This window comes from Camelus bactrianus, chromosome X (assembly GCF_048773025.1).
Source record: "Camelus bactrianus isolate YW-2024 breed Bactrian camel chromosome X, ASM4877302v1, whole genome shotgun sequence".
Taxonomy (NCBI): domain Eukaryota; kingdom Metazoa; phylum Chordata; class Mammalia; order Artiodactyla; family Camelidae; genus Camelus; species Camelus bactrianus.
Window position 1 is genome coordinate 108,759,152 of NC_133575.1, and position 72,089 is coordinate 108,831,240.

A 72,089-nucleotide genomic window follows, 5' to 3' on the forward strand; every position below is an offset into this window, starting at 1 on the left:
TACCCTGATGAAAAATTCATTATAGGATTTAGTGTCCCTTTAAAGGTAAGGAGATTATTCCACTGGGACTTAATCGGTGCGCTTGAATTAAATCAGATCAACACATCAATAAATTCAGCCAATCATGCTGGCCAAAGAGAAAGTTCTATACTTATATCTTTTCGTTTGGCCTCATTGGGATTAAGTCTATCAGTGACATTTTTCCAACAGCTCACTTTCTATTGCTGTGGCACATTTTGGTCATTCTTGCAATATTTCAGACTTTCCATTATTATTATATTTGTTATGGTGATCTGTGATCAGTGATCTCTGATGTTACTAATTGTTTTTTGTTTTGTATTTTTAAATTAAGATATGTACATTGTTATTTTAGACATAATGCTATTGTACACTGAATAGACTACAGTATGGTATAAACATAACTTTAATATGCATGAAAAAATTGATGTGATTCACTTTATTATAATATTTGCTTTATTGTGATTGTCTGGAACTGAACCCAGGATATCTCCAAGGTATGCCCGTACAGTAGTAAAGAATTTGAGCATTCAGTTGACCTTTGAATCGTTCATTTATCAAATGTGTATTGAACACCTAGTATATGCCAGGCAGTGTTTTAGTCCTTCCATAGGAGCCCTTATTGTACAAGATAGACAAGGGACTTGTACTCCTGGAGTTTAAATTCCATTTGGGAGACATAAATGACCAGCAAACTGACAAACTGAATATAAGAACAGACAATTGTCAAATTGTATATAAAAATAGAATTTTGACCCATAACAGGCAGCAACTTGTGTAAGAAACCAGCTCCTTATCTACAATAAACAACCCAGGAAGCCAGCCTGCTGTAAGTCTAACTTGTAGGAAGTCAGACCGCTATCTCTAGTAATTGATCCAGGGTGTCCAAGACTTGACTAAAAGCTAACAACTTCCCTAATCTTGCCCCCACTTCCAACTTAGGACCAACCAGAAGAAACCGAATATATACTCATGCTCAATCACATATGATACCTGACCTCAGGTTACCATCCACTAGATTCCCTAGGCCAACAGCCTCCAATCAGGCTATACCAGAAGCCTTCCATTTTTCCTGCTATAAAGCTTTCCCACTCCTCTCTCTGCCTTTTGGTCTCTGATAAAACACAAGTGATGGTGGCTAACTCCCTTGCTATAGAAAGCTCTGAATAAATAACCTTTGCTTTTCTCATTTGGTTGGTCTTTATCTATTTCCCCAAAACAAATAAGTGAGCAATACAATTTCCAATAATGATAACTGCTTTGAAGAAAACACATTTAGGTGATATCATAGAAGGTAATGGAGTGGGAACAGATAATAACTTAAAGTGAATGGTCAGGGAATGGTTCATTAAGGTGAGGTTTGAGCTGGTCTGAAGGACAATAATGAAAGAACTTTGTAAAGATCTGCTTCAGAGACTTCCTGGTATTTGTAACTACGTGTTCAAAGGCCCTGAAGCAGGAACAGTTTTAAGAAGACAAAAGAGGGTCATTGTTGCTATAACCTGGTTAATGAGGAGGGCGGTTGGAGATAAAGTCAGAGAGATATCTAGGAACCAAGCTATGGAGGGGCTTGTTGGTCCCTTAATGACTTTGTGCTTGATTGTAAGAACTATGGAAAACCGTTCAAGGGTTATATACATGAGAAGATTACAAAAACATTATGCAAGCTGTATGTAGACCCAGAATGGAATCAGGGAGCCCATTTGGGAGACTTTCACAGTAATTCAGGAGAGAGATGATGGTGTTAGCTCAGGCAAATACAATAGAAGTGTTGCTGGAGAAAAATGGTAGAATTTCAAATATATCATGGAGGAAGAACTGACAGATATGAACATCTAACAAGTTGGATGTGCAGGGTGAGAGACGTGAGTCAAGACTCAGTTCTAGATTTCTGGGTGCATTTTGTTTGTTTGGCTTGATCTACTGGGTGGATGATGGTATCACTTACGGAGATACTTAAATCTGGATCTGGAGTGGGTTCTAGCATCAGGGAGTGGAGTGGCAGGATCAGGACTTAATTTGGTCGTATTAAGTTTAAGATGCCTTTAGATATCCCAGTAGAAGACTCAACTTAATAATTTAGAACTCAGCAATGTCACATGGCTGAAAAAGGTGGGTTCTGCCATCTAGAGGCTGTGTGACTTTGGGCAAGTTATGTCACCTCTCTGAGCTTCAGTGTCCTTTTTCATAGAAAGAAGATAATGAGACTATCAGCTTATTGGGCGATTGTGGGGTTACTTCTTAAGCATCACGATTACTTTCTTCAATTTAGTTTAGGAGTTACTAGAATCATTTCCTGGACTTTCTCAATGCACTAGTGTAATTCCTAGTACTGAATGATATTGTGAGATTTCATCTTTTGTCTACGTCTTTTTGTGAGATGTTAGGAAAGCTGTATTGTGGGCTACTGAACAGTCATCATTTAAAACATGAAGCCCTCAATATTTCTTTTTAAATCATGAAAATATCAACCTCTCTCTAAGGGCAAGGTTACGCTAGATAAACTGATCAATCAGGTAATAGTATTGATCTAAGATTTCTTGCTAACCCTGACATTTTATGGTGAGACCTGTGTCATTTTGACCCCTTAACTCCAAGGCTATAAATTCTGGGAGCACTGGAGACTTCCAAGGTCCAGAGACATATAAGGGTAAAATGCTTATTAAATGTTGGGAAGTACGTTATTTAGATAATCACGCTAAATCTACTTGTCAGGGAGTATCAAAAACAGGTTGTTCCCTAGGGACTAGTTGAAGGAAGACAAGAATTTCTGAAGACAACCTGTGCCAAAATGTGAAGCTTTGGTATAGTTATTTCCTTTTGAATATAGTGAAATTATTATTAAAATATTCCCATTAATATTAACAGAGTATAACTTGAATTATTTGACAACAATAGATAACATGTACTGATAATTAGTATTTTCCAGGCACTATTGCTAAGCAATTTGCATAATTTTCTCCTTTAATCCAACTTTTTGGGCTAGATACTGTTGTAATGCCCATTTTACATGAGGGAATTGAAGCTTTGGAACATTCGGTGATTAGTCCATGGTCACTGAGCTGGTGAGTGGGGGAGTCATGATTTAAACCCTGCTACTGCCTTGGTATTGCTCAGAAAAAGCTGCCAGCCTCCTTTCTCCTTCTCCCTTACCTCCCTCATGGTCTTTATCCATGCTCATTAAGTTCATTTTAGGTCTTGACCACATTTACACACAATTTACAACACACTTGCAAACAATGGAAGGAGAACACTGCAGTTGTGCAATTTCCTGGCTTTTTCTTCAAATAAAGAAATCGTGGATACCAGAATTGTAAAGATTCAGGACTCAAGTCTGAGTTTTCTGATTCCCGAGTGCAATTTCCTTTTCACTGTGACATTCCACCTTCGGAAGTTTACAAATTATGGTCTCTTTGATTCATTAAAAAGGTAGTGCTTGGTTTATATTGGCTTGTTTGGGAACCTATGTTTTATCTGGAACATTCTTTGCATGGTAACTTATGAGACATGAAGGAATTGGGCAGGGCACAGCCATTAAAGGAATGACACAGTAATTGACACCAGGATGGGGGAGAATTCAACTCCCAATAGACCTTGAGGCCCAAAATGGTAGGAGATTTGACTTCCAGTAGACCTTGAGCCTCATTTTATGCTCATTGTAATGTATTAGCATGGTAAATGGTACTCCCACAGGTGCCATGACAGCTTTAAGGCTGACCATAAAAGGTCAAAAAGTAGGTGGCAGCTCAATTCATGGAAATCCCACCCTCTCCCCCAAGGTAGGAATAATCCTCCCGCTTGTTAGCACATGAAATTCTCGAGCCCATAAAAACTAACAACCCCCGCAGCTCGTGGTTGATCTCATTTTTCCTAGCTGACCCCATCCTCTGAGGTCACCACTCTCCCTTCTGAATGAGATGACCACACTCTTCTCTATGGAGTGTGTATCTACTTTTACTTTAAACTAAACACCCAACCATGCACCTCGTGGACTTTCTCTGGCCTTCTGAGACAGCCTACACTCTGTCTACGTAGTGTGTAGCTCTCTGAATAAATCTATTTTTACTCAACTGTGGCTCACTCTTGAATTCTTTCCTGTGTGAAGCCAAGGACCCACACTTGGCGGGCCGTGTCTCAGGGACTCAACTGAGACCTTGGACATGGCCATCCTCTGGCCCCATATGGTCTTGTATCACTTACATCTTGCATCCCAGCAAACCTATTCATAAAACCTATTTTAAAACACAATAAATGCTGCCTGTATGATAAGGAAGTATCTTTCTCACACACACACTGCTGCACCCTTGCTCACATATATAGCCAAAGGGTTCGATTCTCCAGCATTGTAGCGGGTAGTCACTGGTCTCCAAAAATGGACTGTTTTTTCTTTAATTCCATTTATTTTCAAAGCATAAATTAAATTGGAGAAATAAAAATTATGAAACCAAGAGGAATAAAGAATAAGATTAGCAGCTGGGCTGTATTTTTTTTCCTTTCTGCAAAACTGTTCCGTATTCTCCATGCCAGTGAAGTCAGCGTTATGCTCATTGCTTCAAGCATTTTGATCAAGACCCTCATCTGTTACAAACAGCTCACGATTATGTGTTTGTAATTCCCCTTTTAAATGAATGTCATTCTGTCCCCGTGCTTGCTTGGATCATATCTTAAAGGTTTTTTCAAAATTTCCAGCCGAGGCACTTCACTGAAGGGGTGGAGGCCTTACTGAACATCTTCCCGGCATTGTCCCTCTGCCCTGTCCCCCAGGAAACCTCGGCACACTTTCATTTCCTCTTATGAAGGATTTTTGAGACAGGGGTGTGGCAGATGCCACTTTGGACTTCAAGGTGGACAAATAAAGTTGTTTAGCAAATAGTAACTGCATTTTGGTGTTGTATCCATGAGCTTAAAATCACTGAAAAGTATGAAGGAATTTCTCCACCGGGCAGTGCTAGACACCTCAGCAGGGTGGTGGCTGCCTTTATGGTTTTCAAGTCTCAACAGTGTGATTATCTCATTTAGAAAGACTGCCCTGAACTTTAAACCTTTTTGTATGTACCCCTTTTTTATGCATTCGTGTTTCTCTACCCGTCTCCAAACTGAGATCAGCCTCTATCATGACAATTAGCCTGTGTTACTGTACTTTGGTCTTTGTTTCATTCTTTAAAACTATGACTAATAGACCAAATAGACCATCAATTTGACTACACAGCTGTTTTTCATGTTTTCCTCTTTTGAGTATTATGCAATATTTCAGAATATTAAACACAGTAATAACAGCCAACACTTACATAGTACTTACTCTGTGTTGGGAGGGCTCTGAGTTCTTTACATGCATTATGTCTAACTCTCAGAACAAACTTATGTGGTTTGTCTATTGCAGATGAAGGAAGTAGGGATCAGAGAGTGAATAAAATGCCCAAGACCACACAGATAAGTGGTGTAGCTGAGATTCGACCTCCTGACAGTCCAGGTCCACAGCCCACAATTTTAGCCTCTGTGCTATATTGCTTGTCTAAGAAGTACAAATACGAGAGCCCAGATTTAAGACAGTGGAACATAAAACTGTATCTACTCCAAATCATCTTTCTTAAAACAACCAAATATTACTAAAGCAGTTGATGTCTCCTCTGTATACCTTTCCTATCAAAGTATCTTTCTTCTTTTATTTTAGAAGTAAATACTATTCTAAGTTGGTATGTATGTCTCAGCATAAATAATTTTACAGTGTTACCAGATATTTATGTGTTCATCAACATTAGACAAGGTTTCTGTATTTTCAAAATTTCTACAAATTCTTTTACACTGTACATATCCTTCCATAACCCCTACTCCCACCATTCAATACTGTTTTCTACATTTATCCAGGTGGATAGATGTAGAGCTAATTTATTCCCTTTAAATGATGGTATGTAGTTCAACTTATGAATATACTACAATTTACTATTCATCAACTCTCCCAGCTGCAGACATGCTGCTTTTGATTTTCCTCACTTGAAATAAAATTGCAACAAAAAGCCGACTCCATGTCTCCTCGGTCATGTGTGCAAGAATTTCTCTACGATTCTAGAAGTGGGAATGCTGCGTCATACTCTGTGCTAGATATTGCAAAGTGTTTTCCAAGGTTATTACACCAATTTATAATTACACTGGAACTCTAAGACAGTTTTTATTTTTTATTAATCCTCTGCGAAATTGGAGATAATTTTTTTAAATTGCAAATCATATTTGTCAATTCTCTTGTTTGCATGTAGGCACTAGAATCCTGTCTCTAGCACCAGACACCAAGAGCCTGTATTTGGGACAGAAACTGCTGTGGACGTAGTATCTAACAGTGTCTATTCCTCAGGGCATACTGCTCCGTTCTATTCTTTGTGATGTGCAATTTGCACTTAAAGTTTTTTAAAATGATCATTCTTCTCCTTTATAGTTTGTATTTTTTGTATCTTATCTAAGAAGTCGTTGTCAATCTTGAGGTCCTAGGAATATTCTAATATAGTCTCTTCTAAGAGTTTCAAAGCTTTTTCTTTTCCCTTGACTTCCTTAGTTCATGTGAAATTGATTCTTATGAATGGTGTCCTTTCAATTTTGTATTTTTCTCATTTGAATAATCAATTTTCCCAGTACCATTTTTGGTGCCCATCTTTTCCCTGCTGATGTTTAATGTGACCCTTCTCATAGATCAAGTGTTAGGATACATGCACCTAGGGCTCTATATTTTATCCATTCATTCATTCATTCATTCACCAAATATCAAGAAACTACTACACTGCAGCACAATTCTTGTTTGGGTACAGCACTGAACAATTTAGGCACAAATCTGTCTTCATAAAGCTTAAATTCTTGGACTGAGTGTGGGACGAACTATATATGTTATATAAGAAAGAAGTATATCATATAGTATGTGTTTCTTTTTAAAATTTTTTTTTGTATTTTTCGATACTTTACATTCCCATATGGATTGCCCTACAAAACACGTGCTAGCATTTTTATTGAGATTGCCTTAAATCTATAGGCATCTTAACAATTTGGGGAGAATTGACACAACAATATTGAGTCATGATACAATATTGGAGATCAAGTATGTCTACATATATATAATTAACCTTATAAACACTAAAAATGTATCTGAAAATTTAGTGATGGCTTAAAAAGTATGAGGTATTTTGACCCTTTGCTCTTCCAGTTGATATATTTCTAATATACAATTAATATAGTTCATATCACAGAATGTTCAGCTTGAAATAAGTAAATAGAGCTGCATCTTTGAAACCTTTTGGAGGCATATAAAATTTGACTTTAAAAAAGTATATTTAACCATGCAAAACCTTTTTTATTTTGATGAACATCAAATTGCAAGTCTAAACTTTTGCCTCAGTTTTTGCTACTCTTTGCCACATTTTAAGAAACAACTTCTACGAACCTTCTTGAAGTTACAACATGAAAAACCTAATTAAAATGCAATAGTAACTTCTGCCAGACTGCATTTTTCTTATCGTATATGGAACTTGAAACATATTGTGCATACACACATCAAAAATCCATATTACGAGAAAACATGCATTTGCTGTGGTGATTACTTTTTCAGAAGACAGTTTCTGGCAGCTGCAGGCACTTACACTTTACAACATCCTTGCAGCTATTTTGCTCTTGTCAGAAATACAAAACTTGTCTGAAAAGAAATGAGACTGATTATTCAATGAACCTACCAGAAATTATGCACATAAAAGAATGTTTCCCCTCAAAGTAGGTTCTAATTGTAAAGGCAAGTCTTATTTATTTATTTGTTTGTTTGTTTATTTATTTATTTTTGAGCTTTGTCTTAAAAGCTGATCATGTACCTAACAGAAAACAGCCTACGTGACACCTTCATTCAACATATTTTAACTGAGTCCTTACTTTGTAGTAGGTATTATGCTAAATACTGGGGACATCTTGGTATGTAAATCACAATCAATCCCTGCTCTCGCAGGACTTAGCGCAGAGTCGAGGAGGGAAAATCAGATGGATAAATAATAAAAGATAAGTCAACCTGATAAGTGATTCAATACTGGAAGCACTGGAAACCAGTGAAGCACAGAGAAGAGAAAAACCATCACACATTTAAAGGAATCAGGGAAGATTTCCTATAGAAGATGACAGCTGATTTGACATCTGAACAATGAGAAGGTGTTAGAAGTCAAAGACTATTAGAGACAGGAAGTGAAAATGTTTCCAGCATCGTGAATAACACGTCTAATGTCCTGGAAGTGTTGAACATCAAATTTGCTTGGGGAAATGCAAATATCATCTGCAGAAGAGGTATATATATTGTGATCGAAATATGATGGGGCATGAAGCTGAAAAATGTCAAGGTCCAAACGGTAGCTGTTTCTTTATACTACATGAAGGGGTTTGGATTTTTTATATAGGTAATGGGGAGCTTCCTGTGACTTTCAGAAGGAAAGTGACTTGTTGAGAATCATAATTTAATAGATCATGTCTGAAGCTTTTTGTTGGATGGGTTGTGGAAGGACTCAAATGGCATCAGGTCTTTAAAGGGCTGAATAGAAACTTTGTGGGCTGAATAGAAAAAAATATATTAGGAATGGAAAATATTAGATATATTCAAGATGCATCAGGTTAAAAGTATATATATTCTTATGATGTTGGAAGTGAGAAGGAAAGGGTAGCTACAATGACTTCCAGGTTCTTCACATGGGTTCCTGGGTACATAGTGTTACCATTCATGAACTTTGAGAACACAGGAGAACTAGTTTTATGATAAAGAGATGATGAGCTTGGTTTCAGCCACTCTGAGTTTAAGGTATGCATGGGACATTATGGAGAGGTGCCACATGTTTTCAGGCGTCTCGCGGTTAGGACAGTGAAGTGGACTGCACACAAACGTTTGAGAGGAATCATCATAGTGTTGGTAACCAAAGCTCTTGGAAGTTTGTGATACCATTTAAGGAATATATAGAATGAGAATAAACAGAAGAGGGTCCAGGACTGAGCCCTAAATCAGCTCTAACATTTACGGGATCTAGAGAAGAAGAAGAGTAGCTCATTTGTAAGAGACATAAAGATAAAAGAGAGACCTTATTTATTTCTTACCCTAGCCTCATTTTTTTCTTTCCTTCCCAGAGACCTAAGATCAAAATTTGTTCACGTGTTTTATTGTGCCTGTAGTTTTTAGTTTTTCAATGTACAGAAATGACATCAAACAATTTATCTTTCTGAAATTGTCCTTTTTGCATTTCATTGTTTTGCCTTTTAATTTCATTAATACATACAGACTTAGCTCATTGATTGTAATTGTACAAATACATGACAATTCAATTATCCATTATCTTATCAATGATTTCTCGTTCTTCACTAACAAAAACAAGAGTGCAGTAAATACCTGTATACCATCTCCTTCATTTCCTTTTGTATGAAGGCAAGAGTTTTGTTTCTCTAGGATATATAATTTAAAGTGAAGTTCTTGGGCACAGGGTGTGTGCACACTAAATGATATTAACCTCTGAAAATTATTTTCCAAATGATCTGTACTGATTTATATTCCCAAGAGTATCATTTAACAGTTTCCATTTTCTAATACCTTTTAAAAATTATTGAAGTCCAACTTTAAAGTTGGCTAATCTAATGAGTATGAAAGTCTCTCATTTTTATTTTTCACTTCACATTTGCTTAATTATTAGACGATTGATCATCTTTTATGCATTAAATGATTTTTATTTCTTCTGTTTTTAATTGTTTATATGTTACTTTAAGTTGTTTGTCCTTTTTGTGATTCATGTGTTCTTTTATACTTCAACTGCTAATAATTTGGTTACATAGATTTTAAATATCTTCTTCCCTTCTGTGATCATCTTTAACTTTGTTTATGGTATTTTTTAAGGGAATGGTCTTATTTTTAAGAACTTGTTTATTATTTCAAGGACATAAATATGTGTTACATATTTTCTTTTTTATAAATCTTACTATTTTCTTGTGTAGTCTTGAAATTGCTCTAGAATTTATTCTTTGCATGAGGGGTGATTTGTTTTTCAATGTGGAAAATCAGTCATTTTCCCACTAAGTTCACACATATGTCTGGATCTGTTTCTGGGCTTTCTACTGTGTTCTATTTCTCTATTTTGTCTATCCTTATTTTGGTTTTGCACTGTTGTAATTGTTGTATGATAAGTCTGTATATAAAGTGTGACAGTCTCTCATCTGTTTTTTCTCCACCATCTCAGAAATGTCTTTGATGGCCCTATATTATGAGTGACATCAATTTCTCAAGGAATGCAACATGGTTCATCCCTAAAATGCACAGGATATTGCCAAGGCTTTTCATTGATAAGTTAAAATAAAATAATCCATTGAATAGATAAAAAGCACTTTTCAAAGGAACAGCTGGCTCAGAAAGGCAAACCCTGCTCACATACTGTTGATAATGACAGCTGATATCAAGGAGACACTTCTTAGGTGCCAGACCCTTTGATAAGAGCCTTACAGGAACTGTCACCTTTCATCTTCACCATAGTCCTGTTAGATACTATTCCCCTATTTTACAGATTCTTTGAGTCAACTCTAGTCATCTGTAGCCAGTGGTGGAACTGCTTATCCACTACATTTTACATCCTTTAAAGTTCTCGAACACACGTTACTGCATTTGTAAAATCCCAGCAGATGGTGAGCTGCCCAGCTGCTGGAATTTCAGCATTGTTAGTCCGGAGGGTTTTGGGTCCACTTTTTATAAAGCTCACTATTTCATCTTTGCCTCTTAAGGCCAACCACATTTCCTCAAAACACGCCATTTGTCACCAAAAAGCAGAATTATGAATCAGACTGTGGGTAGTTCAGCATAGTGGGATAGGCACACAGCCTCTCAAGAACACTGCTTTCCAGAAGTATGATCTATTTATTTTGATGGAGATGAAGCAATTTACTGCATTGTAGGCAAACCTGACAGAATCTACAATATTGATCAAATGTACATGCATATAAATGTAATAAATATTACCCAGTCCATCTCTTTCCTTAGCAATGGTTCTGACCAAAGGCACTTGGAACATACCCTGAATTTTTCTTTTTTGATTTCTGGTCACATTGTGTTTTCTCTGAAAATGTAGAAGAATTTGTGAAATTACTATGACTTATTCTGAGATCTAAGAGATCAACACATGAATGACCCACCTCAAAATATTATGTTTCAAGGTCTACTTGTTTGTTAATGTATTTGACAAATCATGTTCTAACAAACTTGTGGTAACAATGGTTTTATCAGTATATATTTAGAAAAAAGAAAAGAAAACTGGGCAAGAAATAGAGAAAGAGAGAGAAGATGCTAAAATCTTTTAAGAAACATCAATAATAAACCACTTCAGATTTCTGGGCCCAATTCTTAGAGTCCTGTATCTGGGGTTAGACTGACCATTGGTTTCAGTCTTCTGGATGATCCTCTCAGTAGCTGAACTGGTATGCAAAAAATAGGCTCAAGAGTAATACAGGTGGAAATCAAATTACACGGAACATACCTACCAAAAAAATGTGTTTTGTGGAGAGAAGTGGGCTATGTGATAGGATGATCTCAAGAAAGGATTTATGGTAGGACTCCTTTATAGAGAAAGGTTCTTTAGTCAAGTAGTGCTTCAAAACTGTGATCCCATGACTACCCATTTATGATAAAAACTCACCAAAGTAGGTATAGAGGGAACATATCTCAACATAATAAAAGCTATATATGACAAACCTACAGCCAGCATAGTACTCAATGGTGAAAAACTCAAAAGCTTCCCACTAAAATCTGGGACAAGACAAGGATGCCCACTATCACCACTCCTATTCAACATAGTCTTGGAAGTCCTAGCCACAGCAGTCAGACAAGAGAGAGAAATAAAAGGGATCCAAATTGAAAAGAAGATGTAAAAGTGTCACTATATGCCGATGACATGTTACTATATATAGAAGGCCCTAAAAGGCCCACACAAAAACTACTAGAGCTGATTGAAGAATTCAGCAAGGTAGCAGGTTACAAGATTAATGCCAAAAAATCAGTTGCCTTTCTTTACACTAACAATGAATCAACAGGAAAAGAAAGTAAAGAAACAATCCTCTTTAAAATAGCACCCAAAATAATAAAATACCTAGGAATAAATCTAACCAAGGACGTGAAAGAATTATACACAGAAAACTATAAACCACTGATGAAGGAAATTAAAGAAGACTTTAAAAAATGGAAAGATATCCCATGCTCTTGGATTAGAAGAATCAATATTGTTAAAATGGTCACACTGCCCAAGACAATCTACAGATTTAATGCAATCCCTATCAAATTACCCAAGACATATTTCACAGAACTAGAAAAAATCACAATAAAATTTATATGGAACCATCAAAGACCTAGAATTGCCAAAGCATTACTGAAGAGAAAGAAAGAGGCTGGAGGAATAACTCTCCCAGACTTCAGACATACTATAGAGCTACAGTCATCAAGACAGCATGGTATTGGTACAAAAACAGACATATGGACCAATGGAACAGAATAGAGAGCCCAGAAATGAACCACAAACTTTTGGTCAACTCATCTTTGACAAAAGAGGCAAGAATATACAATGGAATAAAGACGGTCTCTTCACCAAATGGTGTTGGGAAAACTGGGCAGCAGCATGTAAAGCAATGAAGCTAGAACACTCCCTTACACCATACACAAAAATCAACTCAAAATGGATCAAAGACTTAAACAAAAGACAAGATACAATAAACCTCCTAGAAGAAAATATAGGCAAAACATTATCTGACATACATCTCAAAAATGTTCTCCTAGAACAGTCTACTCAAGCAATAGAAATAAAAGCAAGAATAAACAAATGGGAACTAATGAAATTTACAAGCTTCTGCACAGCAAAGGAAACCATTAGTATAACAAAAAGACAACCTATGGAATGGGAGAAAATTTTTGCAAGTGAAACCGACAAAGGCTTGATCTCCAGAATATATAAGCATTGACTCATATGACTTAATAAGAAACAACCAAACAACCCAATCCAAAAATGGGCAGAAGACCTAAACAAGCAATTCTCCAAGGAAGACATACAAATGATCAATAGGCACATGAAAAAATGCTCAATATCACTAATTATCAGAGAAATGCAAATCAAAACTACAATGAGATATCACCTCACAGCAGTCAGAATGGCCATCATTCAAAAGTCCACAAATGACAAATGCTGGAGAGGCTGTGGAGAAAAGGGAACCCTCCTACACTTCTGGTGGGAATGCAGTTTGGTGCAGCCACTATGGAAAACAGTATGGAGATTCCTCAAAAGACTAGGAATAGACTTACCCTATGACCCAGGAATCCCAGTCCTGGGCATATATCCAGAAGGAATCCTACTTCAGGATGCCACCTGCACCCCAGTGTTCATAGCAGCACTATTTACGATAGCCAAGACATGGAGACAGCCTAAATGTCCATCAACAGATGACTGGATAAAGAAGTGGTGGTATATTTATACAATGGAATACTACTCAGCCATAAAAACCAACAACATAATGCCATTTGCAGCAACATGGATGCTTCTGGAGAATGTCATTCTAAGTGAAGTAAGCCAGAAAGAGAACGAAAAATACCATATGAGATCGCTCACATGTGGAATCTAAAAAAACAAACAAACAAACAAACAAACAAAACCAAAGCATAAATACAAGGCAGAAATAGACTCATAGACATAGAATACAAACTTGTGGTTGCCAGGGGGGTGGAGGGTGGGAAGGGGTAGACTGGGATTTCAAAATTGTAGAATAGATAAACAAGATTATACTGTTTAGCACAGGGAAATATATACAAGACCTTATGATACCTCACAGAGAAAAAAAATGTGACAATGAGTGTGTATATGTCCTTGAATAACTGAAAAATTGTGCTGAACACTGGAATTTGACACAACATTGTAAAATGACTAAAAATCAATAAAAAATGTTGTAAAAAAGACAAAAAAAGAAAATGCAAAAAAATTATTGTTGGAGTCATCCTGTTTTGTGTACAATGAATCCAGCTTTCGTTTGATTTTCAGTCTCCATAAATGTTGTTAATATTGTTGCTTCCACAGTCAAAATAGAATCACAGGCTAATGACAGGATTAGACAAAAATATGCAGCCACCACTTGATTTGGCGAGTGCATGAGTGCATGCATGCTTGTGTGCCTGTGTTTGTCTGGTAGGGGGAGACTGGGGCAGGAGGTTATGCTCTCTTAATCTGGGTAGTGAAGTAGGGATTTCCAGATACTTGGTGTGTGTCATGAATGTTCCAGTGAAGTGTGTGCCTTAGGGAGTAGATGCCAATGCTCATAGGATTCTATAGGCTTTATCTAATTAGAGTATTTGCATGCGGAGGATGGATTAGATGCAGAATCCATATCCTCTCTGAATCACCAGCATCTTGAGTGAGAATAGAGGTGGGTTATAAAGGGAAGATTCTTGCACACATTTTCTGATACACAGGGATAAGCTATCAGAGAAACATACTGATTAGCACCACCTCCATTGATTAGCAGTTATTTATAAATATTACAGGTTTCTTGAAAATGCATGTATCTGCATTTCTATTGAAACAATGTAAACATCTAAACAATTTTTGAAAAATAGTCAAAGAGTTTGTTCTGAATTCCAAATGTCTAAATCCACAGATATATCAGATTAAATTCAGACGTTTGGCAATTGCCAGTATATCCCCTATTCAGTGCATCTTCCATGAGACTATAACCTTTAGGAAAGCAGGTCTATCTTAAGTTTTGGTTTTTACTTATTTTTATCTCACCTGTTAACCTTTTCCCCCCTCACTATAATAGGTGCTTAATGAATGACTTTGATTGGTCTCTTAAGCAGTTAGTTATTGGCAGTTTATTTCTAGTATCTGAACAGTAAGAACAAGAAAGGAACCAACATTGATAAAACACCTACTCTGTGACAGGGACTTTACAGGTACAAAATTACCCTTCACAGCAGGCCACGCAGTTAGGAGGCTTTTATAAAAGGTTAGGTATTTTCCTGTTATAGGAGTATTGAAGCAAAAAAAAAAAAAAGAAAATATTTTTAATTAAAATGAGAAATGGGGGCAGGTATAGCTCTGAGGTAGAGTGTGTGCTTAGCATGCATGAGGTCCTGGGTTCAATCCTCGGTACTTCCATTAAAAGAACAACAACTAATTACCTCTGCCACCAAAAAAAAAAAAAAAAAAAAAAAAGCAAACAAAATAAAATGAGAAATGGTCTCCTGAGATTGAATATGGGGACAACGTGTGTGTATGTATAACTGTATACACTTATATTTATATGTATCTGTGCAATGCATTCTGATGGGTTTTTGATCATGGACCTCCATCTAATAGGTCTCCAATGTTGCAGATTGAATGATGCACAAAGCATGGGAAATTGATGTTCAAAGGTATTAGGAAACTTCAGAGGCAACAACCTGTGTACCACTGTTATCACGATTGTCTATGTCTACCTTTAGTTGTCCAGAAACAGCATTTGTTTTATTAGAATACTATGATAAAACATGTAGAAAGCATGAGGACACCATGAACTTACTATTTTGCAGTTGGCATCACTTAAACACTACCTTCTTGCTCATTTTATTTTATTTCTTTTACTTTATTTTTATTTCTACTCAGCCACACTTATGACCACAGGTACCACTTATTAGTATTACTGCACCAGTGATCAAGCTGATGACAAGAAAGCCATTAAACATTTCTCAGCTCTTTCCTAGACAAACCGATCAGCTTGTATAGGTATCCCCAGTCATCAACAACACTACATATTATGGTCTTGCAAGTTTCACTTCAGGGTTTATTTATGACTCTGGATTTTCTGGAATAGTTGCTAAATCTCAACTAAAACATAGAAGTCACTAAAATCTGTTTCCTTCATTTAAATTGACCTCAGATAAAAGCATTGGATGTATGTTAAAAGAGTGTTGGTATCAATTTAGTGTCCAGCAACTTTGTATTCTAAACAATTCAGGGCCTTTCCTCAATCTAGCTTTTTAACCTCATTTCTTCTCCCCCCAGCTGAGCAGGTCATATTCAACCTGGTTGGAATTAGGCAGAGTGAGAAAGCACTGCTCATGACTTTGGGCCCCTGAAAGGAAGGTTTCCAGAGCAAGAGTTTTCCAGATGTAAGAGAAGGCAAAAAAGAATCCAAAGCAAAGTAGGAGGTGAGTGTTGAAAATGAAAAGGCTAACCCAGCTAGAACCTAAGGCCTGGAGACTGAAGAAGGGTGAGATGTGGGGTATAGGATCAGGTCAGGTGAATACGTGCTGGGAGCCAGAGATGAAACCCCACCCCTCTGCAACTCAGGCCTCATCAGACTAGACTCCAGTCCTCTAGCAGAATGTACATTTGATTCCTAAGATCATACAAAATTTCTCAATGTTTTGCATTTTGAGAACTCTTTCATCATTCAGAGCCCAACTCAAATACTACCTGCTCTCCAAAGATTTCCCTGATATTACCCTGCAGTTATTCATTGTCTGCTCTGCGTTCTCGGAGAGTGTCATTTAAATCTATTTTTAAATAGTGTCAGCTGGCTACATGTTGTGACCTGCTCCATACATGCCTATGACCACAGGTACCACTTAAAAGAGCTATCCTCCTCAATCCAGACTCTGGGCCTTCCTTCAGGTTTCACCTTCCTATCACTTCCCTAAAACCCAAGCTTTAGCCTCTTTTATTCCCATTTCCCCAGCCTTAGATTCTTGACTTGCTTGGTTTTTCATTTTAAGCCTCTATCGTCCTATTTTCCCATACAGATTTGGTAGCCCTCTGCCACACTGTTTACTTTAAACTGACCTGGAAACTCAGTGGGATGAAACTCTTCCTGAGTTCCATGTCCCACAAAAATAAAAAGAAACTGTTATACTTTTTCTCTAGCTTAGGCTCCTGGGCTCCTGTAAGCTAAGTCCCAGGGACCTTCCAAGACCAAGAAGGAGAAATTAGACAAGGTATACAGTAACCCTGTATAAAAATTCACGGGCTGAGAGTGGAAAATGAATTAAGTTCCAGTTGTCAATTTTTTTCTCAAAATCTTTGACTTTCATAAATGTCACAGATGAAAATCAGAATGAATTAACATGTTATAAAATATATTAAACTAATATATGTGACCACAAGCAAATGAATTTTGAACTATTGTTAAAAGCTAAACAAAAATACCAAGATCTAAATGTATTTATACTTAAATGCATTTTTATTCTAAAAGTACAGCCATAATTGAGTGGTCTTTTGATGTAGCAGTCACAATAGAAGAGCTGGTCAGATGGAGTATTTTCCTGAAGAGTTGCAATCCGAAAAATCCTCAAGAATGACTAAGTGAAGCAGGTGTAATGTGTTTTATGAATTTTTATTCTCATTAAATATTCATGGACCCAAAGTCAACAGGCCAGCAAAAGGCCTTATTCGTTTCTTTTGCATGACCTGCTCAAACTGTGGGATAGCTTCACTGCCTTCACTCCTCTTCTCTGACAAACCCTAAGAGAATTCAGCAACTATGAAATGCACCTACTACCTTGACAAAAAGACATGATGCTTTTCTTGATTAACAAGATTAAGAAGGTTATGTGATTATAGACCTTTGCTCCAGAAGAAACAAACAAACAAAAAACTGCATAACCTCTCCCTGTTATATTGTCACTAGACCAGCCAGGAGATTCAAATCAGGCTTCTTAGCAATTAGAAGTCACACTAAAACAACAGCATATACAGCAAATATGAAAATATCACCCTACCTAATTCAGCTATTGAATTAGTAATAGGAGAAATGACTTTTCACCAATGTAGACTGCTGAAATTACAGGATGACTTTTTGAGAAAAGGCAAGTTGTAATTTTCTGTTGCTTAGAAGACTCAAAAATATATTTGTCCCAAGGTCATTTTGATATTGTCATTTTGTTAATATGTTTCTTCCTCTCAGTAAAGTGAATAAATCAAATATATACTTTTAGATTCATAGATACTTTAAAACAAAACAAACAAACAAACAAATACTGCTATAATTCTGGTCTTTAGATTCTCTTCATTCTTTTCATTTTGCAATGCTTTGACAAACCAACAACTGTGCTGTGAAGTTTAGAATTTAAATAGACTTTCACAAAATGCTTCCCGAACACCAGCTGTAATGTCAGCAACCAACTCCATCTTTATTTTCTGTCTTTAAACAGAAAGCATAGACTCAAGATGGCTCTTGCCAGCCACAGCTTGAGAGGTAGGCTGTTAAGGGCGGTTCTTCCCATCTGTGACAAGCCAAACAGAATCACAGGACAAAATGTGTGGTGGACAAACTGTCTACATCCGAGTGAACTTGGATTGATACTACTTCTGGGAAGATAATGTCATTGTTTTAAAATTATCCTTGTTATGTAAAGCAATTTAAGCTGGGTATGACACAAAATTCAGTCACTGAGCACAAATGCAGATTGCCAATAAGACCTAACTTGTATATCATTTTTTGGAATGTGGAACATTTGCGGAAATTCCAAAAGAAAATACTATTTCATTGGCCTGATGAGGCAGAAAAGAAGACAGGAAACTGGGAAGAGTTCAGGAGAGTGACAAACCAATAATCCTCTGCTGGACGAAGTTTGCCGGAGGAATGGATACAAAAAGACAACACTCAAGAAAGAATTAAGGGAAGAAAGGAGCTACAATAGAGACAGGAAAGTCAGATTTGGCAGGAGAGACAAAAGGGTTTTGGAACTATGTAAGTAGTTTAAAACATACAGTCAGAGCTGATGGAGAAACTCAGCTGGGAGAAAAGAAGAAAAGAACAACTTTATATGTTGTGAAGAGACAAATTTGAAGTAAAGCATTAGACAAAGTAAAAATGATATAGACTCTTGTACTGAGGGAAAAGAGAGACCAAAAAATATTTAAATGTGTGGACCATTCCCACTTGTATTTGTAGAAATTTGTTTTAATTGGTAAATTGTATAGAACTGTTTGTAATAAAGAGCTGTTTGTCATAGTCTCTCATGATTGCTTGTACTTCTGCGATATCGGTTGTAATTTCTGATCTTTTATTCTTATTTTGTTTATTTATGTTCTCTCTTTTTTTTAATCAGCTTAGCTTATCAATTTTGTTTAGCTTTTCAAAAAAAAAAAAACAAATAACAAACCAGCTCTTGATTTCATTGATTTTTGCTATTACTTTTTGCTCTGTATTTTATTTATTTTTAATCTGATATTTATTATTCCCTTCCTTCTGCTGACTCTGGGCTTTGTTTTTTTCTAATTCCTTTTAATGGTAGATTAGGTTGTTTATTTGAGATCGCCTTGTTTTGTGATATAGGCCTGTATCTCAATAAACTCTCTTAGAACTGCTCTTGCTGCACTCCATAGATTTTGGAAAGTCGTGTTTTTATTTTCATTGGCCTCAAGGTAATTTCAGATTTCCTAGTTGATTTCTTCATTGACCCATCGGTTTTTCAGTAGTATGTTGTTTAGTCTCCACAAGTTTGCCTTTTTCCCATTTTTCGTACTGCAATTGATTTCTAGTTTCATGACATTTTGGTCAGAAAAGAGGCTTGATATAATTTCTATCCTCTTAAATATTTTGAGACTTGTTTTGAGGCCTAGCATATGATCTATCCTGGAAAACATTACATGTCAGCTTGAAAAGAAAGTGTGTTTTGCTGTTTTGGATGGAATGTCTTGTACATATCTATTAAGTCTAACTTTACTAATGTGTCATTTAAGGTCACTGTTTCCTTATTGCTATTCTGTTGGGATGATCTTTCCATTGATGTAAGGTGAGTGTTAAAGTCCCCTAGTTTTATTGTATTATTGTCAATTTCTCCCTTTATGTCTGTTAATATTTGTTTTATATATTAAGATGTTCCTATACTAGGTGCATATATATTTATGAATGTGATATGTTGTCTTTGTATTGATCCCTTTATCATTATATAATTTTTTTTTGTCTTTTATTATAGACTTTGTTTTAAAGTCTACTTTGTCTGGCATGAGTATTGCTACCTCAGCTTTCTGTTTCTGTTTGCATGGAATATCATTTTCAATCCCCTTGCTTTTAGTCTGTGCTTTTCTTTAGCTCTGAAGTCTCTTGTAAAAAACATATAGATGGGTCTTATTTTTTTTGTCCAATAACCCTCCCTATGTCTTTTGATTGGGGCATTTTTGTCCACTGACATTTAAAGTGGTCATTGATAGTTATGTACTTATTGCCATTTTGTTGTTTTCTGCTTGTTTTTGTAGTTGTCTCTGTTCTTGTCTGCAATGGCTGTCTCCACCCTGGAGCTGATTTCACTCCCTCTGGAATATGTGCACAGATGCATGCCCTGGTTGCCTCCACCCTGGTCATAGACAGGGCTGAGGCCCAAGCTGGCTCCTTTCCCTTTAAGTGCTCACACTTTCATTGGCAATGGCAGCCTCCACCTTTGTGGGGAGCAGCACTGGAGCAACAGGGGCTGGAGCGGAAGCCTGGTGCTTTCTGGAGGCATGCTGTGGTGGTCCTGCCAAGCTGGCCAGAGCACCAGGCAGTTTTCAGTCTGCTGCCTCCACACCTGACTGGGAGAGTAAGCAAGTCCATATGTGTGCTCTTTAAGAGTAGAGGCTCAGTTTCTTAGTCTTCCAGTAAGCCCCACTGGTTTTCAAACCAGCTAATGAGTTCTATCTTCTCGATGTAAGATCCCATTAGGCACTGCCTAATGTGGCCTAATGTGTGGCTCAAACCCCTCACTCCCCAGGGAGAATCCTGAAGCCTGGGATATCCCCCTCCTCTTCTGGGTCCTCCACTAGTGGTGCAGGTCCTGACTAGGTTGCCTCTCCTCCTTTTCTACGAGACTTCGGTGAATCTTTCATTACTGTCTTGGTTGTAGAGGAGCTGTCCTGGTAGTCTTCAGGTTGATTTCAGCAAGAGTTGTTCCATATGTAGTTGTAGCTTTGATGTTTTCATGCAAGGAAGTTGTCTCAGTATCCTCCTACTCTGCCATCTTGATCCTTCCTCCTTGGAAAATTGAAAATTGCATACACGGCTCACATTTGTTCCACGCATGATAAATTTTTTAGTACAATGCTGGTATAGAAGGTAAGGTACGGATGAAAGTTTTACCTTTCTTTATACCATGAACCCTATTCCAATACAAGGGTTAAACCCTACATGTAAAATATAGCATGTTGTATGGTGACATGGATTTACCCAGGGGAATGCACATTGGAAAAAGGTCTTTTTGTGAAGCCAAAGGCAACCATTTTTGTAGAGAAAAGAACTTGTAAGGAAGTTTTATGATTCATGGGTATGTTGTAAGTGAATCAAAGGGGGAGTAGCTAAAAATAAACAATCTCATTTGATTCTTCAGTAGCAAGTTTATCTTGACATCTTCATTGTGAATTTGGCCTTTCAATTTCATCTATTTTTTTTTCTTTCTAGCTGTCAATATCCGCTGAGTGGGACATAGCAATAATCATTAAGCTTGAATTAAAATGTGGGACTGAGCTCATAAGGAACTTTACATTTCAAAGCCATCCCAGTTTGCCCTAAATAATATAGCCAAACAGGTCTGAAGGGTTTGTTTAAAAATCTGTTCAGGAATTGGTTTATGGGCATTATCTTACTTTGGCTGTGTGCATCTGTATTCACTGATAGGATTCCCAAGTGTTGCCAGGATAAAATTGGAAGAATAACATTATCTTTATAGTGACACCCTAGTGTATCATGTACTTTTTATGTTGTGATGAACCAAGAACCATGCTGCCAATGATATGGAAAACCCAGAGCCTTTTAAATTTGCCCATATAAGAAAATTGTTTCCCTATAAAACTGACAATACTTGTTAAAATGTCTTTGAATTCAAAGTGAGATTTCCTAATGCAGAATACATCTTCTAACTATATACACATTTTCATTATAATAGTGACTTTCTGGCACAAAAGTACACAAAAACTTGTTTTCATCCAACTAATATTTAATTTGACTTTACTAGTGGAGGATGCATTGTGAGAGAGCAAGAAAGTAAGGCTTCATGAAGATTATAATCGAATTGGTGAGATCTACTTCTGACCCATGCAAAGTTATCTATTAGTATAGCTATAAAGTCTTAGGGAAAATTGGGTGGTTCAGATGAGAAGCACTGCCTGAGGTCATAGTAAAGACAATTCCCTAACAAGACAACGTGTGGTAGTATAAAAGAATGAATTTTGAGTCTAGAAATCCGGCATTCAGTTATGGCTCTATTGCTTCAAAATCTGAGTAGGTGACCTGATCTCCCTGAGCCTAGGTGTCCAGGGTTGTTGGTCTTTTGGCTTTATCCTCCTATAATGGACACTGTTCAGGTCTTTTTACTGCTTTAAATATCACTATGTGCATGGCAGAATTTATTAAAATCTGGGACAGCAGAGAGAAGGTACATGCCAGAGGAAAACAATAAAGTACATACTATTTAAAATTAGCATCCTCTACTCATAAAAGTCCTCTGATCATTTTCTTCAATGGAGAATTTCCAAAAGTTCTTTTTATTTATTTATTTTTAGAATACAGTTCCTGATCATATTACCAGCCTTTCTTCTGACTTATCCTCAACCTTTTCCTTCCTTCCCCTACATGGTTTCCCATTCCCAAAGTCTCTTTCACTCCTGTGTTAGGCAGAACAATTTATTTCTACTTTTGACTCACCCTTATCTCAGTAAACATGTAGATCTAAGAGCGTTGAAAAAGGCCTTCTACTTATTTACTCTAATACAGGTGGCAAATTCTTCTGTAATTCTGCCCTAGAATTTTCTAATAAAAATCCTTCCTGAAACATTCACCAAATGTGCATAATGTTGTTGCCCAGGTCCCAACTTCCTTGTCTGTATTAGTCTGTCATGAGTGTCAGAGGTTAGATCTGAAAATTGCTTCCTTTAGTCAATTTGAATACTGAATGTGGTATAAATTTAGATTACTTTTATCAATTATTTACATCTTTCTGAAATAATCTCATTTAATTCTCACAACAATCCTATAAGGCAGGACTCTAAAGACATTGAGGCTCTGGGTGTGAAGTCATCTGGTTAATGCCACACAATGGGTGTGTGCAAAGCATATACTCATGACCCGATTCTGCCTCTCACGGGATGTGCTGGGAAAGGCTACATGGAGAAGACCACATTTGAACTGGACTTTGAATAGTAATGAGCAGGATTTTGAGAGATGGAGACATATAGAGATGGAAGTTCAGAAAGTCTGTGCTGACACTTTCAAGAAATTAGTTAGCAACAAGGTATTTTCAATCATGAGCCTAAGATTATTGGCAAACGATACTTAACTAGCCCCTGTTGACCACAGACTCATATATGAGTCTACACTTCAAATCCTGTCCTTTCAAATAACTTCAAGACAATAGATGAGGCGTATAGCTATTTCGTTTTCATAAAAGATAACTCTTTGAGTCATGAACTAAAGTTAGAAAAATAGGATCGGGAAATCAGAGAAACCTAGGGAACACTAAAATTATCAAGAAAAAATGAATTTTACCTTTCACGATAAACTGGGTAAGAATTCCAATATTTTATGATAAATACCGCCAAATTGCCTTATATAAACGTTGGATTTTATAAGAGAATATTCCTTTTGTCACATCATCATCAATGCCAAGTTCTAATCAGATGTCACTGTTAGTGGAAGTCCACTGATTTTTGGACAAAATTGATTGAACTCAAACATTGTATTGATGATTGTGGGTTAGCATTATAAACTTCAATTGCTTTTCTTGGTTATTACACAATGCTGGTTCATCCCTACGCTAAGTAGCCTCAGAAAATATTTCTGACTTCTTTTGCATGACATATTTATGATTTTCCTGTATTATTCATTCTAGTCAGGCTGTCAGAATCCTCTCTTTATAACTCCCCTCTACTTTCGATCTGCTGCAGCTTATTAAAGCTTATTATAATTCTGTGTAAAGTTAAACTACTTCTGAGTCACAGCCTGGAATGTTCCTTCATGAATAAACTTATGACATCCATTTTGGCTGCTGAAGGAATTTGTTTCTTTGTTTGTTTACATTCTGATTATATGTTTTGTGAATAATTAAGGAAGCTACGGACCTGAGAGCTGGATAAGAAGGGATGGAGATAGGTATTCAGAAGTAGAATCATCAAAAATCTTTAAAGGTACTTTTAAGAAGAGCTAAAGCAGAGAATCCTTTCAATCAAAGCACAGAAAATGAAGAGAATTCATATTTTATTTATGTGTGCTCCATATTAAATCAACTCTGAAGAATTAGAAAGTCATGTTTTAAAATTGTACATTTTTAAATGTTTAAAAGTCATAAAATTAATATATAAAATATATTGTATGAAAATCAGGAAACATTTCCCCACATTCCAGAGATAGTCTAGAACAGTGGTTAAGAGTATGAATTCAAGAGAAAAATTCATTGGGTTTGAAACTCAGTCTCTCTGCTTTGTAACTGTGTGGTACTGAAGAAGTCACTATGTATCTATATGCTTTAGATTCCACATCTGTAAAATGGAGAGAATTCAATACTATCTACTTCTTAGGGTTGCTGGGAGGATGAAATAAGTTAATAGGTATGCTTAAAAAACAAGTAGAATATCATTTGGTATATAGTAAATGCAATTTAAATGGCTCCTTTTATGGTAAGTCTATTTTTAGTATTTTGAGGCATCTCCATAATGTTTTCTGTAATGGCTGCACCAAAATACATTCCCACCAACAGTGTAGGAGGCTTCCCTTTTCTCCACACCCTCTCCAACATTTATAGTTTGTGGACATTTTAATGATGGTCATTCTGACTGGTGTGAGGTGATACCTCATTTTGTTTTGTAGTTTTGATTTGCATTTCTCTGATAATTAGCGATACTGAGCATTTTTTTATGTGCCTATTGGCCATTGGTATGTCTTCAGTGGAGAACTGCTTGTTTAGGTCTTCTGCCCATTGTTGGATTGGGTTGTTCACTTTTTTGTTATTAAGTTGTATGAGCTGTTTATATATTCAGGAAATTAAGTCTTTGTCAGTCGCATCATTTGCAAATATTTTCTCCCATTCATAGGTTGTCATTTTGTTTTGCTTATGGTTTCCTTTGCTGCGCAAAAGCTTGTAAGTTTAATTAGGTCCCATTTGTTTATTTTTGCTTTTATTTCTGTTGCCTGGATAGACTGCCCTAGGAGAACATTGCTAAGATTTACATCAGAAAATGTTTAACCTATGTTTTCTTCTAGGAGGTTTATAGTGTCTTGTTATATATTTAAGTCTTTAAGCCATTTTGAGTTCACTATTGTGTATGATATGAGGGAGTGTTCTAACTTTGTTAATTTACATGCTGTTATCCAGTTTTCTCAACACCACTTTTTGAAGAGACTGTCTTTTCTATGATCCAGCAATCCCACTCCTGGGCTTATATCCAGAGAGAACTCTAATTTGAAAAGATACATGCACCCCAGTGTTCATAGCAGCACCATATACAATAGCCAAGACATGGAACCAACCTAAATGTCCATCAACATATGACTAGATAAAGAAGTTGTGGTATATTTATACAATGGAATACTACTCAACCATAAAAAATAATAAAATAATGCCATTTGCAGAAACATGGATGGACCTGGAGATTGTCATACTGAATGAAGTAAGCCAGAAAGAGACAGAAAAAATACCATTTAAATCACTTATATGTGGAATCTAAAAAAAAATGACACAAATAAATTTATTTAGAAAACAGAAACAGACTCACAGACATAGTAAACAATCTTATCGTTACTGGGGGAAAGGGAATGGGAAGGGATACATTTGGGAGTTTGAGATTTGCAATTGTTAACCACTATATATAAAAATAGCTTAAAAAATAAATATTTTCTGTATAGCCCAGGGAATTATATTCAATACCTTGTAATAACTTTTAGTGAAAAAGAATATGAAAACAAATATATGTATATATATGCATGACTGGGACATTATGCTGTACAGCAGAGACTGACACATTGTAACTGACTATAATTCAATTAAAAAAATTATTCAGAAAAAATAAATGAATAAATAAATGAGTCCTTTTATTAACACAAGAGCTGTTTTACATTTTCTTTTGTTTTTGTTTTTAATCTTCAAACTGAGTCTATTCTATGTAATTTGTACACGTGTAAAACACCATAAGCTCTCTAAGACTGCTTGTCTTGTTTGTTTCTTTAATTCAGTGCTTAACATAATGCTTGGTGCAGGCGGAGCTCGGTATATGTTTGCTAAAAGAATGACAGAATGGACCATAGTTGAAAAATTACAATTTTAGATGTACTAACGGGTGAAGTCATTGAAGATGGTGGACTGAAATTATTTCTGCTATATCAAAGAGTAAAGTGTCAGTGTTGGCAGAGCCAGATTCAATTATGATGAGTCTTGCGATAAATGCCTTGTTCTTTGAAAGACTATTCCTTGGTATTTAACTTAACCTGATGATGTGTTAATGCCAAAAATGATGAGTTAGCAGCCATGTTATAATTAAATTGCTCATTTTATCATTAGAAAAATTTAACAAATGGAAGGCAATACCAGTATATTATGTAGGTGCTGTTCTGACTTGTAATATTCCCAATACATAGGGGAAAATTTTGTAGGAGATATTGAAAATTATAGTAAATGGAAATCCTTAGACTGTTTCTTTCTGATATCAATACAATTATCTGAAGAGTTTTTAAAAATTCACCCAAATGTATAAACATATCTGTCCATGGAAAATACCATAGTAACCAGTAAAACAGCCAGCCTAGAGAAATTTCTCAATGTACTTAATGTCAAAGCCATACAACCTTAATACATAAAAGATGTGTGTAGGGGATAAAAGCACATATAAAGAGAAAAATGGGCAAAAGATATAACAGGTAGATACCAAATAAAAAACACAAATGGCCAATAAATCTCATGAGCAATAAAAATGCAAATTAAAATGAGAGACATTCCGCCCCCCACCCCTCCGCCAACGGAATTGGCAGAATTGCAGGGTTTTTAACGATAAGTATTCAGTGCTGAGAAAATCATGGGAAATAAGCACTCTCACACCCTGCTGGTGGTAGTGCAAACTGGTACACCCGACCTGCAGAGCAATTTAGCAAAACAGAATGTCTTGAAAATGTTAGTACCTCTTGACTCAGCAAGTTTGCTTCTAGTAATATATTCTATAAAAAATGATTGGACAAGTAGGCACCTATAAATGTGTGAGGACATTTATCATATAATTTGCTGTTAATGTTGAAAAACAAAGTCATTTAGATGTTGGTTTGATTGGCTTTCAGCTAGTTAAGTAAATTGAGAAAGGTTATATACCAAGAAATACTACATCATTTGTTGATTACTTATTATATGCTCCTTGTCTTATTTGCATTATTTTATTTCCTCCTCACCACACTAGAGACTAATTATGTCCCCATACTGTACATGAGAAATTGATAATCAGAATAAGTGACTTGTCCTGGGGGTGGGTATAGCTAAGTGGTAGACAGCATGCTTAGCATGCCCGAGGTCCTGGTTTCAATCACCAGTACCTCCATTAAAAAGAAAAAAATGACCTGTCCAAACCTCAAAACTAGGTATATCAAATGCCTAAGTTCAGGCTCTCCACATTATGCCATATTTTAATATTTGGTAACTTGGAAAGAAGTGAAAAGGGCAGAGTGCCAAATAGTGCATATATATGATCCCATTTTTCTTATAATTATAGATACAGACATATAGCCAGGTGTTAGTATTGTAGCAGACTTGAATGGCTTACTTTTGCACATGTTTTCTTCAATAAATATATTTGTTTATGTAATTTTAAAGTTGTCTTTTCAAATGAATTGACTTTAATTGCTAAGTCACTAGAATCTTATTTAGGAACTCAATTAAAAATCAAAGATCATTCTAGGACAGGAGAGGGGTGTGTGTGTGTGTGTGTGTCTGTGTGTCTGTGTGTGTCTGTGTCTGTTTGTACATGTATTTGTGTATACTCCAAGTACTGGAAATGGAAAGTAATGAAAACTATTTAGTCAACTTTTCCATTTAGTGGCTAATGTGTTCAGCTAAGTTGATTTCAATAATTGAAATAACTCACTTCTTACACAGAACAATTCCACCCCATAACTCAAAAGTCAGTTAATTGGAGCATGATTTTACATAGTCAACTCTGCACACAATTTCAAATTTGTCCTTTGTTTACCATAACCTGAATGAAATAATTTCATAATAATAATAGTGAAATCACTGTCTCTTTTTTGATCATTCAGTTGCCAAAGAGATCATCCTAACATTTAATTTATAAATTTAATTCAATTCATGCTTATGAAGCCTACGCCCTATGCTAGCCAAGGGGGACATAAAGACATGGCCCTTGCTTCTGTTAAGCACACTGTCTGGTGATGGAAAGGGTTATTTCATACAAATTGATCATATAGTGAAAAATGTATTCTGAAAAGTTGAAAAGTGATCAAAAATGGCATTAATTATTTTATTCAGTTACAGTGACTTGGTGCCAGAAGGTGTCCTAGATACTATGGACACAGCAGCAAATAAAACATAGTTCTTGATCCCAGGTGGCTCGTGGTCTAGCAGGGTACTGACAAAATGATTAACAAAATAATTTTCGCGGAATGTGTACTGGAGCCTTAACTAATTGAGACAATGGGAGAAGGGTGGAAAAATTGTTTCATCTATGACAAGCAGAGTGGGATGGAGTGAGGAAATTGTCCTCTTGAAAATGTTTCAATGAGCCACTCCATTGACTATTATGGCTGTGGTATTTCCACACCATTTTCATGCATTATTACTTAAATCTCCACCAGGTTCTCCTTTTTAGAGGCCAAAGCTGTCACTAGAAGTATCATAATACCACAGTTATGAAGTCCAAAGTGTTTTTTTCTACCTTGAAATTACTGAAGCATTTTTCCTTGGAGTCTGAACATATAAAGCAAAACATCCATGTCAGGGAAGTCAGAAATCAATCATGCAAATGCACTTGCCCTGGTGGTGGAACCAGAATCTCCAGCCTCTCCAAGAAACTCCTGGGGAAAAACTTTAGCCCTGATACTGGTATTCTGGGGCCTGAGAACCAATGTTACTGAGGACTGGATTACCAAAATTGGAGAGCAGCTAAATCAAAACTCAATGTGGCTTCCATTACTGAGTATCCCTGGCCTTCTTGTGGGCCTCATCTATAGCTTCTAAACAGTGAAAAGGTCTTGGCATGTGTTAGAAATGGGTGACAAAGGAAAGATCACATGTCAGCAGCATCTGATGCCTGAGCTATTGCAAGTATGACAGTCTCACTCCCTCTGGTCTTGCTCTACCTCTTAGCCCTCAGATGAGCTTTCTTACTTTCAAAAACCTGTTTATCAGACTGGTAAAATTTTCAGACTCCTGAATCCATTTTTTTCTCTGGGCAAAAAGGTCTAATTTTTTTTTATTGAAGTACAGTCATCTACAATGTATCAGTTTCTGGTGTACAGCACGATGCCCCAGTCATGCATATATGTACATATATTTGTTTTCATATTCTTTTTCATTAAATGTTATTACAAGATATTGAATATAGTTCTCTGTGCTGTACAGAAGAAACTCATTTTTTTAAATCTGTATTCATATATGGTGGCTAACATTTGTAAATCTCAAACACCCAAACATATCCCTTCCCACCCCATTACCCCTGGTAACCATAAGATTGTTTACTATGTCTGCGAGTCTCTTTCTGTTTTGTAGATGAGTTCACAGTGTCCTCTTTTTTTCTTTTTTTTAGATTCCACATATGAGTGATATCATATGGTATTTTTCTTTCTCTTTCTGGTTTACTTCACTTAGAATGATAATTTCTAGGTCCATCCATGTTGCTGCAAATGGCATTATTTTATTCTTTTTATGGCTGAGTAGTATTCCATTGTGTAAATATACCACAACTTCTTTACCCAAACATACAAAGAAGAACTCATACTGATCCTTCTCAAACTCTTCCAAAAGATTGAAAAGGAGAGAGTACTCCCAAACTCATTCTGTGAAACCAACATCACCTTGATATCAAAACCAGACAAAGACACTATCAAAAAAGAAAACTACAGGCCAATATCATTGATGAAAATAGATGCAAAAATCCTCAACAAAACATTAGCAAACAGAATCCAACAGCACGTAAAAAAGATCATACACCATGATCAAGTTGGATTCATCCCAGGGACACAAGGATGTTTCAACATATGCAAATCAATCAATGTGATACACCACATCAACAAAAGAAAAGACAAAAATCACATGATCATCTCAATAGATGCAGAAAAAGCATTTGATAAAATTCAATACCCATTTATGATAAAAACTCTCACCAAAGTGAGTATAGAGGGAACATATCTCTACATAATAAAAGCTATATATGACAAACCTATAGACAGCATAGTACTCAACGGTGAGAAACTCAAAAGCTTCCCACTAAAATCTGGGACAAAGCTGCCCACTATCACCACTCCTATTCAACATCGTCTTGGAAGTCCTAGCCACAGCAATCAGGCAAGAGAGAGAAATAAAAGGGATCCAAATTGGAAAAGAAGAGGTAAAAGTGTCACTACATGCAGATGACATGATACTACATATAGAAAAACCCTAAAAGGTCCACACAAAAACTACTAGAGCTGATCAAAGAATTCAGCAAGGTAGTGGGTTACAAGATTAACGTTCAAAAATCAGTTGCCTTTCTTTACACTAACGATGAATCAACAGAAAAAGAAAGTAAAGAAACAATCCCCTTTAAAATAGCACCCAAAGTAATAAAATACTTAGGAATAAATCTAACCAAGGAGGTGAAAGAATTATACATGGAGAACTACAAAACATTGATTAAGAAAATTAAAGATGACTTTAAAAAATGGAAAGATAGCCCATGCTCTTGGATTGGAAGAATCAATATTTTTAAAATGGTCACACTGCCCAAGGCAATCTACAGATTTAATGCAATCCCTATCAAATGACCCAGGACGTATTTCACAGAACTAGAACAATTTTTTTTTATTATGGCATGCAAAATTCTTTATGCCAACCTCTCCAGCCATAATTCACCATCTCTTTACTTGCACCACAGGCTCCACCTCCCTCTATCCTCCTGGGACCACTTACCTATCTTTCATTACAAGCAGACCTCAGAGATCTTGTGGCTTTGCTTCCAGACCACTGCAATAAAGCTAATGTCCCCATAAAGTGAGTCACATGCATTTTGTGGTTTCGAAGTGCACAAAAAAATTACATTTACACTCTACTATAGTCTATTAAGTGTGCTATATAGCATTATGTCTAAAAATCAACGTATATCCCTTATTTTAAAAATAGCTTATTGCTAAAAAATGCTAATCATCATCTGACAATGCAGGGTGGCTACAAATCTCCAATTGTAAAAGAAAAAATGTGATATCTTTGAAGTGCAAGTAAAACTTGCAAGTGTAAAGTGAAGAGCAGTAAAACGAGGTCTGCGTTGACCCTCTATTAAACTAATAGCTCCATAAAGGGAAGGTTTTTTTCTTAGGTGTCTTTAAAAATTGTTCCTAGCACTACGGTTACAACATAGTTGTTACTCAGTAGATTTATTTTTAATGGAGGTGCTGGGGATTGAATCCAGGACCTTGTGCATGGTAAGCATGGGCTCTACCACTGAGCTACACCCTCCTCCTGCCCCAGTAGATTTTTACTGAATGAATTCATGAAAACTCTGAGCAGATATTGATTGAACCTAAAGATTTGGCATAAAGGGATGTCTAAACAGAGAAGGAAGAAAAAAAAATTCCGGATCTTTGTAAGCAAAGTTCTCATAGAAAAATAGAAAGGTCACATTAGAGTATCCTAAGTCAAAATTTGGACCTTTGAGGAAAATTCAGAAATGTAGTGTGATAACCAGAGAAGATAGAACATAATTGGCCCATTTTTTTCTTTTTGTATGTGAACCTTCACATGTCAAGAGAAAAGAACAGATAAAATTGAAGTAATAATGGTTCAGGAAAACAGTAAAAATAATTGCTTCTCATCACTAAGGTAGTCACAAAAAAACCATCCTCTGGCAACACGTGCACAGCTGGATTCCTTCACATAATGCAAGTATTTCCGACGCAACTATGGCAGTACACCGGCCACTGACATTCTTTCCCATAAGGACCCCACGTGTCACCCAGAAATCCAAATCATACCCTGAAATACTTCAGTGTGAGGAGATTGGCTATAGAAAGTGGTAGCTAACTCCTTGTGAAGAGAAAGAACATGGGCATTTTCTCCTCGAATCTTAGTGGTAGGTTGTGCTATCAGCCCCGATATGAGGTCCCTGCCTCTGTGGCCCCTTGCGTTCTAAAACGGAAAGAAATGATTAAGTTTAAAAGGTGGGACCTTAAAATTATTACTGCATACTTTTTAAAATAAAAAAATTTTTTTTTACTGTTGTTGGTACTATTTGTGCCTCCATGTTTGACCACAAATTAAACTGAAGTATCTCACAGAGTACAGAGACAAAAAAACCAAACCAAACCAAACCAAAAACAAACCTTGCTCTCATCTAATGGGGAGACTTAAGCAAATAAATGAGTACAATACATAGTGTGTCACTTGGTGAGATGGAGGGAAATAAGGTGGGGTGGAGAGTGCAGGGTGAGGGTATCCTCAGTGCTCTGGAGCCATCTGCAAGTTACGAGAAGTCCTAGCCCTCAGGTGGTAGTCGCTGTAAATCAAGACCATGGATGTAACGCCATTTGTCTTGCGATCTCAAGGTAAATGACAGCCGTGAGGTTGTGACTGTTGACAAGGAAGTGAGCATTTCTTCTTAAATGTGCACAGAGCTCTTGGGCATCCTTTCATTCCTTCAACAGGCAGGTGGACGTCTGAGACTCCACAGTCCCAACCGGATTAAAAGCATCTTCTGGACTTCTGCTACGGAGGCAGGAGGAGCCTTGGGAGGAATGTTCTGATCCAGATCCCACTGAAGTCAGGGACTTTTCCTGGGTCAAGTTCAAAAAGTCTGGAAGATAGGGTATCGGAAGAAAACACTCTGCTAAAACTTGGCAATTGCTTGTGATATCATTCAATTCCAAATTTTCAAACTTCAAAGAAGAGGTCTTCAGATTCAAAAATGGTCTCGAAGCAAAAGCTTGAGTCACAGAAATGAGAAATCAACTCAGGGAGCGGAGTCTGGGAGCAGGTTACTGCTGTGCTCCCAAGAGTCCTTGCTGACACGGAAAATAACTGTGAATGGAATTGATGGAGAATTTTCATATATTCTTTTTCTGTGAGAAAAGTCTGTTACTAAAGTTGCATCAAGAAAACCATAATTTATGCTTTCTATCTAGTCTCTATATACTCAAAGCCCGTAATTTTGGAAATAAGCCTCAGGAATCAGGTAGATAATATAAGAAATTGTATTCTCTATCAAAGCTCATCCAAAGTTGACAGTTTAGGAAGAGAAATGAGACATGTAACCAAATAACTACAAAGCCAGCTGTTGCCAGCGTCAGGATACCCTTTGGAACACTTAGAGTTCTTTGGGGCCCCTTGAGATTCTTCGTCACAGTCAAATACCAATGTGGTTTTCTTTACCTTGGGAGATTTTATTATTCTCCTAAAGCTGTAGGTGAAATGAAGCTGTCATTCATGAAGCCGTCACAAGGAAGATAAAGCAGGCAACAACTCAGGACTGCTCAACGATGTAGATTTTTGACCAAGATTTATGAAGTTCCAAGAAATCATTTTTCCTCCATTTCACAATCCTTTGCCGCTTTCAGCTTCCACATAACATTACCACCACAGTCCCTCCCGTTACCAGGAAAGATGGGATGAATTTGTGTACCACTGCAATGTCAAAAAGCCTTGAGAAATGTTTGCGGTCGGTTCATGAGCACCTGATATCTGGCTATCGCTTGTGAACTCAGCACTGAAGTTTTCTGCACCTTCTAGACATCTTGACACTTGTATCTCTTGTCCATGTACAGAATGATTACAGGATTAGAGATAGCCTCCATATTAACTAAAAAAATGGTGAAAATCATCTCTAAGCAGAACGAAAGTAGATAATCAGTGAATGGCTTATTTTATTGTTTAAGGAAGTATAGGATGGATGGCTATGATATCCAAGAACAAATGACTTCAGAGCTATGATGCTTAGTGAAGTATCCAGACTTGTCTTCCAGTTTAGATTGAAATGAAACTAATTTTGTCTCATGCGGAATGAAAATACACATCTTTCCAGGGAGGATATGGCGGTGGAGCCTCCTGTAAGAAGCTTTAAGCATTTATCTGGCAGAAATAGGAGAGTCAGCGTGGGAGCAGGGGCAAGATTTGGGGTGTGAGGGTGACAAGGACATGCCGGAAAGAAGTGTTCTGAAAGGAGGTGTAGCGTTGGAAAGGTATGTACCATGTCAGGAGGTGGTAATTTGATTCCTCTGTCTAGAGTGAAAGTTTCAAACAGGGGAATGGTTGAAAATGAAACTGGAAAAGTAAATTAGGGACAGGCTGTATGAGTCTTTGAATGCCAAAATGTTGCAAACAAGAGTTAAGATTTTCAGTTATAAGTGATCAATAACAGATCTGATTCTTGTGCTTTATTTATCATTATACAGTGGATATCACATCTTTTTCTAAATGAAAGCTACCTCTAGAAGTCACTTTGGATAGTAGAAAACATTGATCTTAGAAGGTCCTATGTCTTTTCTAATGTGTTTAAATAGTTCCAGATATAGCATATATTCTCTATACTAACCAACTATGCCATTTCTTTCTCTGTGTCATTACTACTGGTGGTTTCAGAAAATTTTCCATCATTTTAATGTTCTCCTATTTGGAGCTTATAAGAAATACACAAATGTGTTAGAGTGAGATGGAAAAACTAACTTCTTACTTCAAAAGGATAACAAGGCCATTCCACCGTTAGTTTCTTCCCTGAATACTGAAATAATTTAACTCCCAGGAGTACCATTGACAGGCACACAGTGACAGAATGTGTTATCTGCTCTTTGAGTTAATTTGTATTGATTCTCCCCAAATGTCAGTGGAAATTGGTGTTGCAAAACCGTCTCCCTTAACCTGCTGATGAATTTTATGTCAAGACATCTAGAGATGATAATCTGAAGAATGAAACATGAAACCTAGAAACTTTTAAATGGAAAGGCTCTCATGATAAATCACGTGTATCACAATGGCTTTAGATAATTCAAGTATGTCTTTAAGCATCATAAACTTGAAGTCAGAAAAAGAGAAACTGAGTTTGTTTGTTTGTATTAAAGAAGGACTGTAACTATTTTTATATGAAAAATGATTCTAGGCTAGGCTCTGAACTTCTAACTGGGTTTTGTACAAGTGACACACTCTAAGATTCATTGTCTTGCCTACAAAAAAATTGGGGATAATAATAGTTGACCTGCATATGTCACCAGTCATGAGGTTTAAAAATAATGCTTTGTAAACCTTAAAGCATTATATATATGGCGTTATTATTATCAATTACCATATCCCTTAAGCTCTCCAAATTGTAACATATAATAATTAATAATGGACCTTGCTTATTTTTTGATGAATATGGTTTCTTGTTTGTCTCTTTTTGAATGTTCCTGAGGAGAGGGGTCTATGTCTGTTTTTCAGCTATTTATCCTAAGTATCTAAAACATTGTTTGTCATGTAATATGTACTCCAAAAATCAGTATTTGTTGAACAAAATAAAATATTATAATTTGCCATCTTGTGATGATATTCTTATACACCTACCTGATTTCTTCAAAACAAGATATAGTATATCGTTTAGGGTTTCCACCTTTTCAAAAGCTATGAATGCTTCTATATACATTTATCATACTGTGTAGTGTCAACATAAAACTTGAAGAAGTGACTGGCACACAGTTGGCATTTACTGTTGTATACCTGTCACATACCACATAGTCTCCTACCTCAACCCTTTAAAAATTTGTAACAACTTTCATGTATATAATACAGTATTATCAACGATAGTCACTGTGCTGTACACTACACCCCATGACTTATTCATTCTATAACTCTAACTTTGTGCCTTTTGATCCCCTTCACCCATTTTGTCTACCTCCTACCCCCACCTCTGGCAACCACCAATCTGTTCTCTGTTTCTGTGAGTTCAGGTTTTTAGATTCCACGTATAAGGGAGATCATAAGGTATTTGTTTTTCTCTGTCTGGCTTATTTTATTTAGTGTAATGCCCTCAAGGTCCAACCGTGTTGTCACAAATGGCAGGATTTCCTTCTTTTTATGACTGAGTAATATTCCATTGAGTGTATATACCACATCTTCCTTATCCATTCATCCACTGATGGACACTCAGGTTGAGTCCATGTCTTGCCTATTGTAAACAGTGCTGCTTTGAACATTGGGGTGCACATAACTTTTCAATTTGGTATTTTTATTTCCTTTGGATAAACACTAAAAGTAGAATTGCTGAATCATATGGTACTTCTATTTTTAATTTTAAAAAATTATTTCCATAGTTGCTGCACCATTTTACATTCCCACTGAGAGTGCAAAAGTCCCTTTTTTCCATATCCTTGCCAACACTAGTTATTTTTTTTCTTTTTGATAATAGTCATTTTAACAAATACAAAATACATCTTTTTGTCATTTTAATTTGCAAATCATTCCTTCTTTTTTAATTATGAAATATTTTATACAAAGAAAGTTGAAAATACAAAACATTCTTTGAGGTTTAAAGAAAAATAAAGAAAATGCTGCCATAATCTTTTTAAAAAATAATGATGTTTTCTTATTAAGTTTCAAGTTATTAGTATTGAAGTTCCACTGTGAGCCCCACTACAATTACTACCCTCTACCCTCACCTCTCTGTTAAGGCTAACTGTTATTTAGTATTTTGTGCTAGCTCTCAACTTTCCTGTTATATTTGGACTATATACATATGCATATCTAAAGTACTTTAAAATTGTGTATAAATAATATAATACATATATTCTCTTGTTACCTACTATTATGTATTCATTACACTTGTGAAATATATACATGTATATATATGTACACATATATCAATATATATATATCAATTACTGTCTATATGTCAATATCTATCTATTGATCCACTAATGGACGGATGGAGTGATCTGTATATGCCTGTAACTGCAGTGCTTTCATTTTTACTTTTATACAGAAGTCCAGTGATGAAGATAGTTACTTGATTTGTAAAAAAAAAATGCCATCACAAATGATGCTACTATGAACATTATTTTCTATGTACAATAGTATTTCTAATGCAGTAGTTCTTAAACGGGGGTGATTTTTTCCCCTAAGGGGACATTTCACTATGTTTGAAGACAATTTTGATTAAAATGACTGGGAGTGGGGTGCAACTATGCCTCTGGTAGTCAGGCACATTCTGCAATGCACAAGACAGCCTGCACTACTTAGGCTTTTCTGCTCAAAAATGTCAGCAACACACAGATTGATAAATCCTGCTTTAGGTTATATATCAGTGAGTAGAAATTTGGGGGTTTTATGATATATGCATATTAAACTTTATAAGGTAATGGCAAATTGTATCCCAAAGCAGTTATCCTAATATGCACAGTGTATAAGGGTTCATTTTTCCGGTACAATTTTGCTAATAGTTATTGTAGAACTTTAACATAATTATGTATATGGCAGGTATAAAGTGATATATCATTATGATTTAAATTTACATTTCCTTAATCACTTATAAGATTGATATAATTTTACATGCTTATTGGACATTTGGATTTTTTTTCTTGTGTAATGCCTATCCCCTTCCTTTTATTTTGCAACCATTTTCCACTGCACATATCTTTTTCTTTTTATTAATATGTGAAAGACTCAATATATGATGGGTACTTACATTTTAATGTCAATGAATTGTGATTAATCAATCTCTTTCATGGTTTGCCCTTTGGGTACCTTGCTTAAGAAATTGTTGATATTATACTTGGTATTATAAAGGTATTCTTCTATATTTTATTTCAGAACTTTTAAAATCTTGCTTTTATGTAATATGTAGCTGTTTAATACATCTGGAATTGATTTTTGAGTGTGGTGTCAGTAGAGATTCAATTTCTGCTATTTTTGGTAAATAGTAGCCAATAGTCTGAGGACCGTTTCCTGAATAGTCAATGATTTTCCCATTGATCAGCAATGCTAGTTCTCTCATAAATCATATGCCTTTGTAAGTGTGGGCTGGTTTTGGGCTCTTTATTTAGTTATTTTCTGCATCAAATTGCAATGTCTTCATTACTGTTAAATAATTCTTGATGTCAGCTTGGGCAACCCCTCTGCTTTGTTCTTCTTCTGTAAGATCGCCTTTGGTGTTCTGCTCATTTGTTCAACCTTATGAACCTAAAATTCAGTTCGTACAGCTCCATGAAAAAATTTGTTGGGATTTTGATCAGTTTGAGGACTGACATCCTGAAGGAAGTAGACTCCAGTAGACACACTTTATCAGTGGATATACAATCTCTCTCTGTTTATCTAGGTCTTCTTTAGCATCTTTAAGAAAACTGTAATGTTTTTCCAACAAGATGTTACACATCTTTGGTGAAATATATTTCTAAGAACTTTATATTTGTTGTTGCTATTTTAAATGGTAACTTTTTTAAAAGTGAAAATTTCTGTTGATGCTGGTATATAGAGATGTAATTGATTTTATGTTGATTGTATTTATATCAAGTTGCAACATTATCTTATCAATCCTAATAATTTCTTCTAATAATTTTCCTTTGGGGTTTTCTACACAGAAAATCATATAGCCTAAAGATAGTATGAGTTTTGTTTCTTCCTTTCTTGTCTTTATGATTTTACTTGTTTTCTTTTCCTTATGTTTATATTACCTTATGTACTTATATTTGTTTTCATAAATCCTTATGCTTTATTTTGTTTTATTTTCTTACTCTTTGCACTGGATTTAGAACACAATGTTGAATCAAAATTGACAAAGAGTGTCCTTGCCATGTTTTTGATTTTGAGAATATCCCTCCAAACTTTTACCATTAAGTATTTTGCCATAGATTTTTGATTCATATTCTTTATCATTTTAAGGAGATATCTTTCCATTTTTAGTTTGCTAGAAGTTGTGTTTTGCTTTGTTCTGTTTTGTTACTCATTAATGGGTGTTGTATTTTAGCAAATGCTCTTCTTAATCTACTGAAATGATAATATATGTTTCTCTATTAATAAATTGGGACAAACCATATTCATAGATTTCTTGATGCATTCCTTGAATAAATATAACTCTTTTAATCATAATACTTAGCTAGATAAATAGATATATGATTTTTAGATAGCGTAGACAGAATTTCATTTACAAATATTTTATTTAGCTTGTTATATTGATGGTGATGAATGACATTGGCCTGTAATTTTGCTTTCTTAGAAAAACCTTGTCTACTTTGGGTATCTAGGTTACATTGTTTCCTAAAATGAATTTGGACCTGCTATTTATTCTTTGAAAACAATTTGTGTAATATTGAGGGGATCTGTTTCTTGAAAATTTTGTAGAACCATATAATTATTTTTTGTTTTGTTTTGCTAGAAAACTGGTTTTCAGAAAAAACACTTAGTCCTAGTCTTTTATTTGCAGAAATACTTTTAAACTCTTTTAATTTCTTTAATTACCTTGTTAAAGTGTTCTTCTAGAAATTAATATATTGTATCTAATTTTTATTTTTATTTATTTATTTTTTTTTTGTATCTAATTTTTAAATGTATTATTTCTTGTTTATTATAATTTTTATTCTGCTGCATTTGTTGTTACGTCAAACTTGTCATCATTAATACATGGTATCTCTCATTTTTTATCCTTACTCAATCTTATCAGAGACATTTTCTTTATTATATATTAAAATTATTGGGGTTATTGATTCTTCCTATTGTCTTTTATTTTCTATTGCATTGATTTCTGCTGTGATCCTTACCATTTATTTTTTTTCTTTGCATTTATTTTGTTTTCTTTTTATAATGCTTTAAGAAATACATTAAGCTCATGGAATTTGGGATCTCATCTTTTTGAAAATAAATATAAAGATTTCTCACACGCCAATGGTCAATTAATCTTTGACAAAGGAGGCAAGAATATACAATGGAGAAAAGACCATCTCTTTGGCAAGTGGTGTTGGGAAAGCTAGACAGCTGAATTTAAATCAATGAAATTAGAATACTCCCTCACACCATACACAAAAATAAACTCAAAATAGCTTAAAGACTTAAACATGACAGGACACCATAAAACTCCTAGAAGAGAACATAGGTAAAACACTCTCTGACATAAACTGTGGCAGCGTTTTCCTGGGTCAGTATACCAAGGCAGTAGAGATAAGAGCAAAATAAACAAATGGGACCTACTTAAACTTATAAGCTTTTGCACAGCAAAGAAAGCCATAAATAAAACAAAAAGACAACCTACGGACTGGGAGAAAATATTTGCAAATGATGAGACTGACAAGGGCTTAACTTCCAAAATATATAAACAGCTCATACAACGCAATAAAAAAAAACTATCAAAAAATGGGCAAAAGATCTAAACAGACATTTCTCCAATGAAGATTTACAGATGGCCAATAGGCACATGAAAATATGCTCAATATCACTAGTGATCAGAGAAATGCAAATTAAAACCACAATGAGGTATCACCTCACACTGGTCAGAATGAGAATGACCATCATTAAAAAGTCCATAAATGATAAATGCTCGAGAGAGTGTAGAGAAAAGGGAACCCTCCTACACTGTTGATGGGAATGAAATTTGGTGCCGCCATTATGGAAAATAGTGTGAAGATTCCTTAAAAAACTAAAAATAGACTTTGCCTATGATCCAACAATCCTACTCATGGACATATATCCAGAGAAGACTCTAATTTGAAAAGACATGTGCACTCCAATGTTCATAGCAACACCATTTACAATAGCAAAGACATGGAAGTAACATAAATGTCCATCGACAGATGATTGGATAAAGAAAATGTGGTATATAGATATATATATAGAGACAGATAGATATATAATGAAATACTACACAGCCATAAAAAAGAATTATTTATTGCCATTTGCAGCAACATGGATGAACCTAGAGATTATCATACTAAGTGAAGTAAGTCAGACAGAGAAAGACAGATATCATATGATATCACTTATATGGGGAATCTAAAAAAAATTATACAAATGAACTTATTTAGAAATAAGAAACAGAACTCACAGACATAGAAAACAAATATATGGTTACCAAAGGGGAAGAGGAGGAGGGATAAATTAGGAGTTTGGGATTAGCAGTTACAAACTAATATATATATAATATATAAACAACAAGGTCCTACTGTATAGCACAGGGAATTATATTCAAAATTTTGTAATAGCCTATAATGAAAAAGAATACGAAAAGAATATATATATATGTATAGCTGAATCACTACGCTGTATACCATAAACTAACACAACATTGTAAATCAACTACACTTAAATAAAAAAGATATAGATTTCTCTTTGCATTATATTTTTCATCATGTTATATTTGAAAATGTTGAATATCATTTCATTCAGTTCTACTCTTAATAAATATCTATTATGTTTTTTATGCTATTTCATTTCAAAAATTCATCATTAATTTTAAAACAGTTCGACTCTTTAAGATATATTTTTGTCATTGATTTATAGTTGAGTTTTGGTCAGAGAATTTTATCTGTATAATATTGATTTTTAAAAAATTTATTAGATTCACTTTATGGGTTAGTATACAGCCAATTTTTATAAAAATTCCGTTTTTTGGAGAAAAATGTGTTTCCTTTCATTGATAGGTACAGGGTTCTGTATACATTCAGAAATTCTCACTTGGAAATTGTGCAGTCCACAATATTCTAAGTGAACTAGCTAGTTTGTTCTTTTGTTTATTTTCTGCCTTATATTTGAAATATTGAGGGAGATGTGTTGGAACTCCCAAAATCATGATGTATTTTTCAATTTCTCCTTGGAGTTCTGTCAGTTATTTTATTTATTTATTTATTTTTTTTTTGTATTTAGAATCTACATGTTACTTTCATTTACATTGAATCTTGCTTCTGTCTCTATATAGTTACTCTTTTTAGTTGATACTTCTTAAGAACTTACCATATTCTGGGCTCTATTCTAAAATATGTATGCACATTTATTCTTTAACACAACCCCTTGAAGCAAGTACAAATTGCACTTCAATTTTACAGGAAAAATAACCAAAATTAGCAACTGGTCCAAGGTCACAGAGCTGGTATGGGTCCCAACAATATGACATATATAGTCCATATTCATAAAAAGTCGTATTTTCTATGATTTTTATATTGATGCTTTATGCTTAATATTTGGCCTAAATTTCTAACAGCCTATGATAATAGAATCACCTCAATTGTTTCTTGGTTAGTATTTCCCTGATATATATTTTACTATCAATTTTTCTGTGCCGTTATGTTTTAGGTAAATCTATTATAAACAACAGATTATTATATTTTGTTCTACTGCCCAATTTGACTATTTCTGCCTCACAGCAGGTAAGTATGAAGGGTTTGTGTGTGTAATGTCAGTGTGAGTTTGTGTTTGTGTGTGTTGTGTGTGTGTGTGTGCAGGAAATACAGATGATACAGAGAAGAGGCTACTAAAAATTATTTTCATCTCCTGTATGTGGTGGTCAAGTAGGTTGTACACCTTTTGCAGTGTGGATTTGAATAATTTATTTATTCAAACATATTTATTGTGAGCCTACTATGTTCCAGATGCTGAGCTACATACGGGACAATGCTATGGATATGGATGGTATGGTCTTAGAGCCCAAGGAGTCAGTCTAAGGGAGCAACAGCTACAGTTTTGCCCTACAATGCACCAGGGGCTATAATGAAGTGACACATGAATTAACGTATTGGATTCTCACAACAACCAAAAGGAGAAAGTGCAGCTATTACTCCTGTTTTTCACATGAGGAAACTGCGGGTCAGGAAGGCTGAGTAAATTCATTAAGATCATCATGCTAGTGAGCCTTATAAGCAGGTTGTGAATTTTAGTCTTTCTGATTAAAAAGTTTCATTTTTTTATTATGCCTCGGTGTCATCTGTTTTTGAGAGGCGTCAAGCCATAAAATTGCCGTGTGGTCACATAGTACCAGCACTGAAAGTGTGGAGATGGAGAAAACGGATGTACCCGTAGCTAGAAGGACTCTTTCATCTCATCTACTGGAATGTGAGATCTGGAGATCAGTGGTTATTAAAACTGGGGGTGTCATATTTCACACTTTTCCATAGACATCACCAAAGTTTGATTATAATGACCTATTCATGCTCCACACTATCTGGAACAGCAAGAACACAAAACCAAAAGAAGACACCTAAATAGATTGGAACAATTATGGTCTGAGCACAAACCAAATAAAGATTTATTATTTCACTTTAGGGTCTCTGTTGTCTCTAGGATGAAGTCCCAATTTCCTGTGTGATTTCCTAAGGCTCATCATGATTGGGGCCCTGCCTGTCTCTCTGGTCTCATTTACCATCATACTCCTACTTGTACCCCATTGTCCAAAATGACATTCCCAAACCCCTATGATTACATAGACATTGTACCTTTTCACATATCTAAGATTTTGTACATTCTAGCGCCCTGCCTATGTTGCCTCCCCCAGTTCTGCCTGGTGAAATTTCTCTTCTTAGGCTCAGCCCAACAACATAGCATTCTCCAGAGAAATAGTGTCCCCGTCTCTGTGGTCCTACAACTTACGGTCCATTCCTTGGAGTACATTTTATTATAAACAAGACAAGCTATGTAATTTGCACAACTACATAGAAAAAAGGAAAATACGGGGGTCTCTTTAAAAAAAGTATTAAGAATTTGAAGACAGCAGCAGCATAGCATTAAACTAAGTGCAAGACCCTTCGAAGCCTGGGCTCCATGCCCAGGAAATTGACACTGGTTGTAAATTAAGTTTCCTTCTCTTTTTCTTAGATGTGTGGGGGAAGATACTTTATTCATTTCTGCATTCCACCCCAAACACATAGCAGGTTCTCAAGAAATATTTGCAAAAAAGTAATGGAATGGATTAGGTTTAGCTCTCTGGGGTGGGTGACCATGTGTGCTATTAAGGTTTTAACACATTTTCCTTATCCTAGCATTTTTTTTCTTGGATATACAGGTTTGCATAATTCTCAGCATTTGGCCAGTTGGATAGGTTGCAGAGGAGGCATATAGTCTTCTCCTTTCCTTAAGTAAAATATGGAGCTGTCAGAGCCTTTGTACCCTCCAAGATAGAAAGCAAGCTTTTTGTTTTATTTTGATTTTTTTCTTTTGTCAGTCAGTGTCCAGGAATCTCACAGAGAACAACACTTTGGTACGTCTGGTAGCCCAAAAACTTGAATTCTATTTTTAATACCTTGGAATATGGAAAGCTAAACTCATTGTCTATAAGGCTTGTGAAGTACAGCAATAGTTATCATAAAAATACCACAACAAGGGAGAAATCATGGAGAAGGCCATGAGAGTGGCTTAAAGATTTTAGAAACATAAAAAATATCAAAGGATTAGAACAAAACTGAGACAAGTGGAAAGGGGGCAGGGCACAGCCATTAAAAGTGACACGACAATTAACACCAAAGTGGTGGAAGATTCTACTTCCAGTAGACCTTGACCTTCAATATAGGCTTACTGAAATATAATAGCTGCTAAAAGGTACTCCCACAGGTGCCAGGACAGTTTCAAGGCTGCCCATAAAAGGTTAAAAAGTAGGCGGTGGTCCAATTCCTGGGAATCCCAGCCCTTTCTCAAAGTAGTTGTTCATCCCACTTGTTAGCATATAAAGTTATCGACCCCATAAAAACTTACAACCCCCATACCTCGTGGCTGATCTCATTTTCCCTAGCCGACCCCATGCTCTGAGGTCACCACCATCCCTTCTGGGTGAGACACCCTGCACTCTGTCTGTGGAGTGTGCATCAGAATACACCTACCTTCACTCTACTCAATCGAGACCTGGGACATGACCATCCTCTCACACCCCAATTTTTCCTGTATCAAAACTATAACAGCAGGATTGTAATCAGGTGATCTAGAACTCCAGTCTCTCAGACTTGGAGGTTAAATGAAAAGAGATGGAAGCACATTATAAATTGTGGAGGGTTGCAGAAGTATAACAGGTGATGTGATCTTCAGGGTTCCCAGTGTGTGCCATTGGCTCATAAGTGAGCTATAGATGCTAAAAACAATTAGATTCTTGATGACTTGATAACTGAGGTTTATTTCCACTCTGTCATTCTATGAAAGGTTATCTCAGAGGCTTATATGGGAGAAGGATGCTCAAACATGGGGATTAACAGAAACAAACTCTTTGGTTCTTTTAATAATACATATCACTAAAATCACTTCAATTTCCAGGGTCAAAGCATATGCTTCTAGTAATATTTATATTGAGGTGAAATTCACATGACAAAAAATCCCTAATTTTAACCATTTTAAAGTATAAAATTTAGTGATATTTTGTACATTTACAATGTTGTACAACCATCACCACTATCTAGTTCCAAAATATTTTCATCACCCTAAAATAGAACCCCCTACCCTTTACCCATGAATCCTCATTCCTCATCCCTTTAGCCCCTGGAAACCACTATTCTGCTTTCTGTCTCTATGGATTTTCTTATTCTAGATGTTTAATAGAAATGAAATCAACTAGTGTGAGTCTTCCAACTCTGTTCGTTTTGAAGATACTTGCTTTCTGACTCCTGAAAATTCCATTAAAATTTTAAGATCAACTTTTCAATTTCTGCAAAAAAGATCACTGAGATATAGATAAGAATATTGTTGAATTTGCAGGTCATTTGGGGGGATATTACTATTTAGAGTCTCCTCAGTTTTGAGGATGTATCCTTCCCTAGGCATTCATGCAGACTTCTAGAGTCCCCAGACCTTGTGGGAGCTTTTCAAAGTCTTTATTCTCCAAGTATTTCCTTCGCAAGTCTCTTCTTTCCTAGGCTTTTTGTTATACGTCTTACCGCAATTGGTATCTTTTGTGCCAGGCAGCAACATCTAACATATGTACCTTTAAAATTTTTTGACAAACACTGCTCTGGGAGCTACCTCAGTCCTGGGGAACCTATGAGACAGGCAAAACAAAGGCAAATACTTAAGCCAATCCTTCAGGGAGCCACAAGCAAGGTCAAAACATACAATGACAATTCTTCGAGAAGAACAGCCATATTGCTTCCTCTGATACCAGCAACATGCACTGAGAAGGTGCCTGGCTATTTAAAACCCACTGCCACACTGGTGTGTGGGAGATGGTACCAGTGTAAATTAAAATGTCACAGGGCTCTTCCACCACGATTCAGCAGTCTTTGTCTTTATTTGGCAGTTCCTTGGTTGTTTTAAGTTTAGATTAGATTCCTGCGTTACAGAACAATTGACTGACAATTTTTGCCAACTTCTCTGTTGCTCTTGCAAAGGGCAAGAGCATTTTAGGCTTCCTTCCTCCATTACCAACATGACAGAGAAATAGTTATCAATTAAGAATAACAATGAGAATAATAACAATGGGTGATTTGTGTTCTGTGTCATAGAATATACAGTAGCATAAAGAGTTCCAGTCTCATGGAAGAGAATTGATTGATTTGGATGCTCCTTCCTTGTCAGTCTTCATAGACCATTTGGGGATAGTTTAATTATTTTTTGCTTTGCTTTTGCCCTTGTCGATACTTTTGAGATGAACCTAGGGCTAGCACTGATTTTTATCTATTTTAACTTATTTTGATACATTTCCATTCGGTGACCAATAATTAGTTTAAGTGGCCTTTTGAAATCACATTTCTTCCTAATTGGCCCATAATTCTAGGTTGTGACATTTGTGGGTATTGATTTAGCTTTTTTCTTGTGCTAACATCTGAGATAACTTTTACAAAATTAAATAATAATTCCCCAAATTAAAGCGAATTTAGTGGCACTCCACTTCCATGTGTAAGGGTAGATTTGAAATCTCTTTGACAGCAGCTGAAGTGGACCCTTAAACTCAGCTGCATTAATGTCAGAAGTCTGGAGAAGAACATTAAAACTTCTAAGTGGAAGATTAACTAAAGAATATAACAAACGTCCCCAAAAATGAAAGAAGATTTGTGGATTTAGAGAGTTTGATACTGTAAACACAACATGAGAAAATGACATGGTGCTTGAATTGTAAGGCTCTGGGACACAGCTGATTTTTTTTTTCACCCCTTGAAGTGAATTGAAGTTGGTAGACAAGCTCACACAAAAAAATAACATTCATGAAATACATATGCCAGGTGTCTTTCTAAAATCATAGCACTGCCATGTTTTATTCCTGATTAGCAATTTGCAACAAATCACTTGAACAACCCTCTAAAATATTTTGCGTTGTAAACTTTAATTGGGTAAATCAGAGATACTGTGTTTTTTAAATTATAGTTAGCAAGAAAATATCTCAGAATTCCACTGAAAAAACTGCTATGCTAGGTAAGTGTTTAATTTCTAAACAAATTAAATATATGTTAAATTTCAACCAAAATAACTCTACATTAAATTATTCTAAAAATGAGGAAAGTCTAAACCCTGTTTCTAAAGGACCCGACATGAGACAAGTCTGATATGTGACAGGAGGAAGGTCATTAGCACCTATAAGCCAAGAGCATGGTTGTGTTAATCCATTTGGGCTGCTATAAAAAATAGCAGAGACTGAGTAACTTATAAACAAAATTAAATTTCCTACAGTTCTAGAGGCTGGGAAGTCCAAGATTAGGATCCTGCAGATTCAGTGTGGTAGCTGGTGAGGTCAGCGTCCTAGTTCACAGATGGTACCTTCTTACCATATCCTCACGTGGGAAAAAGGGACAAGGGAGCTCTGTGAGATCTCTCTCGTAATTCCACTAATTCCATTCATGAAGGCAGCTCCCCATGATCTAAGCCCCCACAAGGCCCCATCTTTTAATACAACATCTTTAGGGGTTACAGTTTCAACATTATGAAATCTGGGGGGGGGGGACAAACATTCAGACCATAATAATATCAGTGAGGGTTATTTTTTCATTATTCTCATCCCAGCTTTTCTTACAAAGCCCTGCCCTAAGGCACAGGGATGGGAGCATTCAAACTCCCTCTCTCTCTCTCTCTCTCTCTCTCTCTCTCACACACACACACACACACACACACACACACACACACACACACACGCTTCCCAAACCCATTTGCCCTCAAGAAGTCAACTGATAAAATCAGGCTATTGTCAGGGCATTAGATATTAATCAAAAAGAATATGTTCTTTAATATTATGTTCCCAGAGTTCTGTTACATTTTGTTTGGATGGGTCAAATAAACACCATGTGGAGTTAGGTAAGGAGATGCATACTTGAAAGAAACACTGCAATCAGGGAAGGTTTACTATTGCAATAAGGAGAAGGGGGCTACCACAATAATGAAGACACTTCAAATATGAGATCTGCAAATGTCTCAAAGATTGGGCAGAAAGGAATTTTCTTTTCTAGGGAGGGATAAACGAGGTTAGAGAGAACCAAACCTAGTATGGCAGAGTAGGAGGAGTGGGTAGCCTGATAAGACAGTTGAGTAGGAAATCTTTTTTCCCTTTGGGTCCAGGTTAGCCTATTCTTAGGTGAGACCCTTAAGGATGGGTTGTTTTGCATTCAGTGCTGGTTGAGGGTAAGTAAAAATTCATGGGCCTGGGAGAAGAAGAGAAAATTAACTGAAGTCTGATCCAGTCAAGTTAGCAGGTATTTTGTTTAGACTTGTCAGTGGCTACACACAGTTCAGCTCAACATTTATAAGACAACAAATGGGAATTTGGTAGATCTGTGTCTGGCCTGGTCCTGGGTAACACAAGTGGGTCATCTGTGAGTCTTCTCCTAGTCATATGAGGAAGGGTGGTTCTTTTCAGTAACTCTTTTTGGGAACACAGAAGGATCAGGGGGGTTCACAATCTGGATGTTTTCCAGGAGAACTGGGCTCAAGAAAAGTTTAATGTTGTCAGATATGAATGAAAAGATAACAAACCAAGCAGTGTGTTGGGTAATCAGCCAGTTTGAATACCCCTTGGACGTTATGGACACGCATTCTATAGCAAGCCTTCTGATCCTACCACCACTCTCCCAATTGCCTCCTGAGTTGAGTCACGTGACCTCAGAGGGCCGTGCTTTCGGGCTTCCTGTTTCACCAAAGGCAAGAGGCCTTCCTTACCCTTCTGTTTCACCTTCCAACCAGTGTGATAATCAGGAATGGTATCTGGATCCAACTCAAGTGTGAGTAGTTTTCACATACATTTCACCTTAGAGACCTTAGTATTAGGGGAAGATTGAGAAACCATTTGGTAAGACAAACAATCAGTAAGCCTTAACAAATTTGCATGCTGTGAAGAGCAAGTTATTAACTGAGACCATCTGGGGGTCAGATGTTCAGCCTGCAGCCGGGATTCAAAACTGAGAAGGTTGGTGCCTTTGACCTCTCAGGCATTGTCTTTATATTTTTTTTTTCAGCCTTACCCCACAAGCCCATTTTCTCCTGCTCTTACATCAATTCCATCAAAAGTAACCCTCAGTGACTCAAAGCCCCTGCAAAAAACAGACCTTCAGGGAACGTGCTGATAAAGTCAGCCACATGTATATAAAATAACTGGTAGGGCTTAATATGCGAGCCTCCTGAGAGCTAGAATTTTACGGTAGTTGTAGTTGTTATTTTATTTGTTGCTTGTTTTCCCTTCCCCCAGGGGACAGAATAAGAAGATGTTTTCTGTTACTTAACGAATAGTAGTGTGGTCTGTTGGCTCTTTAGCTGGGCTTGTTAGAGCAGGCACGCAGCTAGATATGAGCAGAGAAAGGGCGACACAGGCCAAATGGCAGGAATTGGGCAGAAAGGAGGGGCACGGGCCAAATGCAGGAAACCACACATCATGTAAGCAGCAGGGGTCCTTGGGCAGAGAAAGAAAAGCAGGAACCTTGGGGCTGATAAGGGATCCTGCCTTTTGGGATGACAAGTGGCCTGGAGAAGAACAAAGAAAGGTGAGATAAGGCAGGAATTTCTAGTGTCTGAATGTAATATTTTGCTCATTATGCCCTCATTTAAATAAAACTAGCCTTGCAGATCAGAAGCACCCATCGTGCACCGCCGCCTTGACGCTTCCAATCCAGGCTAAATAAGGACACAGATCCCTCCTCCCTTTGGGAAGGTGGAGTTGGGATGATAATCAGGGAATACGACCCCAAACCCTTACCTCCCCAATGAATATTCCGCCCATTCATTTTTACACCCAATGTAACTAACTTGCCAGAGAAACTCAGGGCAGCTGCTCACCTGAGCCTGCCCGCTCTCCCCTGAGAGTGGACTATCCATCCTTTAATAAATCCTCACTTTACCTTTTTAACCTCTATGTCTTGTCTCTGAATTCTTTCTGGGACGGGACAAGAACCTGGAACACCGGTTGCATCTATCGGCAACAGGCTGACCATTTCTGGTGCTTCACACAGAACTGGAAGATCCCATGCTGATGAAAACTCACTTTGAAAAATGAGTGTTTAAATCAAAGCAATTCTGTGAACTTGTGTCCAGGCAGAAGGCCCCCTACTGGATCAGGATGCGGTGTGCAGAAGGCCGACTTTCCAACAGGCTCTCTGCATTTGAGTTCGGTGGTTTACCAGAAGCCTGTGCCCTAGCAAACCCCACCTTCCCACTTCCCCACAGCTTCTGGTTACCACTCCGACTTCATTTTCTAATACTCTCTCACTCATTCACTTCGCTCTGCTTCTCTGAATATGCCACACATTCTCCTGCCTCAGGGCTTTTATTAGTGATGTCCTCTGCCTGCCATGTTCGTTTCCCAGATAACCACTTGACTACTCCTTCATCTGCTTTATGTCTTTGTTCAAATGTCTCTTTCTTGGTTAGAACTAAACTGAATATCCTAATTAAGATTGCAACCTGTATCCCTCTGCTCCCACCTCTACACTCCTAATGTTACCTGAAAACTGGGTTCACCTCTTGGTGGATGTTGAGCCAAAAGACACAACCAAGCCAAAGAGCTGGAGAAAGAAGGATTTACTACTTGCAGCAAGTAAGGAGAACACCGGGAATTCTTCCCAAAGCAGTGTCTCCCCAAACAGCAAAATGTAGTACATGTATATTCATGAATGGGCTTGGATGGTGTCTGCATATTCATGAATAGGGCTTGAGCAAAGGAGAGTTAAGCATAGAATTGAGGCAAATGTTGACAGGAGTCCAGGCTCTAGCTGATTGAAGTCATGGGGGTCAGAAAAGGTGAGCAGCATCATTCCTTAGGCTCCAGTTAATCTGGTAGTGCTCCAGGGAGTTTGAATTCTTCAAAACAGGTCAAGAATTTGCTTCAGGCTAATCTTTACCTTTGAACTGGAAGTCTTTACAACTGATATATTGTTTAAGTTATCTCCCTGGCCTGGTAATAGCTGTTTGTTTTTACCTTCTTTTGTTCCCTTAAATCACTAACTACTGAGACTTATTCTTCTGCAAGGGCAAGCACTGTGGCCAGGTTTACATCACAAAATGAGTTAGGCCTAAAATGGCTTCTTTTATGTCAAGGAAGCCACGCCTGGTTCTCTTTCTCCGGGGACCCTCTACCCTATCTGCTTACACTCGTCTTCCTTGCCCTGTTCTACTTGTTACGTACAACAGTTATCATATTCAAACATCCCATATAATTTATTTATTATGTTCATTATCTTTCTCTAGTAGAATAAGTGGGGTTTTGACAATTTTGTTTATTGCTATATCTTGGTACCTGAAATCATGCTCAGCACATAGTAGATAATCAATAATTATGTGTTGAATTAACTCTATGTTAAGGAAAAATGATTTTTGTTAATAGATAATAAAAGGGCATACAAAATAATTAAACACCTTTCCACAATAAAGAACTATTTCTAATGTATGTGTTCACCCTGAGTATGATCTCTTTCAAATTAACAGCCAATATCACAGTTGCCCTTTTGGTATGAAGTAATAATTGAATGTGGTCAGATGAAGAGCTTTGCTAGGCTTTTGTTTATCCTGGAGGTAGATGGCAAATCATTCTTTCATCATTTCCAGTTGTCACAAATATTATGTATTTTTGATTTTAGATGTCTTTCCTGCTGATAGGAAAGGTTAAAACTTAGGTTCTAAAAGAGTCTTCAACAACCTTATACAAAAAAAATGAAAAATATTTTCTCCCCTTCCACTAGTCAGATATACTTAGTCATGACTCTTTTTCATACAATGGTTCTTTTATCCCATAAATACACCTCTCTCTTCTTGCTCAAGGCAGTCCTCTCTTATAATATCTTGCTATCATTTAAGATGGCTGACTTAAGTCAGAGAAAAAACTGTGAAGGAGAAACTTGCAACTGTAGAGTTAATGGCATGCAAATACTCACTTTGTTTTCACTATCTTGTAGAGAAGACTGATTATATTTGAAGAAAGGTAGTAAGTGATTGCCAGAAGGAAAAGGGGGAAAAATCAATTTCAACCATCTCTAAGGGGCAGAGTAAATCTGAAAAACAAATGTTCATTCAGGGCTCTGAGCCCCAAGAGAGCACAGAGGAGAGTTACAGTCTGTTAATCCCAAAGATACTGATCCCGCAGAGTGAGAAATTCAGGAGAACCGTATTGTTAAGAACCTACTGAAATAACATTCAGAGCAAACAGTGAAAATGGATGCTGGCTGTGAACTGCTCATTTGAAAGGAGCCTTGGAAGTGTAAATGCCACAAATCCAAGAAAGCTCCAAGATAAGGCTAAATAAAGGCTGAAAGGAGCAGGGCCTGGGCCCACGCAGGCTGAGAGTGACTAGACTGTGTCTTTGCTTCCTCTTTCCAAAGCCCTAACTTGGACATCAATAGAGAAGCCACCACAATGATTACAGAATTACCCCAAATGAAATGGGAGAAAGAAGAGTTAGCGGAAATCATTCAGGCTGGAGGGAAGAATGGTCAGATTTCCACAATGGATAGGAACTATTTCATGAACAATTAGAAGAAAGATGGTCCCTTACTGTTCTCCACAGAACAGAAACAAAATTAAGCTGAAGGACAAAGTAGAAAACATTAGCAAGGAGGATATCCTGTCTTTTAGAGATTAGTAAATCCTCAGGTTTTCTGATTTAGCAACCATTGGTGATCTCTTTCCCTGGAAAGTAACTTGAACTATTTCCCCCATGTTCCTGGAATTGAGCGTGAAACCATGAAGAGAATGAACGCTTAGATACTCTTGATGCGACAGAGGCATTTGTACTACACAGCACTCCCATCTCTCCCCACTCTGTTTCTATCCTTGCTTCCAGTAAGTTCTGCTGTCAGGGAGAGAGACATATTCTTCTACCCTTCTAGGTTTTTCTGGCTGGTCTAAGAATTAAATCGACATGATACAGATTCACAGGAGAAAATCACATAAAAGTTTAATAGCATGTATACATGGGAGAGACCCAGGAGAACTGGATAACTTCCCTCATGGTTGAAACCCTCACCTTAAATACCATCTTCAGCTAAAAACAAAAGGGGTGGTGGCTTGAGATTTCAAATGGAGGAAGGCAATTCACATGAGGATGGAAAAGCAAATGCTTGGTAAACAAATGTTTCCTGGTCTTCGCAGAGACAATGGGGCACAGAGGGGACTCTGATCTCTGAGTGTCCCTCATCACATGTGGCCCATATTCATTACAGATATCTCTAGGGATAGCTCTAGTCCAGGAACAGGGCTTCTATCTAAATTCTTTAGGCAGTGAGGGGGAAGGTCAAAGTTCTGAATTTTGGGGCTTTGATTGTTTTCAGCTAAAAATAACCTGATTGCCAAAGAGACATTTTGGAGTGGCAATTTTTCCCCCTATACTGGCATCGCTCTGTGATACGCTACTCTTGAATCTTTTTATTTTATTATTCAAAAACCTGTTTACTGACTATCACTCATGTGCTTGGAGAGATAGTGAAGATATAGAAGTGAGTAAAAACAGACAGGCCTCTGTCAACATGGGGCTTATGTAAGGAGAGGACGGAACAACAGACTCAGAGGCCTGGAGGTGACTGACCCATTAGCCTGCAGTCTTGGGCCTCCTCAACACAAGTGCCTCTTCACTTAGTCTTTAAAAAAAACTACATGAATCCTCTAATAGAAAGCATTTAAAGCTTTGATATTTCCCCAAATGGCAACCAGTCACCCCAAACAAAAATTGAGATTAGGTGATAGAAATTAATACTTTATCAAGTCAAACATGCAGGGGTCGTTGCTAATCATATCACATCAGGTTCCACTGGCAGGAAGTCCTGGAGCAGAGATTTGAAGATTTGTTTTTCATTCTGATTTGAACATGGGATGATAGTTGAATATAATATGAGACATAGTGGGTAAGAGTCAGCACTCTGGAACTAGACTGCCTAAATTTGGATCCTGGCTTTACCATTTACCAGTTTATTTGACTCTGAGCAAGTTACTTAAAACCACTCAGAGTAAATCACGGATAATAACAGTATCCACTTCAGAGAGTAGTTACAATGATTAACTGTGTTTGTATCTGTAAAGCACATAGAACACCTAGTATTAAATGTGTTGGTTACATAAAAAGAAAATTAAATAATTATTATGGCTACCCTGAGCTAAATGTTAATGTAAACTGTGAGAATCTCTTCCTAATACTGCCAAAGAAGAATTCAGTACATTGTGGATTAAGTACATTGTGGATTTGTGTCAATGCAAATTTATAATTCCTGAGTTGAATGAAAGTTTCCTTTTGGATTACCCATAAAGAGTATGCTAAGTAAATTGTTAATATAAAGAACTTTGTCATGTATGTTAAAGGTTCTCAAGAGATTACATTTTTTCCTCAAGCATTTTAGCAGCATATATTTGTAAATGCACATTTGAAGTACTAATCGTTACTCTCAATTTTGCATTTAATACTTTCATGTAATTATATAATAGTTTATAAAATTTTACTTTATACTAACTTATACCTAGAAATAACATGCAAATGTATTTAAAACACATACAATTTAAGAAATCAATCTAACTTCATTCTTCTCTCGTTTATTCCTATCTCTTTCTGTGTCTTATGTGTAATAAAACAGAAAGCAGGATACCTCAGGTAGGCAATTTCCAATGTGCTGTGTTTTCTAAATAAAACTAGACCTTCAAATTATCTTTTTCCTTCCATCCCAACCCTACACATAACATAAAGTTTATAGAATTTCCTAAGTACTGAGAAGTACTACCCCTAACATAGGCTTCACGGAACTCAGACTTTGTGTTGATGTCCAACATTCTCGCCTTGGTGTCAGTGCCATGTATCAGGGAGCATCTGAACATTTCGTCATGTACTCCACCCCACATGGTATATTCTAGAAATGAGAAGCTGACACATAGCACTACCATATGGAGTGACTACACTGTTCTTCTTTGCCTAAAATTGTGAGCAACTGATTTGCACACATTTGTACAATTACTTTTCTTTCTCTGTTGGTCAGATGATATTTCTACAAAGCAACATTGTGAGAGTTCAGTAGGTCTCAAGTTATAATCCCCAGTGCTTGCTTTTGTAAGCAATCCATTGATCCATTGTATATCACTTACTCTGAAGTCAGTAGCAAACTCTGCATGTAAGTTTTGCTCATGTGCCCTGTGCAGTACTGCATTGACGCCTCTGCTCCTGTTTGTGCAGCTTATTATGGTTGCAATTCTATCCTGTATATTATATTGAATCCACCACCACGTGTGGGCCTCCAGGGCTGGTGACATGTGTCACCACTCAATTGTTTGCAACTCCTCCAACAAGTTTCTTCACGCTGAGTCATCTGCCTACTTAAAATCCTCAAAATACATTCAGTTTTCCCCCCTACTCTTGTTAAATTAAAAGAAAACAAAACAAAAAGCTGCCTGTCAATCAGCTGTAACTAGATACACCAAAAGACATGAGATGCAAAAGATACCTTGTGTTCTATGGGGGCCATGGATACCCACACAGTGACCTGAGGAATATGCCATGCAAGAGAGTAACCACTGGCATAATCTGGAGGGAACCATGCTTTACCTCTGACTCTCATCTGGTAAGCATCCCTGTGCACAACCTATGGGCTGGTGGACCTGGAACCAGACTGGCGCCTAATTACAGAAACTGTCTAGCTCATGTAATTTTTACACAGTTTTGTTTCCAGTGCCAGGCATTTCATACTAATACCATTTAACTTCAAAAAATATTTATTGGGTCTCCACTACATTTCAAACACTGAGCTGGGGACTGGGGGCTCACTGATGAACAAGACATGGTCCTGCCATTCAACAACATGCTTCATCGATAGCAGGGACAATAACCATGTAAACAGTCTTGTTCACAGTAGAGAGCAGTGAATGCTAAGCTATGGAAGCTCAGAAAGCAAGTAAAGTTCCTTAAGGCAAGATCAGAGAGGATGCCGGAGAAGAGCAGGGGTCTTGATGGCGTTTCCTGAGGGCATTCTGCTAAATGACTCTCAAAGTTTTTTTCCAGCTCTGTTTCTGTGATATTTCTTATCCCATATGTTACCTGTAATCTCTGCTGACTTTCCATTCAACAGTACTCCATATATTTGAAGTCTAGTATTAAAGCCGAAGGAGAATAATAGAGGTCACCAGTAACTGAGAAGTGTGACGAGTGTGATGATTTCAGAGCAAGTGTACACTTAGCCTCTGTCCCATTAAACCTCAACTAAGTTGGAAAGAGAGAGATGAGAAAGTATAATTAGGAATTCTAATCTGATAAGCTTTGGGGAGGTCACAGTAAGGGAGGTCATTTGGGAGGCAAAAGTATGAGATAGCAAGATTCTTTAAGAAGACAGCGATGCTCTTTAGTAATGGAGGAGTGACAAGAAGGGAAGAGGAAAGGCATGGAGCCTTTGGGTCATCACAGCAAAGAGGAGAGTGGAGCAATGTATCTCCAAAGAAGCTGACAAGCTGGCATTTGTGTGAATCATTAGGAAGCATGCTTGTTGGTCTGCTACTCTGTGATGAGGCATTTTTATCAGATTGTTTCTAAAACAGATTCATGGCATTTTAAACATTCCAGACAGCATCCAAGATTATTGATAATTATAATCCACAGACATTATCATATTAATTTATGACACGACTCTTTAAATGTGATAAAAATGAAAGTGCCCCTCAGGAATTTATTTCAAATGCAATATTTACTCATGCACTGGCCTGATTCACTCTGTTATCACACATAAGGGGCATCCTCAAGCGTGTGTTCCTTTCTGCCTCATAACTTGCCTCAGTCCTCTGGGCCTGCCATGACACCACCCTTTGTTAGCATACCTAACTCCTAGTCACTTCTCAGGTCCTGAATTCAATGTCATTTCCTCTGATTACCTTCCCTGGCCCTCAAGTGCAGGTCAGGCAGTCTCTGATAGTCTACCCAAACACTGTATAATTTTCTTTTATAACACACTGCAACTGTAATTATAAAATCATTTGTGTTTTCATTTAATGTCTGTTCTCCCCAACTCTTTCCTAGTTAGAATGTAAGCTCCATAAAGGCAGGGTCACCATGACCCCAGGCATTCTCAGAGAATCTAACGCTTGGTAGATACTCATTAAATCTTTGTCAAGTGAATAGATAAATCGGTTTAAATGGAATTATCACACCCCAAAATATATGGATATATCTGAGGTTCCTGATGCACAGTTCCTAGGTTGATTTCAGAATAGATTATATATTTTTTTCATTTAGAACAAACTCCTTTTTGGTAACGCTAAGATTCCTCTCTGATATTTTAACATATACATGACTGTAGTAACATTATTCAAATTCGCCAAATGCCATTCTGACCAATATGTGGAATTTCCGGTTTGCTTTGGTGAAGATGAAATCAAATTTCCTAAAGCACTGTGTGCATATTTGGTTTAATTGAGATTACTATATTGAGCATAACATGCCCTGGCTCATTAAATTTTCTCATTTACTAAGAGTTAAACTGAAAATTACTTTTGTCTCACTTCTTTTACCACTTTTTGAAAATGTAATATGATAGAAGAGAATTTAAATCCCTACTTCAGACTGTAAAACAACAAGGATTTCATGTAAAATAAAAAAATAAAGTTAGGACTAGAATAATTAAAGGAATATATAAGTTAAAGATGACTTTCTAAGTATGTTACTTCATTACACACAGAACATCATGACAGTATAAATTCCAAATCATTTAAAAAAGTAAGAATGTGTTTTCCACCAAAAAGAGAAAAATACTTACAATCTATATTACTGGCAAAGAGTTAATTTCTCTGTTACAGAAAAACTCTTCCAAACAACAATTAACAATAACATAAGAGGAAAAAATGACAAATGATGGGACTGATTTCACAAAGCATTTGAAACATGAAATCATGTATAACTCACTAGTAATCAAGTGAATGTAAATTAAAACAATGGAGTAATATTTTTGCTATAAAATTGTTAAAATAAGGTAAATTATATTATCTAGTATTTATGGGTGAGCAGGGGAACAAGAACTCTCTGCATATTGATGGTAGGATATTCATATCAATACAGCTCTTTTTTTTTTAGAAAAATTAAGCATTGTATATCAAAAGCTACTAGACTGAAACCTCATATACTATTGGTGGGAATGTAGAATGTGCAGTTTCTTTAGAAAATAGTATGGCCATTCCTCAAAAGGTTAAACATAAAAGATTACCATATGTACAGGCAAGTGCATTCCTAAAGTATATAACTAAGAGAAATGAAAAAAAACATGTTCATTCAAAATCTTGTTACATGAATGTTCATAGCAATTTTAGTCATGATAGCCAAAATGTGGAAGAAACTTAAATGTGCCTCATTTGATTAATAGATAAATAAAATACAGTATATCCAAACAGTGGAGTATATATCTAGTTGTGGTATATCAATGAGGCAAGGCCAAAAGTTTCAGTCTTCGACTTAAAAGGTTAATGCTATTTAACTTCTTAATGGCATTATAATAACATGTTTTGCTAACATGGATAAAAGCTTATTGCATACTACTGAAAGGGGGAAAATAAAGTATTCAGGACACTTAGATTATAAGCTATGTGAAACTATGCAGTTCTGAGGAAATTACGGATCCTCTTGAAAGTTAGGTTGAGTTTAGGAAAGATCTCATTTAATATAACCACCATGCAAGGCAGATATTATTATCATTTTTCAGATGAACCACTTGAGGATCAGAGATCTTCTAAAATATCCTCACTAATTCTTTAGCAAAGGTTAAGGGCCAAGCAATAGATCCTTGTTGACAAAGGGTTCAGAGTGTTAAGTTAGAATGTGACCTCAAGTCGAACTCATGGCTGATATGAACGTGCTTCAAGCCCTATATGATAGTTCTCGACAAATATCTCCACTCACAGATAATTTTATCACAGGCCCCCATCTGAGATAAGATTTGCATCACCAAGAGGTCAATCATTACACCAGCTGACCCGACTCTGAGTATCAGTTCTTGAACTGTAGAGATCTTAAAGAATAGTATGTACAGTGGAGTTTCATCCTTAGGGGATCTAGTTCATGCCAGGGGTCAGAAAAAGTAGCTGATGATTGAGAGAGCATGGAGAGAACTCTCATTTTCTCCTGGGCTGCTTAGAGAGCCCTGGGATAAATGACTCTGGCTTTATTGCCCTCCATCAGACCTAAAACAGAACAAAAGGGCCGTACTAGAATTCAAGCTCCATGAGGGTAGTAAAATTTGTTAGTTTGTTCCTAGCTATGTCCCCTTATCTAAACCAGTGCCTACAACACAAGAAACTCTTAGTACATATTTAGTGAATGCATTCGTATTTGTGGGAATCGGAAGCAAGACAAAAAACCAGGCAGTGTTTGCTCTTCTAGGTCAGTGGTTCTCAGCTCCAGCTGCACATGAAAATCTAAGACCATTTTAAAAAGTACAGCTGCCTTGGAAACACCCTCCAGAGATTCCAATTTAGTTACAAAAAGGTAGGCTCCATGCATCAGCATTTAACAATCTCCCCAGAAGATTCCAATGTGTACCCAGAATTGAGAACAAATGTTTTAAGCAGCCACAATACACTCAGGTTGCTCAAAGGACTGAAATGCCAGTGTTAGTCCTTAGAACCTGGGTGGCTTTGTTATGCCTCTTGGGATTGGGGTCTGTTGCCACCTCTGCTGGGCTCTGGTTTCAGAGCTATGTCTGGTCCTGGGCAACTGTCAGGGTCTTTGTCCCAGAAGTCTAGCTAAGGCTCATCCCGAAGGGACAGAAGGAAAGAATAATTCCAGTTGGGAGCTTAGGTCATTGAGCGGATTTGAGGGGCTTTGAGAGTACAGTGACCTGAACTTGTAAGAAGTGAAGACCAGTATGACAATGGGGTCTGCCTCCTTTGGGGGGAGAGAAGGGATTCAGAAGCCTGAAAAACAACAGGACCTGACATCTCTATTTTTCATGCATTGACATTTTCTGTGCTGGGGAAAGGAAAAGTAGGCCTTCTTTTCATACCACATAAATTATTATGATTATAGGACTGAGTAATAGTACATATAATCAAAATCTCTTCTGATATAAAAATGCTCCAGAATGTCACACACATAATGTAAACTATGATTTAAAGGGATGTATTAGGTCACATTTCTACTTATCCATATCAGAAGAGATATATTATCTGACAAACATAGAATAGATTATGAAATGAAACCTTCTGAAAGTCATTGCTGACATCACTGTCCAATTCTCTCCCTTTATTTCCCCAGAAAGAATGTAAGACTCAATCTACAGATAAACATATAACACTTTATTTGGCTTTTTCCAACTTCACGAATTGGACAGAAAATACCTCTGGGTCCTTTCGATTATGGATTATCCCTTTAGAATGCCCTCGCTGGAAGTATTTCATGACAAGAAGGTTATTGTGAAGTGACATTTTTTGCCCTTTGAAGTAAGGATATAACAATGAAAATAACTTTTATGAGACCTTATGGGAATCTTTTACTCATTGTGACAGTAGATGAGTATATTCAGAGGTAGAAAAATCATCGAGGAATTATCCATTTGAAACAAAATAAAACAAGCCTCTATATTGAGGTGAGACAGACACATGTTTTTTTTTGTTTATTTGTTTTGCCCAAGTGAGCATCCCTAATTACAGTTTTAAAAAATGAGATCTTCTCCAGTCACTTCCTTATATTTGTAACTTGAAGTCCACAGGCTGGCTTTTTCTAAATACAATTTGGGGCACCTTTAATCAAAATCAGCTAATTAAATTTGCCCGATAACATTGACCTAGAAAGGCTTCAGGTTAAAGCTGATTATTTAATCTAAAGATGCAGCAGAAAGATGCCATTTATCTGAATTTCACTTGTAGTCTGCAATATGTTACATAAAATGATAACAACTGTTCTTAATGATATTAATTAGGTCAGCAAAGATGCAAAGATCAAATATTACTCAAATAAACATAGAAGAAAGCTATGTATCTCTCTTCTGCTGTGTCTGCATAAAAAAGTTACAGAGGAAGTTGGATAATTTCTGTTAGAAAACATTGGTGACTCACTCTTGGCTACATAAGGAACTGGCAGACAATTTAGGCAAACCACAAGCTATTATTTTTAGGAGACCATGGCTCCCAAGATTATTAGTAAGGGACAAATTTAGAACTTATATACACCCAAAGGGAAAATTAGCCCCATGTAATTGCAAACTGATGCTAATATTATCACCTGGAAAGATGTGGTCCACACTGATTTCAGAAGGGCTCTCAATTATATTTCACATGACTTTCTCATTAATAAAAAATAAAATTATGACAATGATCATATTACTCTAAGTAACAACAGGGAATACGTTATTGCAGGTGTTGGAGTCAATTTTGGTGATTATACAGTATATTAACCCTCAAAGAATGGCCTTGATAGCATTCAACAGCTTTATTGACCCTTGCTATAAAGAACTTGAGGTTATATCCAGCAGAATTTCAGATAGAATTAAGTTATTTGGAGTTTCCAACATTCAAGGAGATATAATGTGATTTGAAGTAATCATGATAAATTGGAAAAACTCATCCAAATAAGAGAAAATTTGGTTAAGCTATGTACAAAATGGCCCACAACCGAGGTAGAAAGAGATTTCAAGGTTGAACTGAATGCCTGCAAGCAACATTTCTACTCTGAATCAAAAGTCAGTGTGACACTGAGTATAGCAAGAGGCAAATACAATAAATGAGAAAGAATGTCCTGCCTTAGTCTGAAGAGTATGAGAATATTAGATTAGTTTGAGTCCTGACCTTTGCACAGGAGGTAGGAATGCTAGAGTGGGTCCGAGAAGAATGATAAGATTGATTTAAAAATATATAAAATAGGTCTGATGACTAGTGGTTAAAGATGTGTGCTTTTTACAATAAGATTGTTAAGGGAGGATGCAGTTAATGTTTTTTTAACATACGAAAAATATTTTATTATAAGGTTGGTGATTGCTCAATTTCCATGTTCTCTGAATTATTTTATATGATCCACGTTTAAACTTAGGCCACAGCTATATTTTTATTTCTAGAAGAGATTGTTAGTTGATGTTTGATAATGCTAACCAGCTATCATCTGTTTGGAATTAAAAATAGGAAGAAGTACCTTCTTATACAAAATCAATTTCTACATCCTTTGACCTTTTCCCTTTTGCCCTCAAACTTATTTGGTATTTCCTATCTTAAAAACAAACAAACAAAAAAGAAAAACTTTTAGGAGTCCTCTTTACTAATTATTGCCTTTTCAAATTCCTTCAGTACCTATTAGCTAAACTTCAAATTCATACATTATATTTTGTCCTATTTTTCCACCTGGCACAGATAATTTAACACTTGTTTATATCAGCATGTAGCACTATTGTTCATAAAACTTTCTCATTTATTCACTCATTTGACAAGAGTTTATCTAGCTCCTGTTATGTGCTGAATTCTGTGCTGGCACTGGGGATACAGACAAGAACAAGACAGACATACCACCTATACAGTCTTGGGCAGAGAAACACAGACCCTTACAGGGGAGGGGAGTAAACAGGCAATACTCAAATAGGACACACAAAATATATAAATGCAATGGCTCAAAGTACTGTGAGGTTCTTTAGACCTCTCCAAAGAATGGTCCAACCTATTGAGAGTGTAAACTGAATGTTTTCTGTATATAGCATGTCTTATAGCAACTAGATAGTAAGTTTATAGGAGAAAAGATGTCCAAGCTTGTTTTAAAGAAATTATATTAAGCATAGTTATAAATTTATAGGTGTACAATAAATACTCATTGAGTTAATGTCTTACAAAACTGATCAGATATTATTGGTTATGACATATCAAAATAAAAATTATATGGGGCATTCAGGTTCTGGTCCAGCATGTAAGAAATTTGGAATTTGCCACTGTGTTCTAAAAAGTAAAGATCTGAACAAACTGAAAAGTCAACAATTCTTATTACATCCATGAGAGAAATGAGGTCATAGGACCACTTGCTGCCCCCTAAATTGGAGAGACCAACAAGTGAAAACAGAGAATTGCAATTTATCACAGCAGAAAACAACAAGCAGAAAACTGAGGGAACAAGTGCTGGGTGCATCATATCCAGCTACCAAGAAAAAATGACAAGAAACCTTAAAAGGCAAAAACCAGTTCGAATAGAAACAGTACGAATTAGAGCCCCACTCAGATATAATTAGGGGATATTAGAACTGTCAGACAAGGAATTTAAAACTATGATTAATATACTAAGAGATCTAATGGATAAAGTAGACATCATACAAAAACAGATAGTCAATGAAGCAGAGAGATGGAAATTCTAAGAAAGAATCAAAATTAAATGCTAGAAATAAAAAACACTAATAGAAATAAAGGATGCCTGTGATTGGCTAATTAGTAGACAGGACACAATTAAGGAAAAAAATCTTGGAGCTTGAGGATATCTCAACAGATACTTCAAAAACTGAAAAGTAAAGAAAACAGACTAAAAAAAAAAAAAGAACAAAATATCTAAGAACTGTAGGACAACTACAAAAGATGTAGCATATATGTAATGGGAATACCAGAATAAGAAAGAGAGAATGGAACAGAAATATTTGAAACAACAATGACAGAGAATTTTCCCAAGTTAGTATCTTACACCAAACCACAGATCTAGGAAGCTTAGAGAACACCAACCAGGATAAATTCCTAAAAAAATAAGACCTAGGCATATTATTTCCAAATTACAGAAAATTAAAGAAAAAAGTCCTGAATGAAGTTAGAGGGGTTGGGGTGGGAAACCTTACCTACAGAGAAGCAAAGATAAGAATTACATCCTATCTCTCCTCAGGAAACAAGTGAAACTGCGCAGCACCCTGTGGGGCCCTCCCAGGCACAGAAGCTTTTCCAGGTCTCCCATTTCTTGTTTGTAGGAAAAAAGCTTCATTCAGCCTCCTTGACCAAGACTGACCAGATTCAAACAGATACTAATTATGGAAGGGAGGAAATGCAGAAACAAAGAAGGAACATTCAAGAAACAATAGTGTAATGATAGAGCAGAGTCCTGGATTCCCCCCCACCACCCCAAGAGAAATACCTAACAATATATCTCTGACTTCTTCTGTAGGAACTAAGGCCTCCACTCAGGTGGAGGCTGAGCACAAGCATGTGCTGGTTGGAACCAGAAGGCTGATGACTGGGATTCCTGGAACACCACCCTGTTATTTCACTGCCAACCAATCAGAGGAAGGTCATATACCCTGCAGACCTCCCACCAAATTTTGCCTATAAAAACTCTTCCCCAAAACCATCAGGGAGTTCAGGCTTTTTGAACATGAGCCACCTGTTCTCCTTGTGTGGTTTTTGCAATAAATCTTTCTCTGCTCCTAAGAGTCCTTATCACAAGGAAAAACTTTTTTTTCTATTTCTTGTATCTATATGAGATAACGGATGTTCACTAAACCTATTGTGGTAATCACTTCATGATGTAAGTCAAATCATCATGCTGTCCACCTTAAACTTATACAGTGCTGTATGTCAATTATATCTCAATAAATCTAAAAGAAAAAAATCCAAACTGAGCAGGAGAAAAGAAATAATAAAAATTAGAGAAGAGATGAATGTAAATGAAAATGGGAAATCAATGGAGATTATCAGCAAAACCAAAGGGTGATTCTTTGAAAACACCAATAAAATCAATAAGCCTCCAGCTGCACTATGAAAAGAAGAGAGAGGACACAAATTACTAATATGAGAACGGAAGACAGAACAACACTAAAGATCCCATGGAAACTGTGACCATTGAGTTGATAATAATGTACCAATATATGTCATTCAATTTTAAGAAATGTAGCACTCTAGTGGGGGTTGTTGATAATAGTGGAGACTATGCATGTGGTGGAACAGCAGTTATATGGGAAATATCTGTACCTTCTGCTCAATTGCTGTGAACCTAAAATTGCTCTATAAATAAAGTCTATTAATAAAGAAAAATGAAAAATGTATATGGTAGATCCTTGGTATCTGTGCATTCCATATTCATGATTTTGACTATGTATTAATACTTTGTTAATTTTTGGAGTCATATTTACCATGGGGAATGTATGCAACAGCCAGTCTCTTAATGAGCAAGCCTAGTGGCCAATTCACATCTGTATATTCCCAAACAGTGTTACTATTTCTTGTCATTATCCATGTGATTAATCATTCTCATCAAGTAATGTAAAGGAAAACATACAATTTATCTCTGTAAACCAGATGGCTGTCATGTTTTTGTTAAGATCCCAATGCCCCATAAAATTTTTCAGCAAATTCCTATAGCTGGTAGTAATTTCATGATACTTTGACTATGATTCCCTGCTTCTACCTATTTCTTATTCTCTGTTCTGAATCTTTCAGCCTTTTTCTCCAAACTGGAATTGCCTCAAACATTAGCTTTAAGCTATTCTCTTTGCTCACCCCTTTCAAAGTGACCCTTAACACAGGACCATTGTGTATAGAATGATTAATGACTATTCACATGTAATGAATATAAGGTTACATTGTTTGATCAAACAACAAACAATTTGATATTTCCCATTAGAAGTTACTATTATTAAAAGATCTTTTGGACATTCAGCCATTGAGTTTTCCTCACAGACCACACTACCTCTTGTGGTACCCTGACCTCTCACCAATTTAACCCACTCTCTCTCTCTCATCTCTTAATTCTCTTCCTCACAAAGCCGGGCAATTATTTTCTCTTAATTCTAAAACCAAAGTCAGTTCTTGGCCTACCTTCATGTATAAAAGCTTATCAATGTTCTTAGCTGAATAAAAGGTCCATACTTACTTTAGAGATGCTACTTTAACAAGATTGAATCTCTTTAAAAAGTAGCTCTGCTTTTATTTATTTTTTTAACATTTTTTATGAGCAGTAGTCATTTTACAATGTTGTGTCAAATTCTAGTGTAGAGCACAATTTTTCAGTTATACATGAACATATATATATTCATTGTCACATTTTTTTTTGCTATGAGCTACCACAAGATCTTGTTTATATTTCCCTGTGCTATACAGTATAATCTTGTTTATCTATTCTGCATTTTAAAATCCCAGTCTGTCCCTTCCCACCCCCTGCCCCCTTGGCAACCACAAGTTTGTATTCTATGTCTATGAGTCTGTTTCTGTTTTGTATTTATGTTTTATTTTGTTTTGCTTTGTTTTGTTTTTAGATTCCTCATATAAGCGATCTCATATGGTATTTTTCTTTCTCTTTCTGGCTTACTTCACTTAGAATGACATTCTCCAGGAACATCCATGTTGCTGCAAATGGCGTTATGTTGTCAATTTTTATGGCTGAATAGTATTCCATCGTATAAATATACCACATCTTCTTTACTCAATTATCTGTTGATGGACATTTAAGCTGTTTCCATGTCTTGGCTATTGTAAATAGTGCTGCTATGAACATTGGGATGCAGGTGTCATTTTGAAGTAGGGTTCCTTCTGGATATATGCCCAGGAGCGGGATTCCTGGGTCATATGGTAAATCTGTTCCTAGTCTTTTGAGGAATCGCCAAACTGTTTTCCACAGTGGCCGCACCAAACTGCATTCCCACCAGCAGTGTAGGAGGGTTCCCTTTTCTCCACAGCCTCTCCAGCATTTGTCATTTGTGGACTTTTGAATGATGGCCATTCTAACTGGTGTGAGGTGATACCTCATTGTAGTTTTGATTTGCATTTCTCTGATAATTAATTAGTGATATTTCCCAATCTTAAAAAAATAAACAGACTTTATTTTTCAGAGCAGTTCAGAGCAAAGTTGAGTAGAAAGTACAGAGTCCCCATTCACTCTTTGCTCCCCACACCCCAAGGAGCCTCCTTCAGTGTCAACATTCAGAACTAGAGTGTCACATTTGTTATAATGAACCTACATTGACACATCATTATGGCCCAAAGTCCACACATCACATTAAGTTCACTCTTGGTGCTGTATATCCTATAGGTTTGAAAAAATGGATAATTAAATATATCCAGCTTTATAGAATTATACAAAGTAGTTTCACTGACCTAAAAGTCCTCTGTGCTTTTCCTACTCATCCTTTCTGTTTCCACTGTTCTGCCTTTTCTTGAATGTCATATAGTTAGAATCATATAGCATGTACACTTTTCACACTGGCTACTTTCACATAGTATTATGTGTTTAAGTTTGTGCCATGTCTTGTATAGCTTGATAGCTCATTTCTTTTCAGTGCTGAATAATAGTTCATTGTCTGGATGGACCAAATCTTACTTATCCATTCACCTACTGAAGGATATCTTGGTTGCTTTCAAGTTCAGCAATTATAAATAAAGCTGCTATAAATATCTGTGTGCAGATGTTCATGTGAATATAAGCTTTCAATTCCTTTGAGTAAATATCTAGAAGCATGATTGCAAAAGCATATGAGAAAAGTATGTTTAGTTTTGGAAGAAACTGCCAAACTGGGTATAACATCATCTAGATGGTAAAATAGGTGGCTCCAAGCTGCACTCCCCTTCATAGAAAACCTAGCTAGCAACTATCTAGAGACCAGATGTCTTTGTGAAACTCTCAGAACCTGGGGGTGAGACAGAAGCACCTACTTGGATCATAAATATCAAGAAAAAAAAACACATTAGAGGGCAAGAGGAGTGGTCTCACTTTGACCAGGTTGCCCTCCCCAAGGTCATCAGAGCAACACATGGTGAGGGAACCCCAAGCCTATCCTTTCTCCAGTAGGAAAAAGAGAGCACAGACATCCAGCTTCCTCAGTGTTATGAGACACTTCACAAGAAACCCACTCTGGTCTCACCTCATGGAAATCCCTGGGAGAATCAGTGGGGTAGACCATTGGGGAAAAGCTAGTGACAGAGAAGGGGTTTTAGACTCACAGCAACCGACACAGTGATCTTGGCAAGCTGCATTCTTACTGGTGTTAGTGCCTGAGCAGAGATACCAACCAGCAGCTCTTCCCATCTGCAAATCTGATCGTGGGGCCCTGTTTGCCAGGGAGCTTCATTGGTAGTTCTGCCTGATTTGGGTCCCCAGTCAATGGGCTGAATTGACCATGGAGATCATTCTATGGCCCCACTCAGACAGGGAAGCAAGTTGGGTTCCCTCCCCAGCTGCTAAGTATAGCCTCCATCCTTGTCTGACCAGGAAAGCTGGCTGGAGAACCCAGGCATCTTTGGAGCTCACTCTATCTCTTGTCCAGGCAGGGAAGCAAGTCAGCAGTTGTGCACAATTGGTAAGCACAGCCTCTAGTCCTATCTGATAGGAAGCCTGACCAGAAAACACAGGTAGCTGTAGAGCCATTCTGGGCAGGGAAGCAAGTCAGCAGCCCTGCCCAACTGATGAGCATCAACTCTAGGCCATGCAACCAGGAAGCCAGATCAGAGACCCCAGGCAGCCATGGGGGCCATCCTACAACCTGCCCAGGCAGGGAGTCAGCCCAGCCCCACCCAGCTGCTAAGTAGAGCCTTCAGCCCTGGCTGACTGGGGTGACCGATCAGTGACACTGAGACTGCCTTAGAGCTGAGCCTATGACCCTGCCTGGCCAGGGAGCCAATCCAGTGGCTCCACCCAACTGTGGAGCATAACCTCTGGCCCCACCTGACCAGTGAGACTGAACAGTGATCACAGGCAACCTCAGGCAGCAGGATATGGTATCCCCTGGCTGTAGGGCCCAGCCTATACCCTTGCCCAATTGCTGAGCACAGCCTAGCCCAGATAGAGAACCCAACCAGGAACACTGACCAATTGTGGAACGTAGCCTGTGGGCCCACCTGACCAGGGGACCCAGACAGTGACCCCTTCTGACTGCAGAGCACAGCCTCTAACCCCATCGAACTACAGAGTACAGCTGATTGGAACACTCATTTAGGTGTCCTGGCCAGTGGCCTTGCCTGACAACAGGGCACGGCCAGAGGCCTGCCTGATGACTGAGCCCAGCCTGTGTTCCCACTCAATATTGGGCACAGAGTGCGGCACAGCCTGATAGTGGAGGACAGTCCCAGGCCCCATACAATTGCAAAGGCCACTATGAACAATTATATGCCAAGAAATTGGAAAGCCTAGGAGAAATGGTTAAATTCTTAGAAATAAACAACTCATCAAGACTGAATCATAAAGAAGCAGAAAATCTAAGCAGACCAATAATGAGTAATAAAATTGAACCAGTAATCAAAAATCTCCCAACAAGAAAAATCCAGGTCCAAATGTCTTCACTGGCAAATTCTACCAAACATTTAAAGAAGATTAAGTGCCAATCATTCTGAAACTCTTTCAACAAATTGAAGAGGAAAGAACACTCCCAAATTCATTCTAGGAGGCCACCGTTACCTTGATACCAAAGTCAGCTAAGGACATTACAAGAAAAGAAAATTAGAAGCCAATATCTCTGATGAATATAGATGTAAATATTCTCAAGAAAATATTAGCAAAACTAATTCAACTACACGTTAAAAGGACCATACACCATGATCCAGTGGGATTTATCCCAGAATGCAAGCTTGGTTTAACATACACAAATTAATGAATGTGATACATCACATTAGTAGACTGAAAGATGTAAACCATATGATCATCTCAATAGGCACAAAAAAAGCATTTGACAAAATTCAATATTCTTTCATGATACAAACTCTGAACAAATTATGGATAGAAGGAACATTCCTCAACATAGTAAAGGCCATATATGACAAGCCAACAGCTAACATCATTCTCAATGGGAAAAGGTCAAAAGCTTTTCCTGTAAGATGAGAAACAAGCCAAGGGAGCCCACTCCCATCACTTCCCTTTGACAAAATACTAAAAGTCCTAGTCAGAACAGTTAGTCAACAAAAAAGAATAAAAGGCATCCAAACTGGAAAGGAATAAGTAAAACTCTGTTTGCAGATTATATGATCTTACATATAAAAACTCTAAGAACTTCACCAAGAAACTGTTAGAATAAATAAATTTAGTAAAGTTGCAGGATACAAATCAATCTACAAAATCAGTTGTATTTCTATACACTAATGACAATTCCATTTACAATAGCATCAAAACCAATAAAATACTTAGGAATAAATTTAACCAATGAGATGAATGATCTGTATACTCATTGTGTACTGTACACTGTCTTCCAACATGACTACCAATTTGTATTCTCACCAACAGTGAAAAAGATTCTCTCTTGTTCCACATTCTCAGCGACACTTATTATTGGAAGTTCTTTGGATTTTTCCAGTTTTATAAATGTGTTTAGCTGGTTGTTTTCATTTGCATGAAGTGATTACAGTGTTAATCATCTTTTCATATGCTGTGTGCCATCAGTGAATCTTCTTTTATGACATGTCGGTTCAGGTCTTTTGCTCATTTTTTAAAAATTTTGTTGTTTTCTTACTGTTGAAGTTTAAGAGTTATTTGTACACTTTCAGTAACAGTCCTTTATCAGATATGTCTTTTGCAAGTATTTTTCTCCCAGCCTATGGCTTACCTTCTCTTTCTCTTGACAGTGTCTTTGGCAGAGCAGAAGGTTATCGTTTTATAAAGTCCAGATTATCCGCTATTTCTTTTATAGACTGTGTATTTGGTGCTATATCTAAAACAGCGTTGCCAAACCCAAGATCATCTACATTTTTTCTATGTTATCTTCTAGGAGCTTTATAGTTTTGCATTTAACACTTAGGTATGTGATCCATCTTGAGTTAATTATTGTGAAGGGTGCAAAGTCTGTGTCTAGACTGATTGCTTTTATGTGGATGTCCAATAGTTTGAGCACCAGGTGTTGAAAAGACTATCTTTACCCCTGTCCCTGCCAATGGCCACGTGCTCTTGAATTTTCCTTAGGCTCTTTTCTCTTCTCATATGGTATAATCACAGTAACTTATCTACATTTTTTTACCTCAATTACCGTCTAGCCAAGACTGCTAGTAGCCCCACAACATCTATCCTCCCTTTCTTCCTCAATAATAGAACTCCAACATTTAGCTGGGCACATGGCCACCCAGATTAAGGAGTACATTTCTAGTGTCCTTACAGAGAGATATGGCATGTGACCATGTTCTGTACAATAAGCTATAAGCAATGGTGATGGGTCTGTGTTACCCTACACATGTCTTTAAAGAGAAAGGACATGTTCAGTTCTTAGCCACTTCCTTCATTCTGATGCTTAGAAGATGATTGGGTGAATGAACACCATGTCAGACACAAAAATGAGGTCTGTACCAAAAGGTTGGTGGAAGAGAAAGTTGAAAGCTCTTCATATTCCAGAGAACCCTGAGATCTATCCATGTCAACCTTGCTGCTGACCTCCTAGGAAAGGGAAATGACTTTCTCTCTTGCTTAAGCCACTGTTATTCTGAATTACTGTTACATGAAGCTGAACCCACTTTCCATGTTTAATGTTTTCTAATGTAGTCATCTTATGAATTGGCACTATTTGAATACCTCACAGGTATCTGATATTCAACTGAATTCAATATCACTCCCATCCCAAAATAAAAACAAAAACCCATTCTTTCTCTAAGGTTCCATATTTCAGTAAATCTTATCACCATCCTCTCACTTACTGAATCAAGAAACCTGGAAATAAATCTTGACTCCTCACTCTGTGACTGTCATGATTTTCTTGAACTTTTGATTGCGTTTGTAATTGAATATACATAT